Source organism: Chiloscyllium punctatum, chromosome 33 (genome assembly GCF_047496795.1).
Source record: "Chiloscyllium punctatum isolate Juve2018m chromosome 33, sChiPun1.3, whole genome shotgun sequence".
NCBI lineage: Eukaryota > Metazoa > Chordata > Chondrichthyes > Orectolobiformes > Hemiscylliidae > Chiloscyllium > Chiloscyllium punctatum.
The window spans coordinates 65,629,116-65,701,204 of NC_092771.1; the positions used below are offsets into that span (position 1 = coordinate 65,629,116).

Here is a 72,089-nt window from a genome sequence, read left to right on the forward strand (position 1 = left end):
TAAGGAACAGTTTTTGCAAGTGATGAATAAACATGTTCCTCTGAGACAGGCAAGACGGGGTAAGAAAAAGGAACCTTGGATAATGAGACCAATGGAGCTTCTCGTCACAAGGAAGAAGGTAGCTTACATAAGGTGGAGGAAGCTAGGGTCAAGCTCAGCTCTAGAGGATTACAGGCAGGCGATGAAGGAGCTCAAAAATGGTCTGAGGAGAGCCAGGAGTGGGCACGAGAAAGGCTTGGCAGAACGGATGAGGGAGAACAAAAAGGTATTTTACACTTATGTAGGGAATAAGAGAATGGTCAAAGAAAGAATAGGGCCGATCAGGGTTAGCATAGGGAACATGTCTGTAAAGTCTGAGGAGGTAGGGGAAGCCCTAAATGAATTTTTTGCTTCTGTCTTTATGAAAGAAACAAACTTTGTAATGAATGAAACATTTGAAGAGCAGGTATGCATGCTGTAATGGATAGAGATAGAGGAAGCTGATGTGCTGAAACTTTTGTTAAACATTAAGATTGACAAGTCGCCATGCCCGGACCAGATTTGCCCTCGGCTTCTTTGCGAAGCGAGAAATGTGATTGTTTCACCACTTGCGAAGATCTTTGCATTCTTGCTCTCCACTGGAGTCATACCTGAGGACTGGAGAGAGGCAAATGTAATTCCTCTCTTCACGAAAGGAAATAGGGAAATTCCCGGCAATTACAGACCAGTAAGTCTCACGTCTGTCGTCTGCAAGGTGTTGGAAAGGATTCTGAGGGATAGGGTTTATGACCAGCTGGAAGAGCATGGCTTGATTAAATGCAGTCAACACGGCTTTGAGAGGGGTAGGTCATGCCTCAAAAACCTTATCGAGTTCTTTGAAGATGTAACTAGAAACGTTGATGAGGGTCGAGCTGTGGATGTGGTGTATATGGACTTCAGCAAGGCATTTGATAAGGTTCCCCATGGTAGGCTCATTCAGAAGTTCAGGAGGAATGGGATACAGGGGAACGTAGCTGTCTGGATACAGAACTGGCTTGCCAACAGAAGACAGCGAGTGGTCGTAGAAGGAACATATTCTGCCTGGACATCAGTGGTGAGTGGTGTTCCACAGGGCTCTGTCCTTTGACTTCTACTGTTTGTAATTTTTATTAATGATTTGGATGAGAGGATTGATGGATCGGTCAGCAAGTTTGCAGACGATACAAAGATGGGAGGTGTCATTTACCGTATAGAGGGCTGTTGTAGGCTGCAGCTCGACATTGACAGGATGCAGAGATGGGCTGAGAGGTGGCAGATGGAGTTCAACCTGGATAAATGCGAGGTGATGCATTTTGGAAGGTCAAATATGAAAGCTGAGTACAGGATTAAAGATAGGAATCTTGGCCGTGTGAGGGAACAGAGGGATCTTGGTGTGCAGGTACATAGATCCCTTAAAATGGCTATCCAAGTGGACAGGGTTGGAAAGAAAGCATATGGAGTTTTGGCTTTCATTAACAGGGCGATTGAGTTTAAGAGCCGTGAGATCTTGTTGTAGCTTTATAAAACTTAGGTGAGACTGCACTTGGTATACAGCGTCCAGTTCTGGTCGCTGTAATATAGGAAAGATGTGGATGCTTTGGAGATGGTTCAGAGGAGATTTACCAGGATGCTGCCTGGAATGGAGGACTTATCTTATGAAGAGAGGTTGACTGAGCTCGGACTTTTTTCATTGGAGAAGGAGAAGAGGGGACCTAATTGAGGTATACAAGATAATGAGAGGCATAGATATAGTCGATAGCCAGAGACTATTTCCCAGGGCAGAAATGGCTAACACGAGGTGTCATAATTTTAAGCTGGTTGGAGGAAAGTATAGAGGGGATGTCAGAGGCGGGTTCTTTACACAGAGTTGTGAGAGCATGGAATGCGTTGGCAGCAGCAGTTGTGGAAGCAAGATCATTGGGTACATTTAAGAGACTGCTGGACATGGATATGGTCAGAGAAATTTGAGGGTGCATACATGAGGATCAATGGTCGGCACAACATCGTGGGCTGAAGGGCCTGTTCTGTGCTGTACTGTTCTATGTTCTATGAAGCAACCAGAACTGAACACAGTATTTTAAGTGTGGTTGGACCACAGCTTTATAGAGTTAAGCATTAACCTCACTGCTCTTAAACTCAATACTCATGTTAATGAACGCCAACACACTATATGCCTTCTTAACAACCCTGCAAACATCGGTGGCAACTTTGTGGGATCTATGGACATGGAGCCCACTATCCCTCTGTCACTCTACACTGCCATGAATTCGGCCTTGAACCCTGTATTGTGTATGCAAATACAACCTTCCAAAATAAATCGCTTCACAATTTTTAAGTTCGAACTGTATCTGCCACTTATCAGCCCAGCTCTGCATCCTGTCAATGTCCTCTTGTAATCTATACCAACCCTCCATACTATCCACAACTCCACCAACCTTCATGTCATCGGCAAACTTATTAACCCACCATTCCACTACCTCATGAAAGTCATCTATAAAATTCACAAATCGCACAGGTCACAGAGCCAATCCGTATGGAACACCACTTGTCACTGAGCTCCAGGCTGAATACTTTCCATCTGCTACCACTCTCTGTCTTCTTTGGGCCTGCCAAATCTATGTCTAGACAGTCAAACTTCCCTGTGTCCCATGCCTCCTTACCTTTTGATGCGCCTACAATGGTGAACCTTATCAAATGCCTTGCTAACATTTTTGTTCACCACATCTACTGGTCGACCATCATCAACGTGTTTTTTCACATCTTCAAAAAACTCAATAAGGTTTCTGAGGGATGACCTGCTGCTGACAAAGCCATGCTGACTACCTCTAATCAAACTATTATTTTCTAAGTAATTGTAAATCCTGCCTCTCAGAATCATCTCTCATTCTTTGCCCACCACCGATATAAGACTGACTGTTCTGTCAATCCCATGGTTATCCCTATTCCCTTTCCTGAACAAGGGAATAACATTTGCCATCCTTCAATCATTTGACAATACTCCAGTGGACAATGAGGATGCAAAGGTTATTGCCAAAGGCACACCAATCTCTCCCATCACTTCCTGGAATAACCTCAGGTGTACCCTATCTGACCCAGGTTATTTACCTATCCTTATGTTTGTACTTCAATCAGTCTGTACTTCCCTTCAACTTTTCTATTCCATGTCCAACCAACTGATTCACTGCTTTCCATTTCAACGCTATATACAGTGCTGGCTGCCTGAGTAAGTACGGATCCCAACGTCCTGTGAATCACAGAATGAAAAAAGAAGGAATGCACCAACGCCTTCCTGATGAATGGCTTATGCCTAAAACATCAACACGCTTGCTCCTCGGATGCCGCCTGACCTGCTGTGCTTTTCCAGCTCTACACATTTCGACTCTGATCTCTATCAACTGCAGTCCTCACTTTCTACATCACTGCAGCTGTCCCCTCTGTACACTGAGTGGGGAATTAACCATCAAAAACTCATTGTGTGTGGAGCTGACTGCTCAGTTCTGGAGAGTTGCACTTAATGAATAAGTTTTTTTAAAAAACAGATATTACAGTTCAACATACAGTGCCAGAGTTAAAATTTTGGTTCATGGTTTGAGCAGCCTTATACGAAATAGTGAATGACTGAAGAACTCCAAGGTACAGAGTATTCCAAGTGTTATGTTCCAGCTTATGTTAATGCTGGGAGTATTACCAGACAGACTGATGTGGTAACGGAATGAGTTGACATTTGGAGGTGTGACATTTTTGCCATCACAGAGACGTGTTTGAGGAAGGTCAAGGTCAAGAACTCAATATTCTGTTATACTGTAAAATATGGGCAGGGGAGGAGAGGGTGTTGAAGAGGAGATGGTGTTGTATTATTAATTAAGGAGTCAGTTACAGCAGCAAGGAAGGACAATATCTTGGAAGAGTCTTCAAATGAGGGTTAATCGGCCAAGGTTAGGATTAAAATGTTGACAGAACATACTGCTGGGGATATTTTATATAGCCCCAGAAAGATGAAAATACAGGAGCAGATGTATAACCAATTCACTGAGGTGTCTAGGAATGCAAGGCTCAAGATGTTAGAGATAGGGAAGCAAAGCTGGAGATGTTACCGAGATAGGAAAACAAGGGTGGAGATGTTACGGAGAGAGGAAAGCAAGGCTTACAGGATGTTACAGGAAAAGGAAAGCGAGGCTGGAGATGTTACAGGAAAAGGAAAGCGAGGCTGGAGATGGCCAAGAGATAGAGTGGCCTGTGCATGCTAGAACAGGTTAGTGAGATATTTTTAAGTTCAATCACAGGATATAGGGAGAAGTGTAGCAGCTGGAAGGTATAGAGATAGGGAAGAATGCAGGGACTGGCAGAATTTGCAGTCATAGATGGGTCTGGAGTATGAGACAAAAATTGTGGAGGTATGGAGGGTTACTGAGACACAGATGGATGTAGCGGCTGGAGAAGATGACAAAGAAAGATACAGATATCCAAGTAGATAGTTTAAAAATGGAATTGAGCAATGTCTTAATTGAGAAAATATTATAGAAATCTTTGGAATAGAGAAGGCACTGGGAGGAACAGAAGGAGTGAGACCTTGGATTGTCCAATCACGAGAGAAATAAAGTCAGTGTCATACAGCACAGGACAGGCCCTTCGGTTGACAGCGACACAAATAAAAAGCCCTGCAGACCCTGAAAACCCCTCCTTCCTAATGTCTGGGGGAAAGGGCTAGATTTGGGAGAGGTGTCCTATAGACTGCTCAAACAACAATGTGACATAACAAAACCAGACGGTGTCAGATCAAACACTGACATGGAAACCTCCTGCTGATTCCCCTCCCTCAGCCTCATGGTGTCAGATCAAACACTGACTCGGAAACCTCCTGCTGACTCCCTTCCCTCAGCCTCACGGTGTCGGATCAAACACTGACACGGAAACCTCCTGCTGACTCCCCTCCCTCAGCCTCACGCTGTCAGATCAAACACTGACACGGAAACCTCCTGCTGACTCCCCTCCCTCAGCCTCACGCTGTCAGATCAAACACTGACACGGAAACCTCATGCTGACACCCCTCCTCAGCTGGTGGATCAGTGGCCCTCTACATTGAACAACACTTGGTGGAAGCACTGAGAGAGTAACAGAGCTGGAGAATGTTTACTGGGTGGGCCATTTCAAACCCAACACCAAGAGCGGCTCAGCAGCAGCATTGCTGATCGAGGTGGTCGGGTCCAAAAGGACATAACTGCTTCACTGCGTCTGCACCAGGTCGGGGGGAATGACTGACAGGGAGAAACATCCTTGACCTCATCCTCACCAACCTACCGGCTGCAGACACATTGTTCGATAACCGTATTGGGAACGGCAAGTACTGCATACAGTATTTCTGCAGACAAAGTTCCACTTTTACATCGTGAAGACCCTCTGTGTATGTGTGATATTATCACTGTGCTAAACAGGGCAGATTTTCAATAGATTTTGGAACTTTGCACTGGTCTGTGTGAGGCGGTTCGAGTCATTACCAACAGCAGCAGAATTGTACTCCAGCATAAGTTTCACCATCACTGCCTGGTGTATTCTCCACTTTATCCTGACCATCAAGCCAGGGATACAGCCTTGTTAATGGAGAATACAGGAGGGTCTGCCTATAGTAGCACCAAATACACCTCAGAACGAGATGAAGTTACTAAATTGGGCCACTTACTCACCACATGGTATAAATAGAAAATGATACACAGATCTATCCAATGAATCAGGACTCATCTCTGAAATCCTCTCATATACAGTCTGGGTGAGTGGTGGTGGACAATCACACAACTCACCGGAGGAGGAGGATCCACAGATACCACCTTCCTCAAAGATTGAAGAGCCCAGCACAATAATAGGAAAGCTAAGGCTGAAACTTTCACAACAATGTTCAGACAGAAATATCGATGGGAGGATCAACTTTTGTCTCCTCCCGATGGCAGTCTTCAGCTAAACGATTTACAACAAGAAAATACACAGCTGAATTCGAGAGGTGAGGTGACAGTGACTTCACTTTTAACATGATCATAACTGCATTTGACCAAATGTCGTATCCAGGATTAATGGCAAACCTGGAGCAAATAGGAATCGTCTGCATTGGCAGAAGTTATACCTGGTACAAAGGAAGGTGGCTGGGGTTGGTGGAGAGCAACCATCTCAGCTCTGCCGCAGTTCCCCAAGGGAGGGGTTTCTGGGTAAGCCTGTAGATCAGAAACGGAAAGGTGGGGCACCATACCCCGACAGGATGATTGGGCTGCTCTCTCGTTAGACAGAGACAACTGGCGATAGATTAACTAGACAGTCATCATGCCTCAAGTGAGGGAGAGCTTGAGTAGGACAGCCCTTATCATACACCACAGTCAGTGCAGGAATTGAACCCACACTGTTAGTATTAATCTACATTACAAACCAGCTGTCCAACTAACCAAGTCATCACTCAGCTCCATGTGGTAGGTATTGTAATATTATTCCATTCAGATGTGTTGCTAAACACCTTTGGAGCAAGTTGAACTCGAAGCCAGCTTCCGAGCTCAGAGAGAGGGACAGCATCAGTGAGCTGTATAAGTGTTCTCTGTCCTAGGCCCAATAATTTTCAGCTGCTTCATAAATGACCATCCCTACTCAAGTGAAGTCACAACTGGGATTGTTTATCAATGATTGGACAATATTCACCACTATTAATGATTTACTCTGATACTGAAGCAATCCTTATCCAAATGCAACAAGGACCTGGAAATATGAAGGTTTGTGTTTAACAATGACAAGTACCATTCCCATTGCACACATGTCAGACAACGACTACCTCTAATAATTGAAAATGGAATCACATCCTCTAACGTTCAATGTCACCACCATCACTGAACTCCCAACGACCAATATCCCGCGGATTACCATTAACCAGAACTGGACTGACCGTATACTTTCATTACCCATTCCTGTAAAGGCCTTATGCTAAAACGTTGACTCTCCTGTACCTCAGATGCTGCCTGACCTGTTGTGCTTTTTCAGCGTCACACTTGGACGCATATAAATTAATTGGCTCCAAGAATATCTCAAGGGCTAGGAATCCTGCAGAAATAACATACCTCATGATTTCCAAAAGCCTGTACACCATCTATAAGACACACATTGAATTTGTGTGCGATGAAATACCCGCCCCCTCCCCATTTTCCCTGTGAATGCAGCTTCACCCCTCATCCACTGAGACTCAGGAGCATCAATACCTGCCATCGACACGGTGCTCTGCAGAAATTTAACAAGGCTCCTTACAGCGTACCTCTGAAACCATGACCGTCAAGAAGGACAAGGGAAACAGACACATGGGATTATCATCATATTCGCTTTCCATTCCAAGCCAACCACCATCCTGATTGGGAAGTATATTGCCATTCCTTCAGTGTCACTATTTCAAGGTTCCCCCCCGCAATGGTATTATAACATAGAACATAGAACAGTACAGCACAGAACAAGCCCTTCAACCCACAACGCTGTGTCGACCATTGATTCTCATGTATGGACCCTCAAATTTCTGTGACCATATGCATGTCCAGCAGTCTCTTAAATGTCCCCAATGACCCTGCCTCCACAACTGCTGCTGGCAACGCATTCCATGCTCTAACAACTCTCTGTGTAAAGAAGCCGCCTCTTACATCCCCTTTATACTTTCCTCCAACCAGCTTAAAACTATAACCCCTCGTATTAGCCATTTCTGCCCTTTGAAATAGTCTCTGACTATCGACTCTATCTATGCCTCTCATTATCTTGTATACTTCAATTAGGTCCCCTCTCCTCCTTCTTTTCTCCAATAAAAGGAGTCCGAGCTCAGTCAATCTCTCTTCATAAGATAAGCCCTCCAGTCCAGGCAGCATCCTGGTAAACCTCCTCTGAACCCTCTGCATAGCATCCACATCTTTCCTATAGTATGGCGACCAGAACTGGACGCAATATTCCAAGTGCGGTCTAACCAAAGTTTTATAGAGCTGCAACAAGATCTCACGACTCTTTAACGGGGGATTGAGTTTATTAAAGCCAAAACACCATGTGCTTTCTGAACAACCCTGTCCACTTGGGTGGCCATTTTAAGGGATCTATGTACCTGCACAGCAAGATCCCTCTGTTCCTCCACACTGCCAAGAATCCTATCCTTAATCCTGTACTCAGCTTTCAAATTCGAACTTCCAAAATGCATCGCCTTGCATTTATCCAGGTTGAACTCCATCTGCCACCTCTCAGCCCATCTCTGCATCCTGTCAATGTCCCGCTGCAGCCTATACTGTTAACGACACCTGCAACCTTTGTGTCATCTGCAATCTTGCTTACCCATTCTTCAATCCCCTCACCCAAGTCTTTAACAAAAATTACAAACAGTAGAGGCCCAAGGACAGAGCCCTGTGGAACACCCACTCACTTCCAGGCAGAATATTTTCCTTCTACTACCACTCGCTGTCTTCTGTTGGCCAGCTAAGTCTGTATCCAGACAGGTAAGTTCCCCATATCCCATTCCTCCTGACCTTCTGAATGAGCCTACCATGGGGAACGTTATCAAATGCCTTGCTGAAGTCCATATACACCACATCCACAGCTCGACCCTCATCAACGTTATTAGTCAGATCCTCAAAATATTGTAAGTCTAATTACAGCACATTGACTGCAGTGGTTCAATGTGGCAAATCACCCTCACCTTCTCAAGGGCAACAAGGGATGGACAATAAATACTGGCCCAATCATATTCCATGAATAAATGAAATGAAAATATTGTCCAGACCTGCCCAGTGTTGGATACTGTAGTTTGGGTTTTGTGAGCTCAGGCTGTTAGTGTCTAGGCAGTAACCTGTTTGTTGTAAACAGCTGAAGGGATGTGCTGTTTTAAACAATCTGTCAGTCTCTCAGAGGCATGGCCTACATACCGAGCATCACACAGACACTGCCATTCACATCCCATATTACTGAGCTCTGAGATAGACAGAAGCAATTCAAAATGTACCCAGATCTGACTGTAACATGTTTAAACACGCAGTGATATTGTTGCCATGAAAATGATTATGAGTGAATATTAGCATGGAAAAAGTGAGGACTGCAGATGCTGGAGATCAGAGTCAAAAAGTGTGGTTCTGAAAAAATAGTACAGCCATTCATGTAGCCGCTGAGGTGCAGGAGAGTCGATTATGAGTTCACAATGTTAATAAAAGGGAAAATAAATGTATATTTTCAAATTCCTTGTACTTAATCATAATTTGTTCTTGGATGCAGTAATGAGACTCACCATTTCAATGCTCCTTACTGTGAGTTGGGCACTGTTTTCATCATATTGTTGTTATAAAAGTGAACTGAATACATGCGTGGATTTTGTGCTTGTTGGACAATCTAAAGGTTGGTGTTCTGAAAGGATGTCAGAAGTTCAGTAAAAAGACTTTGCTGTTAACGCTTGGAACAATGTTGCAAACATTTATACAGAGATTTACAGCTCAAGTCACACACAAAAACGTTGTTCTGGGATGATGCCGGCTATCAATGGAGCTGTACAATTCTGTTTGGATACTGACATTGTGGGTCTAACATACACTGGATGTGGTTTATGAGGGATTCAATGTAAGATGCCATGTGCTACAGGAGCCCATCACCTTTATAACACCTTCATTCAGGAACAGGTCCAAGGTGCAGAATTACAGAGTTGAGATACCATACCAGAAGCGATATACTTGCAAGACATGGTTGTTTACAGATCACTGTTACAAATGTTGAACTGCGCCATGTGCTAGTCCATTGACCAGTCTGCCCCACACACCTCTCCCCGTTGTTCAGGTGTGTCTCTAACCAGTCTATTGCGTGAGTAACTGCCCAGCTCCAGTTTGGAAGCACTCTGGACAGATTTTGGAGATGGTCAGTGTTTTGGAGGTCATGGTGAGGCCCAATAACACTGTGTCTGAATTCAGGCTTTTCCTCAAAGTCATTTCCAACAGCTTTGCTGCCTGCAAGATGGTGTGTTCACTGATCTGAACATGAATCGGCTGCTTACTACAGTCACTGAATTGTGTAATAGTCAAGTGTGCAGCTCTGGTATTTCAATTATTGTTCACTTCAATTGTTTTCAATTGAAAAATATTGATGTTTGGGTTATTTTAAAATATGTAAGAAACAGTGATATTAACACTTGATTATACAAAATGCAAAAGTGACCTGTTGTATATTTCCCACGAACTAATAAAAAAACAGTCAGATATTGCCTGTAAATGAGGATTCTGTGAACAGGACTATGTCACTGGCAACTTCACCATCCACTCTGGTAGGTTCTGTCCCACTGACAGGACATAGCCAGGCTGAGGGGGCAGTTCTTGGCATATAGTCAATACAGTGCTCAGTTTTGATGCTGGATCCTGTAGCTGCTAGACTGCTCTGCGGCAGGTTATGAGGGAATCAGTAAAAGGGAAACATATCATTGACCACATCATCACCAATCTGCCTGCTGCAGATACACTTCTACATTTCATATACCAGTAAGAATGGTCACTGCACAGTCCTTATGGGGAGCAAGGGCTACCTTTACATTTTGCAGACCCACCTCACCATGATATGGGTTTCTACTGGGACAGGCGTTAAACAGATTCAGCAACAAATTATGATGCATCTATGAGGTGCAATGGGCCATCACCAGCAGCAGAATCATACTCTGTATAACTCAGTCTGCAACCTCACACCCGACATACCTGCCACTGTACAGTAACCACCACAGCCCGACATACCTCTCACTGTACAGTAACTATCACGGCCCGACGTACCTCCCACTGTACAGTAACCATCACAGCCCGACATACCTCCCACTGTACAGTAACCATCACGGCCCGACATACCTCCCACTGTACAGTAACCACCACAGCCCGACATACCTCTCACTGTACAGAAACCATCACGGCCCGACATACCTCCCACTGTACAGTAACCATCACGGCCCGACATACCTCCCACTGTACAGTAACCATCACGGCCCAACATATCTCCCACTGTACAGTAACCATCACGGCCCGACATTCCTCCCACTGTACAGTAACCAGCACGGCCCGACATACCTCCCACTGGACAGGAACCATCACGGCCCAACCTACCTCCCACTGTACAGTAACTATCAAGAGCTCAGTGCTTAACACTGCTGCCTCACAACACCAAAGTCCTAGGTTCAATTCCGGCCCTGGTGACTGTCTGTGTGGAGTTTGCACATTCCCCCAGTGCCTGCATGGGTTTCCTCCGGATGCTCCGGTTTCCTCTCACAGTCCAAAGATGTGCAGTTCAGGTGAATTGGCCATGTTAAATTGCCCATAGTGTTAGGTGCATTAGTCAGGGTAAATATAGGGCAGGGGAATGTGTTTGGGTGGGTTACTCTTCGGAGGGTTGGTGTGGACTGGTTGGGCTGAAGGGCCTGTTTTCACACTGTAGGGAATCTAGTCTAACCTCCAAGGTTCAAGTCAGGAATATAATGGAATAATCACTTGTTTGAATGAGTGCAGCTCCAACAGTACGCTAATATTGACTTACTAGCAACAGGCAATGCAGTTGTGTGGGGAATATCCTGTCTCACAAACTTGACTGATTATTTTGAGGAAGTGACAAAATTGATTGATGAGGGTGTGGGGCTGGATGGTGGCCGATTGGACCTTAGCAAGGCCTTGGATATGCTTCCTTATGGCAGGGTCATACAGAAGGTGAAGGGAAATGGGATCAGCGGGTCAGTTAGTAAGATGGATATTAAGATAGATAACTGCTTGGTCACAGAAGACAGAGTCGTGGTGGAACAGTGTTTTTGTGACTGGAAATCTGTAAATAGATTGGCGGAGTTGCAGATTGAGAGGATGATTGCCAGAGAATACAGCGGTATATAGGTCAGCTGCAGACTTGGACAGTGATAACACAGATGTAACTTTATTTGGACAGTTGTGACGTGATGCGTTTTAGAAGGTCTAATGCAGCAGAGAAGAATAAAGTGGATGGAAATACTACTGGCCGCATCAACATCCGAAGGATCTTGGTGTACTGCTCCACAGTTCCCTGAAAGTGGTAACACGGGTGGAGAGGGTGATCAAGACGACTGACGGCAAACTTGCAGACAGGCATCGAAGCATGCAGTATGAAAATTAACAGGCCATATTGCAGCTGTAGAGAAACTTAGTTCGGGCACATTTGGAATATTGTGTACAGTACTGGTTGCCACACCAGCAGAACGATGTGAAAGTGTTGGAGAGGGTATGAAGAAGGTTTACCAGGATGTTGTCTGGTTTGGAGTGTATTAGCCAGAAGGAGAAGTTGAACACACATGGTTCGTGTGCACCTGGGAATCATTGGCTATGGGGCTACCTGATTGATATTTACAAAATTATCAGAGGCATAGATAGAAGGACAGTTAGAGGCATTCCCCCCCCCCTCCCCCGCCAGAGTAGAAATATCAATTACTCCGGATCGTAGGTTTTAGGTAAAAGGGAGAAAGTTCAGGAGATATGATAAGCAAGTTTATTTTTGCTGTTCCAGACAGAATGTGAAAGTGCCTGGAATACACCGATAGAGGAGAAGAAGCTAATTTAGCAAGGTTTAAGAGGGATCTTGGCACAAATATGAGTAAGTAGGGAACAGAATGATATAGAGGGTATTGGAGCAAAAACTTTCTTTTTAACTTTAGAATGGCATCATGTATCACTGCGGGCTTGCTGGGATGAAGGGCCTATTCCTGTGCTGGTCTGTTCTTTAAAACAAGATTTGAGCGCAGGAGTGGCAAGCTGTTGACTGAATGATTACTGATGATCAACAGCCACATGACTGTTAATCTCTCCAATCAACTTGCAGCTTCATATCCTCCCTCCCACTGTGGGCAAACTCAATATAGAGAATTGGATGTGTAAGTCCGAGCTGGTAACTGGTGTCTCCATCTGTCCCTTCGCTCCTACAGCCTTCTATCTTGGACACCAACGTCTCGGGGGAAACTGCACATACAGAAGCTGCATGTACTCCACACCCTCCAATCCTGGCATCTGTCACATGCCAGCCTCACCATGCCATCCCAGCACATCTCCGACACACTGACAATACACTTCTGTACTTCAATGCTGCAGCCCAGGGTGCGTTGACAACTCTCATTGCAATGCTGCTGCAAGGACACTGTGCTCAGGGACACCCACCCAGCCCATGATCTACCCCTCTGGGCTGCTCACTCCGTGTTTGTACACACTCAATGCTGCTGCAAGGACATTGTATTCAGGGACACAAACCCAGCTCATGGGCTGTCTCTCTCGGCAGCTCATTCCGTGTTTGTACACAGTCAATGCTGCTGCAAGGACACTGTGCTCAGGGACACCCATCCAGCTCATGGCCTGTCCCTCTGGGCTGCTCACTCCGTGTTTGTACGCACTCAATTCTGCTTCAAGGACATTGTATTCAGGGACACAAACCCAGCTCATGGGCTGTCTCTCTGGGCTGCTCATTCCGTGTTCGTACACACTCACTTTGAGCTGACTTGAATGCTCACAGAATTATTGCCTTGCCTTACCCTGTCTTTAGCAGTGTTTCCCCTCAGCCAGAGCTACCAGGCTCACCCTTCTGCTGTATTGTCTTAGTGTTTAGCACAGACACAAGCCCAGGAAGCTTGATATCATTGTCCACAGTCAGTCACGGTGTCCAGAAATGAGTCAAGGAGAATCTCAGATCCCAGTCCGGGAGCTTGGGTACGGTCAGACAGCCTCTCGTGGTTGTTAGGGTCAGGATCATTCCCCTGTGATGGGGTGAGGAGCTGCATTTTGGGGAGCTAGTTATCCCTCCTGGCTCTTTCTGCTCTCGTGTGGGATGGTTCCTTCCGAAATGTGAGAATTACCAAGCGGTATTTAGGGAGGTGGAATTGTTTGTTACAGCTGGGGGAAAGGTAGCGAGATGTCCTGAGTGAGTAAGTGGGCAGCACAGACACCAGGTAGAGTTGGGGAGAGGGACAGAGAAGAGGTTAGAGAGAGACTCAGAGAAGGTGCTGCATTCAGTGAGGGTGGGAGAACATGATCTTTGGTGTGAGGTGGGTGCAGTAACAGAGTGAGGTCACAAAGTGCAGAAGGTGGTACTTACCCTGGATGAGTGGAGAAGGTCACTGACCTCCTTCCAACATTGCCAAGCATTCACCCAGAAGGCTGGCACCTCATTGACCCACGGGTCAACCTCGGGCGAAGCTGGCTTGGTCTGGTTTCATGGCTTCCCTGCCAGTCCTGGAGGATTATAATGTAGCTCTCCTGCACCATGCCATCCAGCAGAACCTCAGGGACTTGTCCACAATGTGAAGCCCCAGATTTATCCCCTCTGCCATGTCCAGGGCAGCTTTGGCTTGATAATCCACGAGTGCAATATTTAAAATGTCCCCTGCAACAGGGAGGCCGGTGCATTCTGGAATATCCAGGCAGCGGGCAGTTGTTATGACGAAGGGGAAAAACCTCGCATTAGTATCAGATGAGAGGAAGACCACGTGGGCAGGGAAGGTAGTTAACGAGGCAGATTGTGGATGGTATCATGAAAAAATGGACTTCACCTTGTGGAGAGAAACCTTCCATGAAACTGATCTAAAATGGGACTTGACCAAATAATAAGATGGTTTAGGCCTCTGCTTGTCTGAATCAAAATAGGGATGGAATATTGGGAACAACAAACTTGGAGCGGAGATCTTTACAGAAGATTCAAATCCTTAAAAAGGGGTAACACAATGTTCCAGACTGTTTAAAGGAGCTGGGGAAAATCCCCTGCCTTATAGTAACTCACATTATCCAATCCTCACTGGATGCAGCTTTGTTTAATGTGGAGCAAGGGACTGACTGAACAGGTCACGGCTGCAATTCTGAATCAGTAGATAAACGGTCACTGAGGAAGTCCCTGGGACTCCAGGACAGTCAGTCTGGATTTGTTCAAGGAAGATCGCGAGTAGTTAATCTGACTGTGTCGGTTTCAAGCACTAATCTGTAACTGCATGTGACCTATTTGGATTTGATGAGAGATCCAATGGCAGGCTGTTTAAAAACAAAAACTATAGGATCCAGGTGAATGGAGCAAACAACCCAGAGAAGTGCAAGGCAAAGCATTTGGGGACATCAACAATAGAGAAGAATGCACAATAAATGAGAGTATGATCAGTGTGGGCAGGTAAATGCAGGAAGCTGGAAACAACAATAACCTCGTTAAAGGAGCAAATGGCAGTATTTCCTCTATCAGACAAAATACAGGACTTCAGAGCAGGAAGCTTATGCTGGAACTGTATAAATAATGAGTTCAGTCACAGCTTGGGGACTGTGTGCAGTTCTGGTCACCCCATCAAATGGAAGGATGGAATTGGCCTGGAGAGGGTACAGAAGAGATTCTCCACCCTGTGACAGTGGAAGTGCAGTTATGGGGTAAGATTGGAATGGAGGATGCTGAGAGGAGATTTGATTGGAGTGCACATATTGTCACTGACCTGGATAGAAAAGGAGACAACATCTTGTTGCTGTTAGAGAGCTCAATTACCAGTGGTGAATATTTAATGTAATTTGTTGAAATATTAGTGAAGTGGTGAGGAAAGTTGTTATTTCACCCAGAGTATGGTCGAGATCTGGGAGTCACACAGGGAAGTGGAGTAGAGGCAGAAACTCTCAAACCATTTTAAAAAGGTGCCGGGATCTGCTCCCGAAATCCTACAGTATCCGGGGAGACAGAACTAGGGCTTAAAATACAATGTTACATCTTGTCCAATGCAGATAGTGGACAGAGTGATCTCCTCTATACTGTGCTATTTTCTGAAGTTTTCAAAGTTACCAATATCCGATAGGATCAATATCTCATAGGACGCAGGGATGAGGGGTCAGGGCAGAGAAGAGCAGTGTGTAAATTGATTCGCATCACAATATAACTGATCCCATCCTTTATAAGCAATGCTACTTTAATGTGTTGGCCTATTTATCCTTGCTCTAGAAATGGGGAAAACCTTTAATTATCCATTTCCCAGTCATGGTCACACTGCAACCCCATCTCCATAATCCCAGCTCCATCTGATCTGGTTCACACGATTTAAAGCTTCTATTTCACTGACCTTGTTGAAAAGTTCCCAGCTTCATTCTTGCCTCATTGAAGGCTGCTCTCAGTCAACTAGTACTTCTCACTCTCAATTATTGCATATCATTCTCTACCATCATCCTGAACTTTACAATAAAATGATCGCTGCACCCCAAAACGTTCCCCTACTGACACTGGATCCACTTGCCCCACCTCTTTCCCAAGGACCAGGTCCAACAGTACATCTCTCTTGGGCTGGACACATACTCCTGAAGTGAGCTCTCCTCCATATAATCCAGGGATACTGGCCCTTCATGACCCTGCACCACCAGTCACCCAGTCAATATCTGGATAAATTAAGTTTCTCAGCATAACTAATCTGTATTATTGTCATCGCTCTCAAATGCCCCTGCATATTTATTCTCTCCACCCTTTCCAATGATTGCTGGTCGACAGACTGTACCTCACAGTGTAATTGTACACTTTTTCTTCTGCAGCTCCAGCCAAATTCATTCTGTCCTTGGATGGATCCTCTTTCTCTTGGACTCCTTAACTAACGCTAATCTCAACGAATACTTCTACCTTCATCTTTTCCCTCCCTTCTATCATTTTTGAATCCTTTATACCCGGCAATATTTAACACCAAGGCCTGACATTCCCTGAGCCAGCTTTCGGTGATCAGTACATCAGATTTCGACACACCAATCTGCATCTGGACCTCCGCACACTCCGAGTATTTATGTCCTTGCAGAGTACCTCAGATTAAGGCTTTCTTTCTTACTCCACCTACCACTGATAAACTTGTTGTAAGTTCGTACCAACTGTATCTCCCATTATTTTGAGAATCATGGTAGTTCCTCAACTATGCCTTTTTGGATCCTAAGCACCCGCCAAGTTATTTTCAATCCCTCCCACACACCCTGTAAGAAATTCAGTCCCAGCTCTGTCATGTTAGCCCTTCCAGCTTGTACAATTGCTGCCTTCCCCAGAACCAGTTCCAATGTCCCAGGAATCGGAAGCCCTTCCTGCTGCACCATCGTTTCAGTCACACTCTCATCCACATAAAACTCCGAATTTTGTTCTCACTTGTACACGGCGCTTGGAGTATTCCAGGGATTGGTAAATGTGAGTTCCTGCTTGCCAACCATCCACCGAGCTCCTTAAATTCTGACTCCCAGATCACTTCACCCTTCCTACCCAGGTCATTCCTACCAACATGGACATGACCTTTGACTGCTCACTGTCCCCCAGACGAATGTCCTGCAGACACAGTGACATTATTAACCCCACTATCCTGGAATTATAGACACGCTGAAACCTTTTTCAATTTCCTGTCTCCCCTGTGACTATTGCCCTTCCTTCCTTCTCCCTCCCCTCCTGTCCAGTCAGGCTGTTTGTGGTGCCACAGACACGGCTCTGACTACACTCCCCTGAGCAGCCTGCACTTTCATCAGTTTCCAAACTGGGAAACTGAATTGGGAGGGAGACATCAGTCTATTCCTGGATTCCCTGACAGTTTCTCTTCGATTGCCTAATCCATCATTCCCTTCCTTATTCCACGCAGTCATGTCTGCAGGGTGATTTGTTCTGTGCGTGTGCTATTCGTCGAACTCTCAGCATCACAGAGTCTCTCCTCACTGTCTGATCTCCAAGACCGCGTGTACATGTAGGACACCAGCAGGGGCTATGACTTCCCAATGTAACAGAACACATTTCCTGACAAACATGTCCTGGCATGTCGTAACATGTAACATGTCTAGAGTAACTTACTTAATGACCTAGAATGAAGTTAACATCCAGGGCATCACAATATGGTTAAGTCCCTTATTCAACTGTGGCTTACTGAGGGAATTTATTATACTGGCTCAAAATTTCGCATCTCCCTCATATTTCTGAGCTCAATCCTTACTTCAAAAGTTGAAAAAATAAATTTGCTGGCTTACATCAATTAACTGACAGTCACTAATAACGGTTTATTATCAGCCAGTGAACATACAGATTTTTCAGTGATGGCTCTTGCACTTCTTTCAAACTCAGTGCAGGCAGGTCCCAGCAACAGAAGGTTATCTCTGTAACTCCCAGGTACGTGTAATCCTCCAGCTCCCACTCCACCCTGCTCCCTCACAGGGTCACCGTCTCTGTGACTCCCAGTTACGTGTAATCCTCCAGCTCCCACTCCACACGGCACCCTCACAGGGTCACCATCTCTGTGACGCCCAGGAACGTGTAATCCTCCAGCTCCCACACCACTCTGCTCCCTCACAGGGTCACCATGTCTGTGACTCCCAGGTACGTGTAATCCTCCAGCTCCCACACCACTCTGCTCCCTCACAGGGTCACCATGTCTGTGACTCCCACGGATGGGTAATCCTCCAGCTCCCACACCACTCTGCCCCTCACATGGTCACCGTCTCTGTGACTCCCAGGCACTATTAGGCCTCCAAACTCAATGCTGATTAATATCCTCCCACTTTGCTGCCTCTAACTCCCAGCTGTGATTGAGCCTCATGCTCCTGCTCCAAGATGCCCCCTCACATGGTCACTCCCTCTGTGACTCGGTGCTGGTTTTGAGCCTCCTGCTCTGCTGCTTCTCCAACTCCAAGTCCCAGTCGGCCCCAATCCTCACTGCTGATTCATATTCTCCCGCTTTGTGCTCCTCTCTCTCGGGTTCTCTCCCTTTGTGACTCCCAGGTAATGGTAGGCCTCAATCCTCAGCTGAGATTTATAACATCCCATTCCGCACTGCTCCCTTACAGGATCACTGTTGTGCCTGGAAGACAGTGGGGAAGAGGAGGATTAGACAGAGCAGAGAGTGTTACAGTGATTGAGCGAGCTGTATGGGATGGAACAGGTTATCGGGGAGCTAGGCAGACCTGCAGCAACTCATGAACTTTACTGGAAGATACAGCGAGTGGTGCAGACACTGAAGAAGGCAAAGGAAATAGAGAGATTGGGGCTTGTTCATGACGGAGCTTGTGGCTTGTCCATGACGGAGTCTAAACGGCTTTTTCTGAGCTGTTTACAGAGATGTGTAGACTTCAACAAATGCAATTGACAGCCAGCAAATATTGTATGGTACTGGAGACTGTTGGATGTTACAGAGTTAGAAGACTTGCAGTAACTGAGGGGAATATAAACTTTTGCAGCACTGGTGGTGTTCAAGGTCCCTCAGGACATGAGGAGGTGCAGAGATTGGGAGCATTCAAAGTAGTGGGATTGTAGGGGCTGGAAGTCCTGGGATGGATAAGAAGAATGGAATGTGCCAATTTAGTACATGCAACCATTGTAAGTATAGAGATTTAGAAAGGGAACCTGTGCTATTATTGAATACAGTTATATGGAGAGTTACAGAAGGTGAAGGGTTTACAATTTAAAAAGGGAGAGATTTTAGGTGATCAGAAATTTAAACAAGAATAAAGAAATTTGAGAGATCTCTAGCACAGATGGGAATGGAGGAGGTGAGATATTGTGAGGAACTATAAGAGCTATCAGCAGAGGAGGATGTCACATATATGGGAAGAGCTGCATTCTCTGTATGCAGTTACAGACGTGAGGAGTGTTGCAACGCCTGCTGGAGGGGATCCAGATAACAACAGTTCCAACGGCTGGTGCAGGGGGAAACCCACCCGGAGGAAACCCACGCAGAAACAGGACGAAAGTGCAAACTCCACATAAACAGTCACCCAACGCTGGAATTGAACCTGGGTCCCTGGCGCTGTGAGGCACCATTGCTCACCACTGAGCCACCATGCTGCCCCAAATTGCAGAATTATGCAAAGAGAGAATGCAGGGAGTGGAGGACAAAACAGAGATATGGAGTGCTGTTGTGGTTTGAAAAGGGTCTGGAGGTGTTTATACAGATAAGAATGTCGGTAGGGATGGGAGAAGGTAACTGAGGTCATGTGGTGCTATAGGCCAGGAGGAGGGAATGTGATCTGGCCTGCAGAACGTTACAGTGATATTGTGTTCTCCTGGGGCTTGAGGAAGGTATACAGGTGGGTATCTTGGGGAAGGCTGGAGGATTTTACAGATACGGGGGCACTGTAAGTATTGTGCAAGACTACAGAAATAGGGATTATTGTACTGCGTGCAGGATGAGATTATTGAGATTGGGCATGTTATCGAGACTGGAGCAATTTACAGTCGTCAAAATTATAGTCGGTTTCAAATATACAGCAGGATTATGGGAGGGGTGGAGGTTAAAGAAATAGGAAATTTTCTGGGAATTACAAGCATTGATTGGCACAAATGAGTTGGACCAAAAGGTATGTCTCCTTGCTGTATGATGATATCACCCGACAAGAGACAGCGTGAGGAGTGAATATAGAACAGAAAGATCCCAGGTTTCAATGCGATCTCCGAGGGGAGGCCTGTTTTCCCCTCTGTTGTACTGATCCTCACTAAGACAGCACAGGCCTAGATTGATAACTGTCAACTTACTGGATTGGCATAGGAAGGCTCAGTACAGCAGAGATGAACGTTAACAAGAGGGTGGGGTTTGAGCCTGGGACCATTGTGCTCTGTATTCGTGCTTCAACACTGTATCTGTGTCATGTCTTCTCGACTAAAGTTCGATCCCTTAAATACACTCTACTCTGTTCACTGTGAGTGATCTTACCTCACTTCAGGATTTACTGAAGCCTCCAGATATCACTCTCCATCTCTCTGGCTGACCAACTGTCTTCAGTGTGGTGATGGACGAGACAGGAATTGTGAATTCTGCTGAGTCAGGAGCATCCTGAGTACCGACAGGAAATAGAGAAACAGACACAATGGGAAAGTAGACTGATGCAGAAAGGGTTATACAAGGAGAATGGCACTGAGTCCCACAGAGATCTGGAAAATCCCAGTCTCCATCCCTGGCCTGTGCTGTTGTGTCTCTCTGGAGTGGAGAGTTCTGTTCGCTCAGGATCTGGCGTAGCTGCAAAAGGTGGCAGCAATTAGACCCTCACAGTGACAGATATTACATGGAGAGATACAGAGAGATATCACCAGAGTGCAGGAAGGTATCAGGATCAAACCACGGTCAGGAAGAAGGTGCACTAGGATCAGTACTCAGGGATGAGGGAGCAATCAATGGGGCAGGCAATGACCTTGTGTTCCTCTCAGTAGACTGTTCATCCAGAATTTAATGCCGGTGTCAGGGATACCCATCTAAATGTTTCATACCTTCTCAGTCAGGAAATCTGTTTTTGGCTGCCTGTCTGGCCTACATATGAATCCAGACCCAGAGCAATGGATTTGACGCTCAAATGCCCACTGTAATGATCTAGCAAGCCACTCAGCTCTAAGACTGGTCAGTGTGGGCCTGAGATGCTTGCCAGACAGAGACAGCAATATCCCACGAGTGAATTAAAATCAACACTGCTGGGAGCAGTGTCCTGGTCAATCATGTTGGTAGGTTTATGGACAGGGCTTTAAACTGACAGAGAGGATACAGGGACAGGGTTCAGGTGAAAGGAGCTTTCCAAATCCAAAGAGAAAATGTGAAGCCCAGGAACAGCATGGGAATGTGGCTGAAGACAAGCAGAAAGGAACAGGAAGGGGCAGAGTTTAACGAAAACTGCACATCAATAAACCGGTTTGTGGTGGGACATTGTGGGAAAGAGCAAATTATAATTTTTTTTGCATGAACAAAGTATCTACAATAAGGTGACTTGTGATACAGAGAAAAATGAGATTTAGTCACCAGACAGACGTGATTACAGGGTGAACAAAAGGTGGAACATAAATATTCAACAGTAAACAACCTTACAGGATCTCAGGCAGAATGGAAAAGCAAGATGGGAACCCTGACAGTACTGGATAACAAAGGCATTACAGAGAAAGCATTTGGCCTCAGATTATGCAGCTGAATCAGCCTGAATGCAAATTCTGGGTGCGATGTGTCAAAAACACAAGCAGGTGAACAATTTTTATGCTGCCTTGCAGTATTTCATTGCTCATCCCTGCATTAAACAGGAATTCATTAGAAATTGTAACAAAGGTGGTAATTTTTGCAGTCTTCAATCTTTGTGTAATTTGGGACAGACACATTGGCAAGAGTAATATTATCCGAGATCCTCTTTGAATGTTTTTGTCAGTGTTTCTAATGTGCAAATAGCTAGGGATGCAACTATCTCAGATCGACCGTTGGGTGATGAAGCTGAGTGAATGAGTAATATCACACCGAGATCCTCCAAGAAATTACACCAGAATTCAAAGAGATTATGACATTTTAAAGTGACCATAAAGCACACCCGAGCACCAGTAACAAAGCCAATTACATGATTTTGAGAGAGAGCTGACCAAGGTAAACAGGGGAAACAGACTGAAATGTCAGTCTGTAAATGAACAATGGAAAACATTTAGAGCCAGAGACCTAGAGACGTACAGCACATAAATGGACACTTCAGTCCAACTCGTCCACGCCGACCAGATATCCTTTCCTAATCTCGTCCCATCTGACAGAACTTGGCCCATATCCCACTAAACCCTTTTTATTCATATACCAATCCAGATGCGTTTTGAATGCTGCAATTGAACCAGCCTCCACCACTTCCTCTGGCAGTACATTCCATACATAACCACACTCTGCGTGAAAAGGTTGCCTCTTAGATCCCTTTTAAATCTTTCATCTCTCACCCAAAACTTATGCCCTCCAGCTCTGGTCTCTACCACCCCAGGGAAAAGACCTTGTCTGTTTGTCCTATCCATGCCCCTCATGATTTTATAAACCTCAAGAATATCACCCCTTAGCCTCTGACGCTCCAGAGAAAACAGTCCCAGTCATTCCAGCCTCTCCCGATAGCTCAAATCTTCTAACTTTGGTAATATCATTGTAAAACCTTTCTAAACACTTTCAAGTTTCACAACATCCTACCAATAGGACAAAGACCAGAACTGCATGCAATATTCCAAAAGTGCCCTAACCAGTGTGCTGTACAGCTGTAATATGACTTCCAAACTCCTATAATCAATACTCTGACCAATAAAGGAAAGCATACCAAACACCTTCTTCACTATCCACTTACCTGCGACTCTACTTTCAAGGAGCTATGATCTCCAAGGTCTCCTTGTTCAGCAACATTCCCTAGTACCTTCCCATTATGTGTACAAGTTCTGCTCAGATGCGCTTTCCCAAAATGTAGCACCTCACATTTATCTAAATTAATCTCCATCTGTCACTCCTCAGCACATTTGCCCATCTGATCCAGATCCCGTTGTAATCTCTGGTAACCTTCTTCACTGTCCACTATCTCTCACTTTTTGGCGTCATCTGCAAACTTGTTAACTGTACCTCCTATGTTCATGTCCAAATCATTTATATAATGACGAAAATTAGTGGCACCAGCACCGATCTTTGTGGCACATCATCGTCCTTCAGTGTGAAAAGCAATCCTCCGCCACTACCCTCTGTCTTCTCCCTTCAAGCCAGTTCTCTATCCAAACAGCGAATTCTCGCTGTATTCCATGAGATCTAACCTTGCTAACCAATCTCCCATGAGGAACTATTTCAAGCACCTCACTGAAGTCCATATAGATCACATCCAATGATCGCCCCTCATCAATCCTTCTTGTTACTTCTTCATAAAATGCAATTAATTTCTTGAGACATGTTTTCCCACACAATGTCACGCTGACTATCCCTAGTCACTCTTTGCCTTTCTAATTATATGTAAATCCTATCTCGCAGGATTCCCTTCAACAATTTACCCACTACTGATGTCAGGCTCACTGGTCTATAGTTCACTAGCTTTCCCTTACCACCTTTCTTAAATGGTAGCACCACATTAGTCAACCTCCAGTCTTCTAGCACCTCACCTGTAATGCTCGATGATACAAGTTTCTCAGCAAGGGGCCCATCAATCACTTCCCTAGCTTCCCACAGATTCCAAGGTACACCTGATCAGATCTTGGGGATTTATGCGCTTTTATGCATTTCAAGACATCCATCACCTCCTCCTCTTTAATATGGACGCTTTGCAAGGTGTCATCATCTATTTCCCCACATTCCATATCTTCCATGTCCTTTGCCACAGTAAACACTGTTGCAAAACACTCACTTAGTATCGCCCCCATCTCCTCCGGCTGCACACAAAGGCTGCCTTGCTGATCTTCTCCCTAGTTACCCTCCTGTCCTTTATGTATTTATAAAAATCCTTTTGATTCTCCTTAACTCTATTTGTCAAAGCTATCTCAAGTCCTCTTTCTACCCTCCTGATTTCCCTCTTAAGTATACTCCTCCTGCCTTTATAGTCTGAGGATTCACTTGATTTCTCATGTCTATACCTGACAAATGTTTCCTTCTTTTTCTTAACCTAAACCTTTGTTCTCTCGTTATCCAGCATACCCGACACCCACCAACATTTCCTGCCACTCTAACAGGAATACTATGTACTGTCTCTGGAAAGCCGTTATTGCATTTTTGAAGGCTTCCTAATCTCCAATGATAATGGCTTCATTCTCTTAACATGGAATCAACGCAATTCCTGCACGAAACTGATACTTGAAAATAATAATTAAAAAAAAGAACATTCTAAATGAAGGCTTTGATGAGGTGAGCTCTGGTCAGTCCTGTCGACCTGGAGCTTAACAGATACATGGAGAGTGCTTTCTATTAGAGCAGCACCAGGTCAGTGTCAGGCACACAGACAGAATGGGCAAATCGATTCACATCTGAACTCACATCTCCCAGCCTGGCAATCTGAAGCTGTCCACAGCCAATTCTTGTAAACATCTGCAAACTTAGGTCATCAAGATCAGGCTAATAGTCTAATCAAAAACAAATGAATCATTCAGACTAAAATATCCTTCAGGTTCCACAACACAGTCTCGGTCCCATCCTGCAGGTTATATGAATCCCGCTCCTGCAGGATATATATAACCTCCTGCAGGATCCCCGTCCCTTCCTACATTTGTACTATCCTCCAGGTTCTGCAGCCCTTCCTACCTCCGTAACATGACCTGGACTCAAAAACTCTTCCTTCCTCTGCAATGCTCCCCAGAGGGACAATGGAGGATGGTGAGGGTTACAGAGTTAGGGAGGAATATCAGGATTGGAGGATTTTGCATTTATTAATAATATTGAAGTGGCTAAAATTAGCTTTGGTAGTTTTGAGGGTGCACGTAAATAAAGGAGGTTATAGAGCGAGGGAGAATTGTAGGGACGTGAAGACGTTTCACAGTCTATGAGTTTTGTGGGGACTGGAGGAAGATACCAAAATAGGGAGGGTTTAAGATTGAAGGATTCTGCAGAAAACCTCTACTGGGTTAAAGGCAGGATTCTTCGTAGTGTGGAGAAACAGAAGAACCTTGGGGTCCACATCCATTGATCCTTCAAGGATGCCAGCCAGGTTGATAGGGGTGGTACGAAGGTGTGTGATGTGTTAGCTTTCATTAGCCAAGGGATTGAGTTTAAGACCTGTGAGGTTATGCTGCAGCTCTATACAGCCCTGGTTAATCCTCCTGGGAATATTGTGTTATGTTCCGGTCGCCTCATTATAGGAAAGATGTGGAAGCTTTGACGAGCGTGCAGAGATTTGTAAGGATATTTTGTGGATTGGAGGGCAGGTCTAATGAAAAAATGTTGGGGATGCCAGGGCTTTTCTAATTGGAATGTAAAAGGATGAGAGCTGAATTGATAGAGGTGTACGAGATGATGAGAGGCATACACAGAGTGGATTGGCCTGAGAATTCTCCCATTGTAAAAATGGCTATAACGATGGGACATAATTTTAAGGTACTTTGGAGGAAGGTTTATGGGAGATGTCAGACGTACGTACGTTACACAGAGAGTGGTGGGTATGTGGAAAGCACTGCCAGCGTTGGTGGTAGAGAGAGCAACATTAGGGACATTTAATTAACTTTTGGATATGCACATGGATTACAGTAAAATGAATTTCTCAAAACGGAGACCTGTGCCCTGTGGTGTTCCACAGTGATCTGTGCTGGGTCCACTGTTGTTTGTGATATACATAAATGATTTGGAGGAAGGTATCAGTTGCCTGATTAGCAAGTTTGCAGATGACTCTAAGATTAGTGGAGTAGCAGACAGTGACGGGGACAGTCAGAGAACACTGCAGTATATCGATCGATTGGAGAGATGGGCAGAGAAATGGCAGATGGGGAGTTCAATCCAGGCAAATGCGAGGGGATGCATTTCGCAAGATCCAATTCAAAAGTGAACTATACAGTGAATGGAAAAGTCCTGGGGAAAATTGACGTACAGAGAGACCTGGGTATTCAGGTCCATTGTTCCTTAAAGGTGACAACGCGGGTCAGTAGAGTGGTTAAGGCTGTATACAGCATGCTTTCCTTCATTGGACGGGCTCTCGAGTGAAAAATGTTGGCAGGTCATGTTACAGTTGTATTGGATTTTGGTTCGGCCACATTTGGAATGTTACATACAGTACTGATCACCACATTACCTAAAGGATGTGGATGCTTTGGAGAGGGTGCAGAGGAAGTTCACCCAGATGTTGTCTGGTATGGAAGGGGCTAGCTATAAAGAGAGGTTGAACAGATTTTATTGGAAAGACAAAGGTTGACTGGAGACCTGATTGATGTCTACAAACTCATGAGATGTGTAGACATGGTGGATAGCAAGAAGCTTTTTTCCCCAGAGTGTGGAATGCACTTAATCGGGGGTCACAAGCTCAAAATGAGAGGGGAAAGGTTTAGGACAGATATACGTGGAACGTTCTTTATGCAGAGGGTGATGGGGGCCTGGAACGTGTTGCCAGCGGTGGTGGTAGAGGTGAGAACAATGACATCATTTAAGATGTATCTAAACAGATGCATGAATGGGCAGGAATCAAAAGGATACAGATCCTTAGAAAATAGGCAGCAGGTTTAGACAGAGGATCTGGATCAGCACAGGCGTGGAGGGCCGAACGGCCTGGTCCTGTGCTGGAATTTTCTTTGTTCTTTTCTTCTTTGAATGGTCTGCAGGTTAGAATAGGATAAAAGATCGGCACATTATCAAGGGCCGAAGGGCCTGTACTGTGCTGTCCTGTTCTGTGTTCTAAATAGGGAGGGTCACAATGGCAGGAAGATGTTTCGGGAGGCTGGAGAGGATGGGATCTGAATGAATTGATACAATTAGGAAGGGTTTGCTCAGAGTGCTACAGGTAATAGAGACACCAATAGTCTGATCTGGAACAGACGACCCAGACTGGGAGGGCTGTGGGGACTGGGGTGGTTTCACAGGGAGGGAGGACCATAAAACCACGAGGGTGTTACAGCAATGTGGAGAGCTATCGGGCCTGCAGGAGTTCATAGAGCTGGGGAGGTTGGGAGGGATGGAACATTTTTAACAGATATGGATGTTGGTAGGATGGAGTGGTTTACACAGACAGGAGTGTTTTAGGTGAATGGAGAAGTTTAGAGAGAAAGTGGGTTGTATAGACTGGAGGATCAAACAGAGATATGGAGGGTAGTCATGGATAATGTTTATAGATACAGGAAGGTTTAGGTTCTGCAGATTAGTTAGATACGGAGGGTGTGGAGTCTGACAGATTTTCCAGAAAGACACGAATTTTGGTCGGAGACAGTTTCACAGATAAGGGAGCATTAGTAACCTCCTCCAGAATGGTAAAGAAGGGAAGGGTTATCGGGGAGGGTGGCGTTTACACAGATCGAGGTGTAAGTGCTGGAGAAGGTTATGGAGATGAGTAGTAGATGGAGAGACTGGAGGAGATTACATTAATAGTGGGGTGTGAGTGATGGGAGGATTTAAACAGATAGTGCGTCTTATAGGAACTGATAGTGACATGATTTGGGGTGGGATCTACAGTTTGGGAGTGCTGCAGGGACCTGGGAGGCCTTTTGGGTATCCCCTGATTGATTGATTGATCGTGTCTTTAGGACTGTAAGAGGTTACATAGAATCGGAAACATTAAAGACAATGTGTGCCTTCCCCTTTTTCCTGAACAGAGTGACGACACCTCTCATCGGCTAGGGATTCCTGAACCTGCTAGCTTTTCCCTTCACCCTAACAGGGACATACTGGATGCTTGAGATCACACTTTTAAAAGCCTCCCATTTGCCAGTCATTCTTTTTCATTCAAACAGACTGACCCAATCGATTTTAGTCATGATTAGGACGTGCCGGTGTTGGACTGGGGTGGGCAAAGTTAATAATCACACAACACCAGGTTATAGTCCAACAGGTTTATTTGCAAGCACTAGCTTTCGAAGCACTGCTTCTTCAACAGGTGGATTTGGGAGCACAATCCTAAGGCACCGAATTTATAGCAACAGGATGGCAGTGTCATGGAATGAAATATTAAACAAGCTTCGATTAAGTCCTTCATCTTTTTAGAATGATCACCAGAGCTTCTAAAGCTAGCACTTTCAAATACAAAGGGACCTCGATTATCCAAATATCAATTAACCCAATATCAGATTATTCAAAGGAGATCTCGAGTTCCCAATAGAAACATTACATCAAAGAGTCGTTTCAACCATGATTGTCTTTGTTTTTGTTTACACTGATTAAAACCGATCTCGGCTCACTGAAATACAACTGAGAACAGTCCTGGACATCGAGCCCAGGGACCATCTCCAAATGACTGACCTCTCACCCTCTCTCCACACTTAGCTGAGAGTTATATATAGGGGTAAATCCCCCCTTTCCCAGATATTCTCTTGAACATTGTCCTGTATAGGGCAGAAGTGAAACTTTTTGAGATGTTGCAGTAAAAAGTTGTGTGTGGCTGTCTGAACGTGTGTGTGCATGTGCATGTGCGTTGTTTGGAGACTTACCCCCGCAAAGGCAGTAGATGTCTTACTGTTGGTGTCCACTCCAGCTGCCCAGAAGGGGGAGGGGTTGATCGGGGCATGGGCGTGGACTTGGATTGGATGGTGGGTGTGGTAGACGGAGGGCAGTGTTGGACGGGTTTGGGGACGGGCTGAAGTTGATGTCGAACGTGTTTGGGAAGTGGGGGCAGGCGGCGAGTGGAGGGTGGTGTCGGACGGTTTTGGCAGCAGGGGCCGCTTTTTGGTGGGTTTGGGACAGGTGGGGGGCGACGTTGAGGGGCGGGTGGGGGCGGTGTTGGATGGGTTTGGAGGTGAGCGGGGTGTCTTTTTGGGGTTTGGCAGGGTGTGGGGGCTCGTCCATGGCTTGCTGCTGCCTATTCACCTGAACAGGGAGCAGACTGGACTGAAAACTCCGAGCCCCAGAGGAAAGGCATTGAATCGATTAACCGAATAATCAATTATCCGAACGAAATAGTGCCCGCCCATCTCGTTCAGATCATCGAGGTTCCTCTGTAAACCATCTGGAATATACCCTAGTGTTGTGTGTGTTTTACCTTCACCCAATCAACCCCTGCTCGATCCTCCTGAATGGTCCCAATATTGGCCCAGTTCCAGTTTAAGACCTAAATCTGTCAACCTGCCTGATCTTTTTCCACAACTACCTTAAAACAAAGACAGTTGTGGTGACTGGACGAAATGTGCTCTCTGACTGATACTTCAGTCACTTGCCTGACCTTGTTTTCTGAGGAGAGGTCCAGTGTTGCACCCGCCTGAGTAGCGTAGAGCCCTCTACGTCTTGATTGAGGAAACTTTCTTGGACACATTTTACAAATTCCACCCAGTACGGGCCTTTTACACTCTGGGTGACCCAGCCAATCCAGGGGAAGTTAAAATCTCCATCCAATACTACTCTATTATTTTTATAGGTACCTGCAAACTCATTACACATTTGCTCCTCTCGTACCCGCTGGCTATTTGAGGGTCTACAACACGATCCCAGCAGACTGACCATCCCCTCTTTGTTTCTAGCTTTTAAATTTATGGCCTCATTTGTTGACTGCTTAACGGAATTGTCTCGATGCACAGGTGTCATGTCCTTCCGAATCAAAAAGACAACTCCCCCTCCTCACTTACTTGCCCTTCTGTCACGCCTGTAGTTTCTTTATTCTGAAACACTGAGCTGCGGGTCCTGCCCTTTTCTCAGCCATGTTTCTGATATGGCTATAATATCCCAGTCCCCAGAGCTAATCCATGCTCTGAGCTCATCTGCCTTGCCAGTCAAACCAGGTATCTTTCCCTCCCTCAACTGTGCCCCTGTATATCCTGAATAGGTAACTTGCTCTTGATGGCTGATATATTTCCCCTGACTTTTCGATGGTCCCTCTCTCACTCAGTCTCAACTCCCTGCCAAACTAGTTTAAATTCTCCTGGGTAACACTAGCAATTCTCCTCCCTGGGATACTTGTGCCCCTTTGTTTCAAGTGCAAACCATCCCCTTTGTACCAGTCCCCTCTACCCCAGAAGAGATGCCAATGACTCAAGAACTGAAAACTCTGCCCACTATACCAGCTCCTCAGCCACACATCCATCCGGCCTACCTTTCTATTTCTATCCTCACTGGGACTTGGCACTGGGAGTAATCTGGAGATCATTAAGGTCAATATTCTGCTTTTTTAACTTCTCACCTGACTCCCTGTACTCATTTCACAGGACCCCATCCTTTAGTCCACATGACAGAGGGAGACAAATGTGCACAATGACCTCTGGATGTTCACCCTCCCCCTTCATAATGTTCAATAACGACTCTGACCCTGGTACCTGGGAGGCAGCACACCATCCTGGGGTCTCTTCTGGAGCCACACAGTCTCCAGTCTGTCCCCCTCACAACTGTGCCTCCTATCAGTATCACGATCATTACAGAGGATCTGGCAAACATAGACTGGGAGGAACTCCCTGCAGTTGGGTCCATGTTAGGAAAGTGGACTATTTTAAAGTGATGCAGTGAGAACACAGAGCCAGTGTGCTCCTTGAAGAGTGAATAGTAAAGGCAGCAAGTCAAGGGAATACTGATCAAGTGATATCGTGAGTTTGATCAAGAAAATACAGTGCAATAAAATCAGGTGAAGCCCTTCACAAGTATAGAGAGTGCAAGGGGATTGTGGAAAATGAGGGACAAACAATGGTCATGAAATATATTTGGCAGATACAATTGTGGAAAAGCCACAGGTATTTTATCAGCATCGTGAGAGTAAGAGGATTCCCAGTGAAAGAGGAAGGCCTGTGAGAAACCAAAGGGACAATCTGTGCATGGAGTCAGAGAAAGCAGGTGAGGTCTTCAATGAATACTTCCCACCTGTATTCACACAGGAGAAAGGCATTGCAGCCAGGGATTTCAGTTGGGATGCTGAGGTCCCAGAACATGTTAAAATCAATAAAGAGGAGGTATTAAATGTTTTCACAGGTGTAAAGGTGGAGAAATCTCCAGTGCCCAATGAAATGTATAGAACATAGATAGAACATAGAACAATACAGCACAGAACAGGCCCTTCGGCCCACGATGTTGTGCCGAACTTCTATCCTAGATGAAGCACCCATCCATGTACCTATCCAATTGCCGCTTAAAGGTCGCCAATGATTCTGACTCTGCCACTCCCACAGGCAGCGCATTCCATGCCCCCACGACTCTCTGGGTAAAGAACCTACCCCTGACATCCCCCCTATACCTTCCACCCTTCACCTTAACGTTATGTCCCCTTGTAACACTCTGTTGTACTCGGGGAAAAAGTTTCTGACTGTCTACTCTATCTATTCCTCTGATCATCTTATAAACCTCTATCAAGTCACCCCTCATCCTTCGCCGTTCCAATGAGAAAAGGCCTAGCATCTCAACCTATCCTCGTACGACCTATTCTCCATTCCAGGCAACATCCTGGTAAATCTTCTCTGCACCCTCTCCAACGCTTCCACATCTTTCCTAAAGTGAGGCGACCAGAACTGCACACAGTACTCCAAATGTGGCCTAACCAAGGTCCTGTACAGCTGTAACATCACTTCACGACTCTTGAATTCAATCCCTCTGCTTATGAACGATAATACACCATAGGCCTTCTTACAAACTCTATCCCCTGAGTGGCAACATTCAAAGATCTATGAACATAGACCCCAAGATCCCTCTGCTCCTCCACCTTACAAAAAACCCTACCGTTAACCCTGTATTTCACATTCTTATTTGTTCTTCCAAAATGGACAACCTCACACTTGGCAGGGTTGAACTCCATCTGCCACTCCTCAGCCCAGCTCTGAATCATATCTACGTCCCTTTGCAAACGACAAATGCCCTCCTCACTGTCCACAACTCCACCAATCTTCGTATCATCTGCAAATTTACTGACCCACCCTCCGACTCACTCATCCAAGTCATTAATAAAAATTACAAACAGCAGAGGACCCAGAACTGATCCCTGTGGAACTCCACTTGTAACTGGGCACCAGGTTGAATATTTACCATCTACTACCACTCTCTGACTTCGACCGGTTAGCCAGTTTTCTATTCAATTGGCCAAAATTCCCTCTATCCCATGCCTCCTGACTTTCCGCATAAGCCTACCATGGGGAACCTTATCAAATGCCTTACTAAAATCCATGTACACTACATCCACTGCTCTCCCCTCATCCACATGCTTGGTCACCTCCTCGAAGAATTCAATAAGACTTGTAAGGCAAGACCTACCCCTCACAAATCCGTGCTGGCTGTCCCTAATCAAACAGTGTCTTTCCAGATACTCATAAATCCTATCCCTAAGTACCCTTTCCATTACTTTGCCCACCACTGAAGTAAGACTAACTGGCCTGTAATTCCCGGGGTTATCCCTATGCCCTTTTTTGATCAGGGGCACAACATTCGCTACTCTCCAGTCCCCTGGTACCACCCCCGTTGCCAGTGAAGACGAGAAGATCATTGCCAACAGTACTGCAATTTCCTCTCTTGCTTCCCACATAATCCTAGGATATATCCCGTCAGGCCCGGGGGACTTGTCTATCCTCAAGTTGGTCAAAATGTCCAACACATCTTCCTTCCTAACAAGTATCTCTTCTAGCTTACCAGTCTGTTTCACACTCTCCTCTTCAACAATACGGTCCCTCTCGTTCGTAAATACTGAAGAGAAGTACTTGTTCAAGACCTCTCCTATCTCTTCCGACTCAATACACAGTCTCCCACTACTGTCCTTGATCGGACCTACCCTCGTTCTCGTCATTCTCAGGTTTCTCACATACGCATAAAATGCCTTGGGGTTATCCTTGATCCTATCCGCCAAGGATTTTTCATGCCCTCTCTTAGCTCTCCTAATCCCTTTCTTCAGGTCCCTTCTGGCTCTCCTGTCTCCCTCCACTGGTCTGTCTGAACCCTGTTTCCTCAACCTTATGTAAGCCTCCTTCTTCCTCTTTACTAGACATTCAACCTCCCTCGTCAACCAAGGCTCCCTCACACGACCATTTCTTTCCTGCCTGACAGGTACGTACATATCAAGGACACATCGTATCTGCTCCTTGAAAAAGTTCCACATTTCCACCACATCCTTCCCTGACAGCCTATGCTCCCAACGTATGCTCCTCAAATCCTGTCTTACAGCATCGTAATTTCCCTTCCCCCAATTGTAAAATCTACGTTGTTGTGCGCACCTATCTCTCTCCATAACCAAGGTGAAAGTCACAGAATTGTGGTCACCATCACCAAAATGTTCACCCACTAACAAGCCCATCACTTGTCCCAGTTCATTATCGAGTACTAAATCCAATATGGCCTCCCCTCTGGTTGGACAATCTACATACTGAGTTAGAAAAGCTTCCTGGACACACTGCACAAACACTGCCCCATCCAATCTACTTGATCTAAAGAGCTTCCAATCAATATTTGGGAAGTTGAAGTCGACCATGACTATGACTCAGTGGCTTCTGCACCTTTCCAAAATCTTTTTCCCAATCTGTTTCTCCACATCTCTGCTGCTATTTGGGGGGCCAAAAGTAAACACCCAACAAGGTGACTGCAAATTTCCTATTTCTGACTTCAGCCCATACTACCTCCAAAGGCAGATCCCCCTCAAACTTCCTTTCTGCAGCTGTTATACCATTTCTAATTAGCAATGCCACCCCCCCTTCCATTTTTACCACCCTCCCTAATCTTACTGAAACATCTGTAACCAGGAACCTCCAACAGCCATTCCTGTCCCTCATCTATCCACGTTTCCGTGATGGCCACAACATCGTAGTCCCAGGTACCGATCCACGCCTTAAGTTCACCCACCTTATTTCTGATACTCCTTGCGTTGAAGTATACGCACTTGAGCCCATCTCTGTGTCTGCAAGCATTCCCTGTCAGTTCTACCTTCTCCACAGCCTCCCTACAGTCTTGGACATCCTGACACACAGCTAGCTTACTTGCTGGACTACAAGTCCGGATCCCATCCCCCTGCCAAATTCGTTTAAACACCCCCCCCCAAATTCGTTTAAACCCCCCCCCCCCCCCCCCGAAGAGTGCTAGCAAACCTACCCCCCAGGATATTGGTGCCCTTCTGGTTCAAGTGCAACCCGTCCTGTTTGTTCAGGTCCCACCTTCCCCAGAATGCAGTCCAATTGTCCAAATACCTGAAGCCCTCCCTCCTACACCATCCTTGTAGCCACGTGTTCAACTGCACTCTCTCCCTATTCCTTGCCTCATTGTCACGTGGCACCGGCAATAACCCAGAGATTACGACTTTGTCTGTCCTAGCTTTTAGCTTCCAGCTTCCAGCCTAACTCCCTGAGCTCTTGAATGACCTCCCCACCCCTCTTCCTACCTATGTCGTTGGTGCCAATGTGTACCACGACTTCTGGCTGCACACCCTCCCCCTTAAGGATTCTGAAGACACGGTCCGAGACGTCTCGGACCCTGGCACCCGGGAGGCAACAAACCATCCGAGAGTCTTGCCCATGTCCACAGAACCGCCTGTCCGTCCCTCTAACTAGAGAGTCTCCTATCACTTGCACTCTCCTCCTCTCCCCCTTTCCCTTCTGAGTCTCGGAGCCAGACCTCACGCCACAGACCCCTTCACTGCAGCTTACACCTGCAAGGCTGTCCCCCCAAACAGTTTCCAAAGCTGTATACTTATTTTTTAGGGGAACGACCACAGGGGAACCCTGCACTGCCTGCTTCTTCCCCTTTCCACCTCTAATTGTTACCCATCTACCTCTGTTCTCCGGCGTAACTATGTCCCTGTAGCTTCTATCAATCACCCTCTCATTCTCTCGAATAATCCTCAGTTCATCCAACTCCAGTTCCAGTTCCCTAACTCGTTCGGTGTGGAGCAGGATCTGACTGCATTTCCTGCAGATGAAGTCGGCAGGAGTATTGGTGGTCACCCCTACCTCAAACATCCTGCAGGAGGAACATTCCACCGCCTGCGCTGCCATGACTGTACACTGTCTCCAAAAACAAGAACACTGAGTCAATAACACTGAGTCACTTACCTGTGGACTTTAAAGTTAGGTTAGAGGAGGGTGGGAGGGAGGCCCTACGAAGTAGGGCCTGGGATCTAGAACACACCCACTCAAATACTAATCACTTACCTTCCCGACCAGCTCTGTGCTCCAACCTCACTTCCGCCCAGCTTGCGCCGCTCTCTGCGGTGAAAGGTCTCCCGGGTTCGCTTTTACTCGGCTGCTGCTCCCACTCAAATGACCGTTGGAGGTTGAACTCCATCTGTCACTACTCAGCCCAGCTCTGCATCATATCTAAGTCCCTTTGCAGCCAACAACAACCCTCCTCACTATCCACAACTCCATCAATCTTCGTATCATCTGCAAAGTTACTGACGCACCCTTCGAATCCTTCTTCCAAGTCATTAATAAAAATTACAAATAGCAGAGGACCAGAACTGATCCCTGTAGAACTCCACTTGTAACTGGGCTCCAGGCTGACTATTTACCATCTACTACCACTCTCTGACGTCGACCGGTTAGCCAGTTTTCTATCCAATTGGCCAAAATTCCCTCTATCCCATGCCTCCTGACTTTCCACATGACCCTACCATGGGGAACCTTATCAAATGCCTTACTAAGGGCTTTTGCCCGAAACGTCGATTTCGCTGCTCCTTGGATGCTGCCTGAACTGCTGTGTTCTTCCAGCACCACTAATCCAGTTACTAAAATCCATGTACACTGCATCCACTGCTCTACCCTCATCCACATGCTTGGTCACCTCCTCAAAGAATTCAATAAGACTTGTAAGACAAGACCTAACCCTCACAAATTCGTGCTGGCTCTCCCTAATCAAGCAGTGTCTTTCCAGATACTCATAAATCCTATCCCTCATTATCCTCTCCATTACTTTGCCTACCACTGAAGTAAGACTAACTGGCCTGTAATTCCCGGGGTTATCCCTATTCCCTTTTTTGAACAGGGGCACAACATTCACCACTCACCAGTGCCCTGGTACCACCCCCTTGACAGTGAAGACGAAAAGATCATTGCCAATGGCTCTGCAATTTCCTCTCTTGCTTCCCACATAATCCTAGGATATATCCCATCAGGCCCGGGGGACTTGTCTATCCTCAAGTTTTTAAAAATGCCCAACACATCTTCCTCCCTAGCAAGCATCTCTTCTAGCTTACCAGTCCGTTTCACACTCTCCTCTTCAAAAATATGGTCCCTCTCATTTGTAAATACTGAAGAGAAGTACTCATTCAAGACCTCTCCTATCTCTTCCGACTCAATACAGTCTCCCACTACTGTCCTTGATCGAACCTACCCTTGTTCTCGTCATTCTCAGGTTTCTCACATACACATAAAATGCCTTGGGGTTATCCTTGATCCTACCTGCCAAAGATTTTTCACGCCCTCTCTTAGCTCTCCTAATCCCTTTCTTCAGCTCCCTTCTGGCTATCCTGTATCCCTCCAATGCTCTGTCTGAACCTTGTTTCCTCAACCTTATGTAAGCCTACTTCTTCCTCTTTACAAGAAATTCAACCTACCTCGTCAACTAAGGTTCCCTCACACGACCATCTCTTCCCTGCCTGACAGGTACATACATATCACGGACACATTGTATCTGTTCCTTGAAAAGGTTCCACATTTCCACAACATCCTTCCCTGACAGCCTATGTTTACAACGTATGCTCCTCAGATCCTATCTTACAGCATCATATTTACCCTTCCCCCAATTGTAAAACCTACCCTGTTACACGCACCTGTCTCTCTCCATAACCAAGGTGAAAGTCACAGAATTGTGATCACTATCACCAAAATGTTCACACATTAACAAGCCCATCACTTGTCCCGGTTCGTTACTAAGTGCCAAATCCAATATGGCCTCCCCTCTGGTTGGACAATCTACATATGAGTTAGAAAAGCTTCCTGGACACACTGCACAAACACCGCTGCAGGTATCCCAGGGTGCTATGTCATTCAGAGAAGGACATCTGCCCATCCTCACGTGGTCTGCACGACATAGCCACAGCAAAGTATTTGCCACCAATTACCCTCTTCAAAGGCCAAGCAAGTTACTCAGTACAAGGGCAGCTAGGACTGGGCAAGAAAGGCTGGTCAGCCAGAGACACCCATATCCCATACCTGATTTTATAAATAATCCATTCGGATGGTCCCACTGGAACCGTGCTGGGAACAGTGTCCTGGCCGATTATGTCGGTAGGTTTTTGGACAGGGCTTTAAACTGACAGAGAGGATGCTGGGACAGGGTTCAGGTGAAAGGAGCTTTCCCAATCCAAAGGGAAAAGGTGAAGCATCGGAGCAGCGTGGGAATGTGACAGAAGACAAGCAGAAAGGAACAGGATGGGACAGAGTTTAACTAAAATTGTACATCAGCGAAAAGATTTGTGACAGGAGATTGTGGGAAAGAGTAAGTTATGTTTTTTTTTAATGGACAACATCACTGTAATAAGGTAGATGGATTTGTGACACAGAGATAAAAGAGATTTAGACACCAGGGAGACATGGATATAGGGTGAACAAAAATATTCAATTGTTCACAATCTTGCGGAAACTCATGAAAAATGGGTAACACTAAAAATAATGGATAACAAAGGCATTACAGAGAAAGCATTTGGCATCAGATCATGAAATAGAGTCAGTCTGAATGTAAATTCTGGCTACTATTGCCAAGGACACAAGTAACAGAACAGTTTTAGCCACTGAACAGTATTCCATTGCTCATCACTGCATTAAACAGGAATTCATTGGAATTTTTTAACAAAGGCATTGTGGTAATTTTGGAAAACCTCAATACTCGTATAATCGGGGTCAATCACACGGTCAACATTGATATTGGAAGAGGACTTAGGTTAATTTTTTTCAGTATTTCTTTGAAAAACATATTGTGCAACTGTTAAGGGACATAACTATCGCAGAGCGACCGTGTAATGAAACTTAGTGAATGAGTCATGTCACCTGCAGAGATCCTTCGGGAAATTGTGATAAAGTGCAGTTTAAATAAATACAAAGTTTAAAAGTGAATCACAGAGGACAAGCTGCAACTAGAAACAAAAATAGCCAATTGCATGTGTGTGAGAGGAGAACTCACACAAGGTAAACAGGCTAAACAGACTGAAACACGTGTCATTAAATGGACAGCAGAAACCATTTGAAGGAACATTCTAAAACATTCAACAAAAGGACATTCAATTGAAACAGTAAAAATCTCAGCAAGAAATTCCCACTGATCCCTCACTCAGGACAAAAGGGATCATACTAGATTATGAGGCTGAGAAGATCACCAAAAAGTACTTAAAATGCTGAAGTGAGAGAGTATTTTAGGAGTAAATGTTAAATAGATTGCAAAGGGTATGCTAGAAGGAGGAGGGCAGTGGGAAGGGGAACCGTGGTCAGGGTTTATTGACACAATAGGAACAGAGAGAGGTGAAGGTGCTGGAGGTGGTGAGAGTGTTACAGAGAGTGGTCAGGGTCTGAACGGTGTTACAAAGCCAGTACGAATTGCTGCAGCTGGAGGGGTTTACAGAGGAAGGGAGGGACATATGTATTTTTATTTATTCATTCATGGGATGTGGGTGTCACTGCCTGGACTAACATTCTTTGATCCAACTACTAATTACCCAGAGGGTAGCTCAGAGTCAGCCATATTGCTGTGGGTCTGGAGTCAAATGTTGGCCAGACCAGGTTAGAATATTTAATGCTCTTCCTAAAAGGAAGTAAGTGACTAGATGAGTTCTTCCTACTGATCAACAATGTTTTATGGTGGCCCCACCAATGTCTTTTACAGATACAACATGACATCCCAACTCTTACTCTTAATGCTCTCCCCAATGAAGGTAACCATCCCAAACGCCTGCTTCACCAGCCTGTCTGCCTGTGACACCACATTCAAAGAACTGTATACCTGCATCCCTGTGTCTCTCTGACTGATAACACTACCCAGGGCCCAAACATTAACTGTACAGGTCCCACCCTGGTTTGTTTCACCAAAATGGAACACCTCACCTTTATCTAATTAAACTCCATCTGCTATTCTTCAGCCCACTATCCCAGCAGTACTGTTCATCCTGTTGTATCATAGAAAACCTTCTTCACTGTCCACTTTACCACCAATTTCAGTGACACACAAAATCCTTACATACCAGGAAACCAATATTCCCATCCAAACCATTTATCCAAATGACAAACAACAGTGGACCCACTCCACCGCTGGCTCCATGCCTCCAGTCAGAAAAAACAATATGTCTCCCATCACCCTCTGTCTCCTACCATCAAGCAAATTTTGTGTCCAGTTCACTAGCTCCTCCTGAATGCCATATCCTTTTACACTGATCTGAGCTTATTACCCAGTTTACCAGACAGAACACAGAACACAGAACAGTTCAGCCAAGACCCTTCGGCCATGATTTCATGCCAACCTTTTATCCAACTGTAAGATCAAACTAACCTACATACCCTTCATTTTACTATTGTCCATGTATCTGTCCAAGAGTCTATTAAATGTCCCGAATGTGTCTAATTTTACTACCACCATTGGCAATCCATCCAACCACCTACCATTCTCTATCCTCTTATCCATCTTCCAATGACCTTAAAATTATGCCCCCTTGTAATAGCCATTTATGCCATCAGAGAAAAAGTCTCTCACTATTCACTCTCTCTGTGCCTCTCATTACCTTGTTCACCTCTACCAAGACAGCCCACCCCCTTCTTCTCTCCAATGAGAAAAGCCTTATCTCCCTCAAACTTTCTCCATAAGAAATGCCCTCTATTCCAGGCCGCACCTTGGTAAATCTCCAGTGTCCGCTCTCTAAAACTTGCACACCCTTCCTGTAAAGATGGGATGAGAAATGAACACAATATTCCAAGTGTGGTCTCACCAGGTCACTATAAAGATGCAGTAAAACCTCACGGCTCTTGAAATCAATCCCCTTGCTAAGAAAAGCCAACACAACATATGACTTTTTAGCAACCCTATCAACGTGCGTGGCAACTTGAGGGATCTATGGACACGGACGCCATGAGCTCTCTGTTCCTCCACAATGCCAAGTATTCTGCCTTTCACCCTGTATTCTATATTCAGGTTCAACCTTCCAGAATGAATCACTTCACACTTTTCCAGATTGAACTCCATCTGCCACTTCCAGCCCAGCTCTGCGTCCTGTCAATGTCCCATTGCAAACTACAACAGCCCTCCCACATTCCCCACCACTCCATCAACCTTCATGTTATTGGCAAACTTACTAACTCACTCTCCAACATCCACATTCAAGTCATTTACAAAATCACAAAGAGCAGAGTCCCAGAGCTGATTGTTACAGAACCCCACTGGTCACTGAGCTCCAGGCTCAATACTGTCCATCTGCTGCCATCCTCTGTCTTCTCTGGGCCATCCAATCCTGTATCCAGACACACAGATTTCCCTGTATCCCAATCATCCTTCTTTTCTGAATGAGCCATCAACATATTCTGTCATATCCTCAAAGAATTTGATAAGGCTTGTGAGGCATGACCTGCCCCTCACAAACACATGCTGTCTCTAATTTAACTATGGTTTTCCAAGTAGTCATAAATCCTGTCTTTAGAGTCCTTGCCAATAATCTTCACACCACATACATTAGACCAAATCTGTAATTCTCAGGATTCTACCTCCGTAACATGGCCCAGACTTTACAAATCTTCTCTCCTCTGCCATGTTCCCCAGAAGGGCACTGGAAGGTGGTGGGGATTACAGAGTCAGGGAGGGATATCAGGACAGGAGGATTTTGCAGACATTAGGAGGGTTGCAATGCCAAAAGGAGGCTTCAGTAATTGTGAGGTTTCATGGTGATGAAGGCATTTGAGGAGGGAGGGAGGGAGGGAGGGAAGATTGTAGGGAAATGAGAGGTTTCACAGTTTAGGTGCTTTGTTAGGACTGCAAGAGGTTACTGAGTTGGGGAGGTTTAAGCACTGGTGGATATTACATAAACATGTGGTTTTGGTTGCAATGCAAGAAGAGGATTCAGGAAGCTGGAGAGTATGGGGTCTGAACGAGGTTACACAAATGGGAAGAATTTTCAGGAGTGGAGGTGTTTACAGAAACAGCAATGGTTTGATCTGGAGCAGAGGACCCAGACTGGGAGGGATGTGGGAACTGGAGGTGGTTTCACAGGGAAGGAGGACCATAGAGCCACAGGAAGTTACAGAAATGTGGAGAGCTGTAGGGCTGACAGGTTCATGGAGTTGGGAATGTTGGGAGGGATAGAGAAGTTTACAGGGATACGAATGTTTGTAGGACAGGGCTGGATTACACAGATAGGGACTGTTTTAGGGAGCTGAGCAGATTACAGAGATAAAGAGGTTTGTATCGACTGGAAGAACAAACAGAGATATGCAGGATAGTCGTGACTGAAGATGTTTATAGATATTGGAAGGCTTAGGTTCTGGGGGTTAATTAGACATGGAGGTTGTGGAATCTGGATTCTTTTTTGAGAGATTGGGTCGCAAGTTTGATTGGAGACAGTTTCACAGATAAGGGAGCATAGCACAAACAGAAGGAAGTTCCTGCGGTAGGGAGGGTTCGAGTGGAGAGTGATGTTTACACAGATGGGGGGGGTAAGAGCTGGAGAAGGTTATGGAGATGAGTAAATGTTTGGAGATACAGGAGGAGCTTACACTGACATGGTGGGTGATAGTGACGGGAGAATGTTTCATTGTTAACGAGTCTTGTAGGAACAGGCCCGGGAGAGGCACAGGCATTGGAGCGGGATCTACAGATCGGGAGTGTTGCAGGGACCTGAGAGGATAACACAGATAGGGATGGTGTTCGGGTCTCCACAGACTGATGGCGTTTTAGGGACTGGAAGAGGTTTGGTAGACAGGGAGGGCTGGAAGAGCTTCAGGAGCTTATGGAGAGTTGAAGAGTTAGAGCAGTTCACAGAGGAAGGGTTCTCTGACAGGAGTAGGTCACAGATAGTGAGGGATGTGTGGCTTGAGAAAGTTAAAGAGAGGCGAGTTTTCAGGACTGGAAGATATTACACTGACAGGAACAGTTGAAGAGACTGTAGCAAAAATGCATGGAGAAGGTTACACAGATAGGGAGGTGAGTAGGGACTGAAGGTGAATACACAGACATGGAGGGTTGTATTGTTAGACGGAGCTGAGAGGGATAGGGACTGGTGTAGGGATTTACACAGATAGGGAAGGTTGTGTTTTTGGAGAAGGTTACAATGATATAGACAGTGTTAAAGAGTGCTGAATGGACTACAGAGGAGCTCAGAGAGAATGTATTATGGGGAGTGGAGGAGATTGCAGACACAGAGATGGCTGTCAGTTTGAAAAGAGCTTCTACAGATCCACAGTGCTGTAAGGCTGAAGGGAGGTTGCAATAATAAGAGTTACCTACACTTAATGACTTTTTTGATAGAGAGAAAGTCTCAGAACGGGATTGTCAAAAGGAAGTATAGACAGTCCAGATAAGTTTACAGAGATATAAATGTTTTTGGTGGTTTCAGGATGGAACAGTGATTGGGAGTGATGTAACAAATGGCAATAGATATAGGGATTGTTCTAAAAGCAGGAGGAGGTGACAGTCATATCGATCTTGGTAAGGTCTGGAGAAGTTGACATCGCCAAGGAGTGTTTTAGAAACTGTTGGAGATTACACACATAAGGAGAGTATTGGGGATGAGGCAAGGTTCAAGAGACAGGGATGGTTGACAGGACTGGACAATAACGTGAATAGAATCTCCACAGTGTGGAAACCGGCCATTCGGCCCAACAAGTCCACACCAACCCCTCTAAAGAGCATCCGAACCAGACCCATCCCACTTCCTATCCAATAAACCCTGCATTCCTCATGGTGAACTCATCTAAACCACACTTGCCTGAATACTACAGTCAATTTATGATGGCCAATCACATATCGTGCAAATGTTGGACTATGGCAGGAAACCAGAGCACCCGGAAGAAACCCACACAGTCGGGGGGAGAACATGCAAAGTCCACACAGACAGTCGGCCAAGGCTGGAATTGAAGCCAGGTTCCAGGCACAGTGAGGCTGATTATACAGAGCACTGCAGAGATTGGACTAGGTCACAAAGTTCACAAGGGTTTATTGGAACAGGAGGAAAATATAGTCAGGAACAGGAGAAGCTTACATAGATGGTGTCCATGAGAGGGACTGGAGGAGGTTAACGCAATAGGGAGGGTTGTGCATTCTCTCAACAGTTAGAGGTAGGGATGGTTGGGGAGACTGGATGAAGTTAGTCATAATCAGAGTTGTACACACTCTGAGTAAGGGCAGATGGAGTTTACTTCTGATCACTGTGAGGTAATGCACTGTGGGAAGTCTCATAAGCGAAGGATATACATCATGAAGGGTAGGTCCTGCTAGAAAACTGAGTAAACACGGGACCTTGGTGGATAAGTCCCTGGATGTCTGAAGGTGTCAGCACACGTTGACAGGGTGGGGAAGGCACCTGAACTGGGAGCAGGAGGGGGACCCACATCCTGATGGGGCGAATTGTTAGAGCTGCTTGAGAGGATATAATCTAATCTGGCAGGGTGTTGCACCTTAAACAGTCATAAGGCCAGAAAGAAGATTGAGGTTGGTGCACAAGTTCAAGACAGCAATTTCAGCAGAAAAGGCAGGCAAGAGCATAGCAGGAAATGGGGGAGGGGGAGCTGATGATTAAACTGCATTTATTTCAATGCAAGGGGCCTTACAGCTAAGGAAGATGAACTCAGGGCATGGATTGGAACATGGGACTGGGATATTATAGTTATTACAGAAACACAGCTGATGGAGGGACAGGGCTGGCAGTTCATTGTTTGAAGGTGGAGATGCTACAGGAAGCATCGAAGGGGAGGCAAGAGAGGACGTGTGGTGGGGGGTTTTCATTGCATGAATCATTACATCAGTACCTAGAGAGGATATTCCTGTGGGATCACCCAGTGACACTATGTTAGTGGAACTGAGAAATAAGATTGGGTCATCACTCTGACACGATTGTCTTACTGACCCCGAATAATCAGTGGCAGACTGAGGAACAAACATATCAGGAGATCTCAAATATCAATCATAATAATAGGGCTGTTATGTTGGGGTTTTTAAACTTTCCAAACCTAGACTGGGACTGCCAGTGTTCAGTGTTTGCAAGGGAGGAATTTGGGAATTGTTTTCCAGAAACTCCCAATCAATATGTAAATGGCCTGAAAAGAGAAAAGGGCAAAACCTGACCTCCCCTTGGGAGACAAGGTCGGGAAAGGGACTGAGGTGTGAGTAGGAAAGCATTTTGCCAAAGTGGCTCAAGTCTATTCGTTTGAAAATAGTGATGGAAAAGGACAGGGCTGGTCCACAGGTTCAAGTTATAAAATGGGGCCAGACTAATCTTGATAATATTAGCCAGGAACTCACAAAAGGTGATTGGGGAGCCTATTTGCAGGGAAAGGGAAGTCTGATAACTGAGAATATTTTAAAAGTGAGATAAATTGAGCGATCACCACCAGCATGTTCCTGTTCATGTGCAGCTCAATGCTGACCGCATTCGGAATGACTGGCTGTCTACTGACGGTCTGGTCAAGGAAAAGAGGGCACATGTCAGGTATAGCCAGCTGGATCAAGGGAATCCCTGAGGATCACAGGGACTTTAGGAATACACTTTGGGTAGAAATCAGGAATGCAGAAAGGGTACATGCATTAGCCTTGGCAGAGAATGATAAGGAGAATCCAAAAGTGATTGTATAAATATATTGAGTAAAAGAGTAACTCGAGACAAAATGCTGTCCCTTCAAGATCAATGCGACCATTGATGTGTGGAACAGCACGATATGTCGGAGAACTTAAACACATTTCTTTTACTCCAGAACTTATTGAGGACAAAGACTGGGGAACTCAGGGAACAAGAGTAATATGTTGGACCACATTTGGAGTTCTCTGCAATTCCAGTATCCCCGCTATAGGAAGGATGTTGTGAAAGTTGAAAGTGTTCAGAAAAGATTGACAAGATGTTGCCAGGGTTGTTGCTGAATAAGCTGGGGTTATATTCTCTGGAGCATCAGAGACTGAGGGGTGACCTGACAGAGGTTTATATAAACATGAGGGGTATGGATTGGGTAAACATTCAAGGTCTTTTCCCAGGGGTTGGAGAGTCTAAATCTAGAGGGCATAGGTTGAAGGTTAAAGGGGAAAGGTTTAAACGGCACTGCAGGGACAGCTTTTTTATGCACACGGTGGTGTGTGCATGGAATGAGCTGAAAGAGAAAGTAGCAGATACTGATACTATGACAACATTTCAGAGATATTTGGATGGGTATATAAATAATAAGGGTTTAGAAGTACATGAGCCAAATGCTGGTAAATGGGATGGATTTATTTACATCTTCTGGTCAGCATCGACGAATTGGACCGAGGGTCTGTTTCCATGCTGTACATCTCTATGACTTGAAAAGAGTGCATGTTATGGAAGGTTTTAAAACACAAAGCTATGGAAAGCCCAAGGACCTGATTAAATGTATCACAGAACATTGTGGAGCCCCGAGCAAAGATATTTGTACCATTGATAGCCATGTGTGATGTGCTGGAAAGGCTGGAGGGTGGCAGAGTGGACAGTGAAGACGTTGTAATCAAGGATAAAGCAAATGGCCCTCAGGACAACTCCATACAACCCTGTTACGGTGGACGCTGCAAGACGTGTCAGATTGTGGACATAGATACCACTATTACGCGTGGGAAAACCTCCCACCTTGTTCATGGCAGGTACTCATGTAACTCAGCTAACGTTGTCTAGCTAATACATTGCAGGCAAGGATGCCCGGAGGCATGGTACATTGGGGAAACCGAGCAAAGGCTACGACAACGGATGAATGGGCACCACACAACAATCAACAGACAGGAGGGTTCCCTCCCAGTTGGGGAACATTCCAGTGGTCCAGAACATTCAGCCTCGGACCTTCGAGTGACCATCCTCCAAGGTGGACTTCGGGACAGGCAGCAGAGAAAAGTGACCGAGCAGAGGCTGATAGCGAAGTTCGGTACCCATAGGGAGAGCCTCAACCGGGACCTTGGGTTCATGTCACATTACAGGTGATCACCATTGCACTACACCCACACACACAGATATTCCTACAAACACACACACTCTCACATACACACGGACACAGGTACACACAGACGCACACAACGACACCCACACACACCCTTATAGACACACACACTCCCACATGCACCCCCTCACAGACTTAAGACATTCTGCACTCACTACACACACACTTTCTCACACTCACAACCCCCACCCCAGACAGACACACACAGACAGGCAAAGACCCACAGACACACATATATTTTGTGGGGTGAATTTGTACTTGCAGGATTACATTGTACTTTGCTCAAAAACTGCATGCATTCATATAGAACTCTGAGCTCAAAAACTGCATGAATTTATGTCAAACCCTTATCTCACTTTTTAGATTAGAATCAATCTAAACATCAGGGCATAGACAGAGAACACAGGGGGCTAACACCTTCAACATATTGTCTAGCCATCACCATTGTTAACTGCTAACCCGAGAATGCAACTTTAAAAAACAGTTTTGTGATTTACACATGAAAGAAGTGAAACTATCACTGTATTCTAAACGATGAAAGGCTTAACAGACAATCAATTTTTCAATGTATAATGTCAGTTACATCACACTGTAAATTTTTGTTATAAATTCTGTGTTACGATCGAGCCCTCCACTATCACCTGATGAAGGAGCGTCGTTCCGAAAGCTAGTGTGCTTCCAATTAAACCTGTTGGACTATAACCTGGTGTTGTGATTTTTAACTCTCTTCAATAAGGTAGATTGATTTGTGACACAGAGATAAAAGAAATTTGGACACCAGAGAGACGTGGTTACAGGGCGAACAAAAGGTGGGCATAAATATTCAATGGGTCACAACCTTGTGGAAACTCAGGTAAAATGGGTAACGCTAACAATAATGGATAACAAAGGCAGTACAGAGAAATCATTTGGCCTCAGATCATGAAGTAGAGTCAGTCTGAATGTAAATTCTGGCTCCTACTTGCCAAGGACACAAGGAGCAGAACAGTTTTAGCCACCGAACAGCATTCCATTGCTCATCATTGCATTACACAGGAACTCATTGGAATTTTTTAACAAACACTTTGTGATAATTTTGGGAAACTTCAACATTCCCATAATCTGGGACAGTCATACTAACAACAGTGATATGGGAAGAATAGTTCAGAGAATTTTTTTTTTCAGTGTTTCTTTGAATAACAAATTGTGCAAATGGCTAGGGACATAATTATCTCAGAACGATCGTAGTGTGATCAAACTTAGTGAATGAGTAATGTCACCTGGAGAGATCCTTCGGGAAATTGTGATAAAGGGCAGTTTAAAGAAATATAAAGTTTTAAAGTGAATCACAGAAAGGACATGTTACAACTAGAAACAAAAACAGCCAATGACATGGGTTTGAGATGAGAACTGACCAAGGTAAAGAGGCGAAACAGACTGAAATATGTGCCTGTAAATGAACAGTGGAAAACATTTGAAAGGGCAGTGTAAATCACTCAACAAAAGAACATTCCACTGAAACAGACAAAACCTCAGCAAGAAATTCCCACCGGCTCCTCACTCAGGACAAAATGTATCATATTAGATTATGAGGCTTAGAAGATCACCAAAAAGTACTTAAAATCCTGAAGTGAGAGAGTGTTTTAATAGTAAGTGTTAAAGGGATTGTAAAGGGTCTGCTAGCAGGAGTTGGGCAGTGGGAAGGGGAATCAGTGTCAGCGTTCAATGTCACAAAAGGAACAAGGAGAGGTGAAGGTGCCGGAGGTGGTAAGAGTGTTACTGAGAGTGGTCAGGGCTTGAAAGATGTTACAAAACCATTACGGATTGCTGCAGCTGGAGGGGTTTGCAGAGGTAGAGAGGGACATATGTATTTTTATTTATTCATTCATGGGATGTGGGTGTCACTGTTAATTACCCAGAGGACAGCTCAGAGCTAGCCATATTGCAATGCGTCTGGAGTCACATGTTAGCCAGGCCAGGTTAAAATGTCAGATGGTCTAATCAAAAGGAGGTCAGTAAACCAGATGAGTTCTTCCCACTGATCAACAATGCTTTTATGGTGACCTGACCAATTTCTTGTACAGATACAACGTGACATCCCAACTCCTACTCTCAATTCTCTCCCCAATGGAGGTAACCATCGCAAACGCCAACTTCACCAGCCTGTCTACCTGTGACACCACTTTCAAAGAGCTGTGTACCGGCATCCCTGGGTCACAGACTGACAACACTACCCAGGGCCCGAACATTAACTGTACAAGTCCCACCCTGGTTTGTTTCACCAAAATGGAACACTTCACATTTATCTAATTAAACTCCATCTGCTATTCTTCAGCCCACTATCCCAGCAGTACTGTTCATCCTGTTGTATCACAGATAACCTTCATCACTGTCCAGTTTACCACCAATTTCAGTGTCACCCAAAAATCTTATTTAACTTACTTAACAATATTCCCATCCAAACCATTTATCCAAATGACAAACAACAGTGGACCCACTCCACCGCTGGTCACATGCCTCTAGTCAGAAAAACAACATGTCTCCCACCACTAAGCCCAATTTTCTGTCCAGTTTACTAACTCCTCCTGAACGCCATAACCTTTTACACTGATCTGAGCTTATTACCCAGCTTACCATACGACACGTAGAACACAGGACAGTACAGAACAAGACCCTTCGGCCATGATTATATGCCAATCTTTTATCCGACCATAAGATCGAAAATAAAAGTAGCAGATAGAGTTTAATTCAGATAAATGCGAGGTGCTGCATTTTGGGAAAGTAAATCTTAACAGGACTTATACACTTAATGGTAAGGTCCTAGGGAGTGTTGCTGAACCAAGAGACCTTGAGGTGCAGGTTCATAGCACCTTGAAAGTGGAGTCGCAGATGGATAGGATAGTGAAGAAAACGTTTGTTATGCTTTCCTTCATTGGTCAGAGTATCGAGTAGAGGAGTTGGGAGGTCATGTTGCGACAGTACAACACATTGGTTAGGCCCCTGTTGTAATATTGCGTGCAATTTTGGTTTTCTTACTGTCGGAAAGAGTTTGGGAAACTTGAAAGGGTTCAGAAAAGATTTACAAGGATGTTGCCAGGGCTGGAGGATTTGAGCTATAGGGAGAGGCTGAACAGGCTGGGGCTGTTTTCCTTGGAGCGTCGGAGGCTGAGGAGTGACATTATAGAGGTTTACAAAATTATGAGGGGCATGGATAGGGTAAATAGACAAAGTCTTTTCCCTGGGGTTGGGGTGTCCAGAACTAGAGGGCATAGGTTATGGATGAAAGGGGAAAGATATAAAAGAGACCTAAGGGGAAACCTTTTCATGCAGAGGGTGGTATTGTATGGAATGAGCTGTCAGAGGAAGTGGTGGAGACTGGTACAATTGCAACATTTAAGAGGTATTTGGATAGGTATATGAATCGTAGGGGTTTGGAGGGATATGGACCGGGTGCTGGCAGGTGGGACTAGATTGGGTTGGGATGTCTGGTCAGCATGGACAGGTTGGACTGAAGTGTTTGTTTCCATGTTGGACATCTCTACGACTCTAACTTCCATACCCTTCATTTTATTATCATCCATGTGCCTATCCAGAAGTATATTAAATGTCGCGAATGCATCTAATTTTACCGCCACCGCTGGCAGTGCATTCCACTCAGCCACCACTCTGTATGTAACGAACCTACCTCTGAAATCTCCCCTTAACCATCCACTAATCACCCGAAAATTATACCCCCTTGTAATAACTATTTATATGAGGGTAAAAAATCTCTCTCTCTATTCACTCTATCTATGACTCTCATCACCTTGTTCACCTCTGCCAAGTCACCTCTCACCCTTCTTCACTACAATGAGAAAAGCCTTAGCTCCCTCAAACTTTCGTCGTAAGACATGCTCTCCAGTACAGGCAACATCCTGGTAAATCTCCTCTTTACCCTCTCTAAAGCTTCCACATCCTTCCTGCAATGAAGGGACCAAAACTGATCACAATATTCCAAGTGGGGTCGAACTAGGTCTCTATAGAGCTGCAGCATAACCTCACAGCTTTAAAACTCAATCCCCAAACTAATGAAATCCCACACAATATATTGCTTCTTAACAAGCCAATCAGCTTGGGTGGCTACTTTGAGGGATCTATGAACTTGGAACCCAAGATCCCTCTGTTCCTCCACACTGCCAAACATCCTGCCTTTACCTTTGTATTCTGCATTCAAATTCAATCTTCAAAATGAATGACTTCACACTTTTCCCAGATTGAACTCCATCTGCCACTTCTCAGCCCAACTCTGCATCCTGTCAATGTTCCATTGCAACCTACAACAGCCACCCACACTATCAATCACTCCAACAATCTTTGTGTCATTGGGAAACTTACTAACCCCTCTTTCAATCACACATCCAAGTCATTCATCAACTCACAAAGAGCAGAGGTCCTGTAACCACTCCCTGCAGAAAACCACTGGTCACTGAGCTCCAGGATGAATGCTTTCCATCTATCATCACCGTCTGTCTTCTGTGGGCCAGTAATCCTGTATCCAGACAGACAGGTTTCCCTGTATCCCATACCTCTGTACTTTCTGAATGAGCCATAAAGATGTTTTGTCACATTTTCAAAAGATTCAATAAGACTTGTAAGGCATGACCTGCCCCTTACAAAACCATGCTGACTATCTCTAATCAAACTATGGTTTTCCAAGGAATAATAAATCCTGTCTCCCAGAGACCTATCCAATAATCTGCACACCACAGACATAAGACTGATACGTGTGCAATTCCCAGGATTATCCCTATTCCCTTTCCTGAACAAGGGAATAATATTTTCCGGCCACCAGTCATCTGGTCCGACTCCAGTGGACAGTGAGGCTGCAAAGGTCATCACCAGGTGCTCAGTAATCCACTCCCTCGGTTCCTGTAGTAACTTTGCACGCATCCAGTCTGGTTCAGTGACTTATGTGTCCTTATATTTTATAAAATTCTCAGCACATCCTCCTTCTTAACATCGACCTGTTCACGTACATCAGCCTGTTTCACGCTGTCCTCACAAACGAAAAGACCCTTCTCAGCAGTGAATACTGAGGCATAGTATTCATTCAGGACCTCCCCTACCTCCTGTGACTCCAGGCACAAGTTCCTTTCACTATCCCAGATTGGCCTTATCCTCACTCTGGCCTTGCTCTTGTTCCTCGCATAAGTGGAGAATGCCTCACGGTTTTCCTTAATCCTTCCCAACAATGCTTTTTCATGCACCCTTCTCGTTGCCCTCAGTCCATCTCTTGGTTCTTTCCTGGTACCTTCAGAGAATCCCTACAGTGTGGAAACGGGCCATTTGGCCCAACACCTCCATATCAACCCTCCAAACAGTATCCAACCCAGCCCCATTCCCCCACCCTATTACTCTCCATTTGCCCTGACTAATGCACCAAACCTACCCATCCCTGAACACTATGGGTAGTTTAGCATGGCTAAGCCACCAAACTGGCACATCTTTGGGCTGTGGGGGGGAAACTGGAGCACCTGGAGGAAACCCACAGGGAGAATGCGCAAACACCCCACAGACAATCGCCTGAGGCTGGAATCGAAATGGAGTCCGTGGTGCTATGAGGTAGCAGTGCTAACTACTGAGACAGCGTGCCACCCAATGTTACTCTCTGGAGCCCTGTCTGATCCTTGCTTCCTCAACCTTAAGTAAACTTCCTTCTTCCTCTTGATTAGATACTAAAGTCCATGTGGACAACGTTGACTGCTCTGCCTTCATCTATCTTTAGCCACCTCTTCGAAGAGTCAATCCGGTTCGTGAAACATGGCTTTCCACTCAAAAAGCCATGCTAACCATCTCGAATCATCCCTTGCCTTTGTAAATGTAAGGATCTCTTTTCTCTCAGAATCTCCTCCAACAACTTCCCCATCACTGGTATCACGGGGCTGTAATTTCCTGGCTTTTTCCCTGCAGTCCTTCAGTGATAGAACAGCATTAGCCAACCTCCAGTCTTCCAACATCTTACTGTGTCTGTTGATAATATACATATCTCTGTAAGGGATACTGCAATCTCTTCCCTAGCTTCCCACAATATACTAGGATTGACCAAATGACCTACTGAGGATTGATCTACTTTTATTTGTTTTAAGATTCCAGCACTTTTTCTTCTCTGTTGAGGATTCTTTCCAAAACATCACTATTTATTTCCCCATATTCCCGAGCTTCCTTGTCTTTCTCCACAGTAAATGATGACAAGACTATTTTGTCTCATATCTCACCCACCTCCTCTGGTTCCACACATAGGCGACCTTATTGATCTTTAAGTGGCTCTATTCTTTCCCAAGTTACTCTTTAGCCCTTATTGAAACTTGCATAAAGGCTTCTGATAATTTAAATACACCATATCGCCCATACCACGACACCCCTCCTACACCCTTACAATTCTGCCATTTATATTCACACCAACAAATTCAATCCGACAGGCTCGTTGCTGTATCAGTCGGCATGGAGACCACTGTCACACACAGTTACTGTATTGCCCTTGCCATAAGTACATTCAGTGTCCCGACTGTAACCATACTGACATTCCCATCACTGTTTGGTGCCTGCAAAAGAATTCCTGCTAACGGTTGCTGCTACTTGCTTATTCTCAGCTCCAATTTTGATATTCAGATCCACATGACTGTCTCATTAATGCATTAACCTCATGCTTCCTTCATACCTTGTTAGCTTTTTGCCTAGTCTGCCTATTGGGACTAGATTGGGTTGGGATAGCTGCACAGTGTGGATGGGTTGGACCGAAGGGTCGGTTTCCATGCTGTACATCTCTCTGACTCTATGACTCTATCCAAACAACCCTTCAGTATTCCCTTCCCAGCGATGGTCATTCTGCAGCAACATCTCCGGAATGACAGTTCCATCATATCTGTTCACTGTCATTCCATCTGCCTTATGGCGAATACAGGGAGTCATTCCTCGGTACTGGGGGGTTGAACAGATGGGTATAGGTTACAGAGATAGGGAGGCTTACAGGGGCTCGAGGATGTTAGAGTTAAACAGAGTTACATCTGGGCAAGAATGTCAGTGGGACAAAGGGGTTTGGGGATTGGAGGAGTTTACAGAGATACAGGGAGCTGGATTAGATTCTGGAGATAGGGCTAGGGATGGAGATAGGAAGAGGCAGGCAGTCTGAGAGGTACAGACAGGGGGCTGTTTCATCTCGGAGAGTATTGTGTATACTAACAGAGATATGGAAGGTTGTTGTGACTGAAAACATTTACAGATATAAGAAGGCTTCTGGGCTCTGGAGGCTACATAGATAGGAAGGCAATGGAGAATGCCAGGTTATTGGGTTGGAGACAGTTACACAGATTGGGGGAGGGGGGGGTTGCACAAACTGAAAGAGGTTCCTATGGTCGGGAGGGGTATGGTGTCGGGAAAGAGGGTGCAATTTAACAAGATAAAGATCAAAGAATTGGAGAAGGATAAGGAGATTACAAATTTTTCACAGCTAAGGAAGGGTTGTAGGAGCTGGAGAAGATTACATAGATAGGGACGGATGGAGAGGTTAAAGACAAATACATGGACATGGAGGGTGGTATTGGTGGGAGGAGCTTAAAGGGATAGACAGGGCTGTGAGGGTTTACAGGGATGAAGGAATTTAGTATCTACTGGAGAAGGTTAGGGATTAGGGTGTTAGGGACTGGAGAACCTGACAGAGACAGAGACAGAGACAGAGACAGAGACAGAGACCGAGACCCAGAGAATGGTGTGGACTAGAGGAGATTCCAAACAGAGGAAGGATTATCGGGACTGGAGAATATTACAGAGATCACGAACACAGCCTGGGCCAGGATTGATGCCTGCGATCCGCTGTGCTGTCACATTGAGGACCAGTACAGAAGAGGTGAAAGCAGGACCCTCACAAGATGGTGGGAATGAAGCCTAGAATGTTGCTGTTCCTTACCCAGCTCTGTATCTATGTCCTGTCTTCCAGGTCTGAATATAGAAGTCTACTACCTCCACCCTGTGCTGTTCATTGTGAGTGACCTTACCGGCTGCAGGAATTACTGAAGGCTCCAGATCTCCCTCTCCATCTCCATCTCTCTCTGGCTGACCAACCAGTTTCAATGACGTGATGAATGAGACAGGAGTTAGGAACATCCTGATGACCTGCATGAGACAGAAATAGACAGAATGGGAAATTTGACTGATGCAATGAGTATAACACATGCAGAGTGGCACTGAGTCCAGCAGAGATCTCGATAATCCCAGTCTCCATCCCTTGCCTGTGCTGCTGCATCTCTCTGGAATGGACAATTCTGTTGACTCAGGATCTCAGACCATCTGTAAGAGGGAGAAATACTGACAAAGGCAGTAAATAGACTGACACAGCGAGGGATACCAGATGGAGAGATACGAAGTATATCACATTATTAGACACTGTATTAACAGGGAATTGTTTGAATCTGTAACAAAGGCACTGGGATAATTGTGAGGGGATTCAACCTTCCTATCTCATCATCTCTTTGGCAGTGGGTCACAGATGAGGCTGACTCTCTCCTACTCTCAGTGGGGGTGGGGGAGTCTGGAGTTGGCTGTACAGACCGATGTGGCCTTCCACAGACTCTGTTACACTTGAGGCAGAAGGTGGACATGGAAAGGGGGTGGGTGGGGCGTTGATATGACAGCGCGCTCCTTGTGCTGTTTTCTCCTGGATTCCCGTTTTCCCCACAATAAGTCTCGAGGTGCTCGACACCTTCCCAATGCTCCTTCCCCACTTCAGACGGTCTTGGCCAATTTGATTAAGAGATGAAAAAGAACCGATCAATTCTGAAGTAACCAACATTTAGAAATGTGGGGGAGTGCAGTAGGAAGAGGAAACATTGTCAGTGTTTAATCAGAGTAGTGGACCAGGGAGAATGGAAGGTGCTGGAGGTGGTGAGAGCGTTACAGAGAGGGGCAAAGGCCTGAACAACATTCCAAAGCCAGTACGGATTGCTGCAGCTAGAGCTGTTTGCAAAGGTAGGGATAGATTCATTCATGGCCTAAGGATGTCACCGGTTGGACCAGCATACATTGCCCTCCTGCTAATTGCCCAGAGACAGCTCAGAGTCAGCCATATTGCTGTGGGACTGGAGTCACATGTGAGCCCGACCATGTAAGAATGTCAGATATCCCTCCCTAAAGGACATACGTGAACAAGTTGATTTTTTCCAGATAATCAACAATGCTTATTCAGAGGCCTCACTAATGTCCTGTACAGATACACCATGACATCCCAACTCCTACCCTCAATGCTCTGCCCAATGAAGGGTAAGCATCTCAAATGCCTGCTTCACCAGGCTGTCTACCTGTGATGCTACTCTTAAAGATATGGGTACCTGTGTCCCTGGGTCACTGAAATGACTGACAACACTACCCAGTGCCCGAACATTAATTGTACAAGTCCAGCCTGGTCTGCTTTACCACAATACATCTTGCATTTCTCCACCTGTTATTCCTAACCTCACTGGTCCAGCAGTACTGTTGATCCCATTGTACTCTTCGATAACCCTCTTCACTGTCCACTTAATCACCAATTTCAGTCTCACTCACAAGCTTGCTAACCATGACTCCTGTATTATCATCCAAACTGTTTATATAAATGATGCACAACAGTGACCCAGCAGTGAACCCTATAGCACACCGTTGGTCACAGGGCTGCAGTTTGAGCAGCAACCCTCTATGAACATGCTCGGTCTCCTACAGTCAATCCTGTTTTGTATCCAGTTGGTGAGCACTCCCTGGTTATGTCTGATCTAAACTTACTATCCAGCCTGCCATGCAGAACCTTGTCAAAGGCCTTGATAAAGTTCATGTGGACATCGTGTACTGCTCTGCTTTGATCGCTCACTTGTCTACCTCCACACTCACATTTGAGGCATGATTTCCCATGCACAAAGCCATGCTGACGATCGTTAATCTGTCCTTACCTTTCCAAAAGCACGATGATCGTTTCCCTCAGAACCTCCTCCAACAACTTACCACCCTGCCATCAGTCTCACTGGTCTGTAGTAGCTGTCGATGTTACAAATATCTCTGGGAGGGGCCCTGTAATTTCCTCCCTCGCTTCTCACAAGGCGCTGGGATACATCTGACCATGTCCCAAGGTTTTATCTAACTTTTTCCATTTTAAGATATCCAGCACCTCCTGTTCTCCAATGTGCACTCTTTTCAAGATATCCCTATGTATTTTCCTAACTTCCCGAGCTTCCATGTCTTTCACCACAGTAAATCCTAACACAAAATATTTGTTCAGTATCTCACCCATCAGCAGTGATTCCACACAGACAGCCTCATTGACCTTTCAGGGGCCCTATTCTCTCACGAGCTAAGTTTTAGCCCTTGTTGAAACTTGTCAAAATGCTTCTGAAATTTCAAATATCCCTCTACCGCAACTAGCCTCCCCCACCCTTATCTATTCTGCATTTATGGTCACACCAAAATATAGAATCCAACAGATTTAAAAATATTCCCCTTTTATAAAATCATACATCTCCCATTGTTTCTAAACATCCAGTTATCATTTATTGTCATATTCTTTATAGCACATTCCAGCACGTTACCAACTTACTGTCAGGCTAACACCGTTGGTTTCAGACTGACTGCACAAAGGGTTTTGGGAATCCTTGTGATTCAATTTGAAACAGGTAGCCCTTCGGCCCACCATGACTGTGCTGACCATTGTGCTATTCTAAACTAATCCCATCTGCCTGCACATGGGCGATATCCCTCTATTCTCTGACTGTTCATGTTTCTGTCTAAATGCCACTTCAAAACTTTGCTCTCGTTGCCAGCTCTCCCACCTCCTGAGTAGCTTCTACCCTCTCGGTAAAGACGACTCGCCTCATTCATCTCACTTAAAACTTCTCACTCTCACCTTAAACTGAGGCGCACTAGTATTTTATATTTCTAAATTGGAAGAAGGATTCCAACTATCCACACTACTCACGCCTTTCCTAATGCTATATACCTGTACCAGGTCACCTCTCAGTCTCTGATACTCATGACACACAAGCTTCCAAACATGGCCGATTGAAGTATCATTCAGTCACAACATGGCATGCAAACGTCTGTACTCTATACTGTGATCAATGAAGGGAAACCTACCATACTCCTCCTTTACCACCACATCCTGTTGTGTTGTTATTTTGAGGGAGCAACAGATTTGCAAAGGTCATCTGTTTATCAATGTTTCCAATTAGTCAATTAATGCACTTCTCTCTTCCATTTGACTTCATAGATGCATCACTTCACACCTGTCCCGATGAAATTCGATTTGTGATTTCTCTGCCCAATGTTCCAGCTGATCTACATACTGCTGCAACCTTTAACACTCTTCCTCACTATCCACAATTCCCTTAACTATCCCTAATCATTACATGCCTTTCCAAATGTCATCTGCAAAATTACCACTTAAACAGCTGACCTTTTCATCTGAATCACCGATATAAATTACACACAGACATCACAGCACTGATCCTTGTGAAACAGCATTGGCCACAGATGTCCAATCAGAAATTGACCACTCCACATGCCTCTGTATACTATTACCACGAAAATATTGTATCCAACTTAACAACAAGCATGGATTGTGATTTGATCTTCCAGGTCCCCCTTGCTATTTGGAAGCTGTCCATTCAAACTGACTCTATATTTTGATTCCTAGATTAAATTTACTGTCACACTAATGCACTGACTGCGTCCTTTCTTCACAATAAAAAGGGTCTTGTTTGGTTTTTTGCTGATCCTGCCTAAATCCCCACAACCCCTCAATAATCACATTGCTGTCATGATCATTCTGCAGGCACACCTCCACAATAACAGTTCAATCATATCTGTTCCCTTCAGTTAATGCTGTCATTCCATCTGCCTTGTTGCAAATGCATGGCGCGTGTCACCGAGAGCGGGCCTTTGAGGGATGGTTAGAGGTCACAGAGTGGGAGAGATGTTTGGGGGCGCGACAATGTTGCAGGGTTAAACATAGTTACAGTTGCTACAGAATGTCCGCAGGAGAAAACATTTTATTGTTTGGAGGAAGTTAGAGAGATAAAGCGTCTTTGACTAGATTCCAGAGATAGGGATGTGTATAGGGTTGTGGATCGTTACATGGACTATGTTGATCAGGGCATAGAAACATTCACAGGATTCCAGGATGTCGTACATTTAACAACAGTTGTGTGATCTGGAGAATATCACAGTGATAGGGAGGATGGTATGGACTGGAGAATATTACAGGGAAAAGGTGGGTAGTATGGACTGGAGAATGTTGCAAGCACATGGACGATGATATAAGCTGGAGAATGCTGCAGCAATAGAGAGGAGTATATGGACTGGAGGATGTTGCACGGACAGGGATGAAGTTGTAGACTGGATACAGTTAGAAGGAGAGATGAATTTATGCACTGGAAGGTATGTCAGAGAGAGTGAGTGGTGTGCATGCTGCAAGATACGACAGGGATAGGGAAACTTACAGAGACTGGAGGAGAAAGTGACAGAGAGTCTTATGAGAGACCAGATTCACTTATGAGCATAGGATGTGCTCCAGTGAGTAGAGCCTTTTGCAGATATAAATGAGGACACAATGGCCACAAAGCAGTCACATCTATACATAGGTATATAGGAACTGAAGGAATTGAAGAGATTACACAGACTAGGAGTGTTGTATGCAGTGGAGGAGATTAACCTGATAGGGAAGCTTTTAAAGACTCAAAAATGTTAGGAAATAATGGGAGTTGCAATGGTCAAAGCAGGTTTCAACAATTCGGAGGATATAGACCTGAAGGAACTTTGACAGATAGCAATGGTACAGTAAAGGGAATTGTAGTGGCTTCCGTTTCATAAGCAATCCATAAGCACTTAAAATAGCCTGTTTGACATGTGCATTATCTCTCGACCATTCATCAGACAGCACTGCAAATATTTCAATGGCTCTGCCTACCAGCTTAGACTGAACTAGCATTACCCAGAAGACCTTGGGCCACTCTACCTGTCTGTGCAATTTTTCAAATGAAATACAGAGTTCCTTGACAGTAGAGTCACAGGTAGTTAGGATAGCGAAGAAGGCGCTTGGTATACATTCCTTTATTGGTCAGAGTATTGAGTACAGGAGTTGGGAGGTCATGTTGTGGCTGTGCAAGACAGTGGTTAGGCCATTTTTGGAATGCTGCATGCAACTCTGTTCTACTTCCGATCGGAAGGATTTTGTGAAACTTGAAAGGGTCCAGAAAAGATTTACAACAACGTTGCCAGGGATGAGCTATAGGGAGAGTTTGAACAGGTGATGGTTGTTTTTCCTGGAGAGTCGGAGGCTGAGGGTGACCTTACAGAGGTTTATAAAATCAAGGGGGGCATGGAGAGGGTAAATAGACAAAGGCTTTCTCCTGGGGTGTGCGAGTCCAGAATTATAGGGCGAGGTTTAGGGTGAGAGTAGAAAGATATAAAATAGAACGAAGGGGCAACTTTTTCATGCAAAGGATAGTACATGTATGGAATGAGCTGCCAGAGAAAGTGGTGGAGGCTAGTACAACTGCATCAGTTAAAAGGCATCTGGATGGGTAGATGAATAGGAAGGGTTTAGAGGGAGATGGGCCGGGTGCTAGCAGGTGGGACTACATTGGGTTGGGATATCTGATCTGCAGAATGGGACCATGAATGGGTTGTGGAAGCTGGAGGATGTTATGATTTGAACCACAGATAATGTTTGATTGGATCTTTCAGCCAATCTTACAGATGGTACAATTGCAACATTTAAGAAGCATTTGGACGGATATAGGAATAGAACGGGTTTGGAGGGAGATAGGCCAGGTACTGGCAGGTGGGACTAGATTGGGTTGGAATATCCTGTCGCCATGGCTGGGTTCGAATGAAGGATCTGTTTCCATGCTGTACATCTCTATGACTGTAAGATCGGCTGAATGGTCGAATCAAAAATTACCTGTGGTTCAAATGATAATATCCTCCAGGTTCCACAAGACATCCCCTGTCCCATCCTGCAGGTTCAATGAATCCCGGAACCTCTAACCTTCTGCAACTCCCACGTCCCTTCCGACATTTGTACCATCCTCCACGTTCTGCAGCCCTTCATACCTCGTAACATGGCGCAGACTCTCCAACTCCTCCTTCCTCTGCAATGTTCCCCAGAAGAGCACTGGAGGATGGTGGGGGTTACAGAGATATGGAGGGACATCAGGACAGGAGGATTTTGCAGACATTAGGAATATATGGACTTGGAGGTTTCACAGTTTATGAGTGTTGTAGGGACTGGAGGAACATACAAAGACAGGGATAGTTTTAGATTGGAGGATTCTGCAGAAAACCTTTACGTGGTTAAAGGCAGGATTCTTAGCAGCATGCAGGAACAAAGGGATCCTGTGTCCCTCAGGTTCCCACCCAAGTTGACAGGCTGTTAAGAAGGCGGATGGTGTGTTGGCTTTCATTAGCAGGGGGATTGAATTTAAGAGATGTGAGATTTTGCTGCAGCTCTACAGAACCCCAGTTAGACCACACTTCGAATATTGTGAACAGTTCTGTTCACTTCATTATAGGAATGATGTGGAAGCTTTAAAGACAGTGCAGAGGAGATTGAGCAGGATGCTGCCTGGACTGGAGAGCAGTCCCATAGAAGGTAGGCTGTGGAAGCTAGGGCTTTTCTGATCACAGCGAAGGAGGAAGAATGGTGACTTGATAGAGGTGTACAAGGGAATGAGAGGCATAGATAGAGTGGATAACCAGAGACTACTTCCCATGGCAAAATGGCTATCACAAGGGGACATACGTTTAAGGTAATTGGCGGAAGGTTTAGCTTAGATATCAGAAGGATATGGGCCAAGTGCTGGCAGGTAGGACTAGATTGGGTTGGGATATCCTGTCGGCATGGACGGGACTGGTCCGTTATTTACACAGAGTGTGGGGGTGCGTGGAATGGACTGCCAGCCGTGGTAGTAGATTCAGACACACTACAGACATCTAAGTAACTCTTGGACAGGCACATCAATGATAGTAAAAAGTAAGGTATGTAGGTTCGTTTCATCTTCAGAGTAGGATAAAAGGTCAGCACAATATTGAGGGCGGAAGGGCTTGTACTGGAATGTGCTGTTCCATGTTCTAAATAGCAAGGGTTATGATGGCAGCAAGAGGTTTCGGGAAGCGGGAGAGGATGCGATCTGAATGAAGTGACACAAATAGGAGGCGTTGCTAAAGTTGTATGAGGTAACAGAGACAGCAATGGTCTGATCTGGAGCAGATGACCCAGACTGGGAGAATTGTGGGGACTGGAGGGGCTTTCACAGGGAGGGAGGAGCATAGAGCCACAGGAGGTTACAGGAATGTGGAGAGCTGTCGGGCCTCCAGGAGTTCATGGAGATGGGGAGGTTGGGAGGAATGGAGCAGTTTACAGGGATAAGGATGTTGGTAGGATGGGGTATTTTACACAGACAGGAATGTTTCGGGTGAATGGAGCGGAGTACAGAGATAATGTGGGTTGTACAGATTGGAAAAACAAATAGACGTATGGAGGGTAGTCGTGACTGAAGATGTTTATAGACACAGGAAGGCTTAGGTTCTGCAGGTTATTTAGATAAAGGGGGTGTGGAATCAGACAGATTCTCCAAGTGGTAAAGACAGCAATTTTGGTTGGAGACAGTTTCACAGATGAGGGAGCATTAGTAATCTCCTCCAGTTTGGTCAGAGTGGGAAGGGTTGGAGGGGAGGGTGATGTTTACACATGGAAGAGCTGGAGAAGATTGTGGAAATGAGTAGATGGATGGAGACACTGGAGGAGCTTACATTGACAGGGTGGGTGCTGGCAATGAAAAGATATCACATAGACAGTGGGTCCTGTAGGAACTGTATTGAAAGAGTCACAGGCATTGGAATGACTTCTGCAGATTGGGAGTGTTACAGGGACTGAGAGGATTGTGGGGTGTCCATAGATTGATCGTGTCTTTAAGAATATGTAGATACAGAAATCTTAAACCCAATACATGCAGTCTTCATTTCAAGACCAGAGCCTTATTATCCCTCATCAGCCAAGGATCCCTAACCCTGCCAGCTTTTCCCTTTATCCCAATGGGGTATACTGGTCCTGGATTCTTGATATCACACTTTGAAAAGCCTCCCATTTGCCAGTTGTTCCTTTTCCTTCAAACAGACTCACCCAATCGATTAGAATCTTAATGTGGAGGTGCTGGTGTCGGACTGGGGGTGGACAAAGTTAAAAATCAACAGACACTCGGTTCCAGTCCAACCGGTTTATTTGAAAGCACTAGCTTTCAGAGCACTGCTTCTTCATCAGGTGGTTGTGGAGCACAATCCTAAGGTACAGAATTTATAGCAACAGGATGGCAGTGTCATGGAATATAATATCAAACAAATTTAGTTTAAGCCTTTCATCTGTTACAGTGATCACCAGCGCTTCCAAAGCGAGTTAGATTATAACTGGGCGTTGTGCAATTTTAAATTCACGGCATTGACGCTGGCCAGATCCTGCAGAATGGCCCCAAACCTGGCCCTGTTCCAGTTTTCCTCTTCAATCTGTGGACCTGCTGATCTTTTTCCATAACTATGTTAAAACGAAGACAGTTGTGGGCACTGGACCCAAAGTGCTCTCTGAATGACACTTCAGTCACGTGCCCGACCTCGTTTTCTGAGGGGAGGTCCAGTGTTACACCCACCTGAGTAGAGTAGGGCCCTCTGCATATTGATTTAGGAACCTTCCTTGGACACATTTGAAATATTGCCCTCCGGCCAGTTCTTTTTATACTCAGTCAATACAGGGAATATTAAAATCTCCAGCCTGCACTCCTCCATTATTCCTATAGTTATCTGCAATCTCTCGACACAGCTGCTCCTCTGGTATCTGTTGGGTCTACAACAGTCTACAATACAGTCCCAACAAAGTGACCACCCCCCCTTTCTTCTTTCTAACTTTCCAAACACTTGACCTTCAGAGAAAGACAACAGTTCACTCTCACGTGGTCTGCACGACATACCCACAGCAAAGTGTTTGCCTCTCAATGACCCTGTGAAATGGGCGAGCCAGCTGCTTAGCTCAAGGGCAGCAAGGGAGGGGCAATAAAGGCTGGTCAGACAAAGACACCCACATCCCATACCTGATTTTTTAAAAAAGCCATTCAGATTGGTCCCAGCACAGTTCCAGTGGAACAATGTCCTGGCCAATCACGTTGGTAAATTTATGGACAGGGCTTTAAACTGACAGAGAGGATGCAGGGAAAGGCTTCAGGTGAAAGGAGCTTTCCAAATCCAAAGAGAAAAGGTGAAGCAGCATGGGAATGTGATCGAAGAGAGCAGAAAGGAACAGGATGGGACAAAGTTTAACTAAAACTGTAGATCAGCAAATCCATTTGTGACAGGAAATTGTGGGAACGAGTAAATTATGTTTTTTTTTATTAATGGACAAAGTCTCTGCAACAAGAGAGATGGATTTGTGACACAGAGATAAAAGAGATTTAGACACCAGAGAGAGGGCAAACAAAAGGGGGAACGTAAATATTCAATGGTTCACAACCTTGTGCAAATTCAGGCAAAATGGACGACGCTAACAATAATGGGTAAGAAAGGTATTACAGAGAAAGCATTTGGCATCAGATCATGAAGTAGAGTCAGGCTGAATGTAAATTCTGGTTCCTACTTGCCAAGGACACAAGCAGCAAAACAGTTTTAGACCACCCACCGAACAGCATTTCATGGCTCGACACTGCAATAAAGAGGAATTCATTGGAATGTTTAATACAGGCATGGTGAACATTTAGTGAAACGTCAATATTCACAAAGTCTGGGACAATCACATGGACAACAGTGATATTGGAAGAGGTGTTCAGAGAATTTTTTTCAGTGTTTCTTAGAATAACACATAGTTACGTCCCTTGCCAGTTGCACAGTCTCAGAGAGACTGTTGTGTGATAAAACATAGTGAATGAGTAATGTCACCTGGAGAGATCCTCTGGGAAATTATGATAAAGTGCATTTTAAAGAAATGTAAAGTTTTAAAGTGAAACACAGAAAAGACAAGCTACAACTAGAAACAAAAATAGCCAATTACATGAGTTGGAGAGGAGAACTGACCAAGGTAAACAGGCTAAACAGCCTGAGACATGTGCCTGTAAATGAACAGTGGAAAACATTTGAAGGAACAATGTAAAATACTCAACAAAAGGACATTCCACTGAAACAGACAAAAACTCAGCAAGAAATCACCACCGGTCCCTCACTCAGGACAAAATGGATCATATTAGATTATGAGGCTGAGAAGATCACCACAAAGTACTTAAAATCCTGAAGTGAGAGAGAGTTTTAGAGTAAGTTTTAAAGGGATTGCAATGGGTCTGCTCGCAGGAGGAGGGCAATGGGAAGGGGAATCATTGTCAAGGTTTATTGACACGATAGGAACATGGAGAGGTGAAGGTGCTGGAGGTGGTGAGAGTGTTACAGCGAGTGGTCAGGGCCTGAACGGTGTTACAAAGCCAGTACGGATTGCTGCAGCTGGAGGGGTTCACACAGGTACGGAGGGACATAGGTATTTTTATTTATTCATTCATGGGATGTGGGTGTCACTGCCTGGACCAGCATTCTTTGACCCCATGCTAATTAAACAGAGATTGCTGGGACCCTGGTGGATAAATATAATACTTTGCTGGACACAGGTGAAGTGCTGAATGACTGGAGGATCGCTAATGTGGTTCCTTTGTTCAAGAAGGGCAGCAGGGGTAGGCCAGGTAATTACAGAGCAGATAGTCTGACAGCAGGGGGAGGGAAATCATTGGAAACTACTGTGGGGATGAATCGACACTTGCAAAGGTAAGGATCAACTCGGTTTAGTCATCACGGATTTGGCAGAGGAAGATACTGTCTGAGGAATTCAGTTCAGTTTTTTTGAAATGGTGCTTAATTATATTGATGAGGGCAGTGCAGATGATGTGGTTTACATGGACTTGACTAAGTCCTTAAACAAGATCCAACATGGAAGGCTGGTCCAAAAGGACTGGGTTCCAAGGCAAGTTGGCAAATTGGATGCAAAATTGGTGGATAGAATATTTTCACCACCGGGTGTACCACAGGGAACTGTGCAGGAACCATTGAACATTAATCACTCGGATGTGAAAGCAGAAGGTATCATTAGTCGGTTTGCAGATGACACGAAAGGTGAGGGTGTTGTTCACAGTGAGGAGGATGGTCTCTGTCTGCAGTCCGATGTCGATTGGATGATAATCTAAGCAGAGTTTAGTTCTGATTGAAGTGAGGTAACACTCTGTGGGAGGTACGATAAGCGAAGGACAGACATAATGAACGGTCGGTCCTTGCGGAGTACTAAGGAATACAGGGACCTTGGTGGACAAGTCCATAGATCCCTGAAGGTGTCAGTACAGGGAGACAGGGTGGGAAAGGCACCTCAACTGGGAGCGGGAGAGGGACCCATATCCTGGTGGGGTGAATTGCTGGAGCTGCTTGAGAGGATATAACCTAGTCTGGCAGGGTGTTGGACCTTAAATAAACGTAAGGCCAGAAAGAAGATTGAGGCTGGTGCACAAGTTAAAGACAGCAATTTCAGCAAACAAGGCAGGCAAGAACATAGCAGGGAATGGGGGAAAACTGATGATTAAACTGCATTTATTTCAATGCAAGGGGCCAGACAGCTAAGGAAGATGAACTCAGGGCATGGGTTAGAACATGGGACTGGGATATTATAGTTATTACAGAAACACAGCTGAGGGCGGGTCAGGATTGGCAGTTCATTGTTTAAGGGTGGAGATGCTACAGGAAGGGAGGCAAGAGAGGACGTGTGGTGGTGGGTTTTGATTGCATGAATCATCACAGCAGTACTTCGAGAGGATATTTCTGTTGGATTGCCCAGTGAGGCTATATTAGTGGAACAGAGAAATAAGAATGGGTCATCACTTTGATACGATCGGACTGCTGACCCCGAATAATCTGTGGCAGACTGAGGAACAAATATGTCGGGACATCTTAAATATCAACCATAATAATAGGGCTGTTATGGTAGGGTTTTTGAACTTTCCAAACCTAGACTGGGACTGCCAGTGTTCAGTGTTTGCAAGGGAGGAATTTGGTACTTGTGTTCCAGAAAACTCCCAATCAATATGTAAATGGCCTGAAAAGAGAAAAGGGGCAAAACCTGACCTCCCCTTGGGAATTAAGGTAGGGAAAGGGACTGAGATGTGAGTGGGAAAGCATTTTGCCAAAGGGACCACAGTTCTAGTAGTTTGAAAACAGCTTTAGAAAAGGACAGGCCTGGTCCACAAGTGCAAGTTATAAAATGGAGCCTGACCAATCTTGATCGTATTAGCCAGGAACTTTCAAAATGTGATTGGGGAAGGGAATTATTTACAGGGAAAGGAAAGTTTGGCAAGTGAGAATATTTTAAAAGTGAGATAAACTGATCGATCAGCGCCAGCATTTTCCTGTTTGTGTGCAGGTCAACGCCGACAGCATTGGGGAACACTGGCTGTCTATTGAGGGTCTGATCAAGGAAAAGGGGGCAACATGTCAGGTATAGCCAGCTGGATCAAGGGACTCCCTGAGGATATACAGGGGCTGTAGGAATACACTTTGAGTAGAAAACAATAATGGAGAAAGCCTAAATGAAATAGCCTCAGCAGAGAAGGAAAGGGAATCCAAAAGTGATTTTATCAGTATATTAAGAGTGCATAAGTAACTCAGGACAAAATAGTGTCCATTAATGATCAATGAGGCCATCGATGAGTGGAACTGCAGGATATTTGCTAAGATCATAAACTATTATTTCACTCCAGAACTTACTGTGGAGAAAGACTGGGGAACTCAGGGAACAAGAGTAATACATTAGACCACAATTGGAGTTCTCTGCAATTCCAGTCTCTCTGCTGCAGGAAGGATGTTGTGAAACTTGAAAGGGATCAGAAAAGATTAACAAGATATTGCCCAGGTTGTTGCTGAATAAGCTGGGGTTACTATCACTGGAGAATCGGAGACTGAGGAATGATCTTACAGAGGTCCCGATATGAACATGAGCGGTATGGATAGGGTAAACATTCAAGGCCTTTTCCCAGAAGTTGGGGAGTCCAAAACTAGAGGGCATAGGTTTAAGGTTAGAGGTGAATGGTTTACAGAGGGACTGAAGGGACAGCTTCTTCACACACATGGTGATGGGTGTATGGAATGAGCTGAGAGAGAAAGTAATGGAGACTGATACAATTACAACATTTAAAAGGTATCTGGATGGGCATCTGTATAGTAAGGGTGTAGACGTATATGGGCCAAATGCTGGAAAAGGGAATGGATTTATTTAGATCTTCTGGTAAGCCTGGACGAGTTGGGGACCGAAGGGTCTGTTTCTATGCTGTATATCTTTATGACTTGAAAAGAGTGCATGTTATAAAAGAGATGGTGCTGGAGGTTTTAAAACACAAAGCTATGGCTAGTCCCAGAACCTGATTAAATGTATCACAGGACACTGTGGGATGCTAGGGAAGAAATTGTGGAGCCCCGAGCAAAGGTATGTGTACTACTGACAGCCATGTGTGATGGGCTGGCAGGCTGGAGGGTGGCATCATGGACAGTGAAGGAGGTTTTCTGAGAATACAAAGGGATCTTGATGAAGGGAGTGAATGGGCTGAAAAACTAGAGATGGAATTCAATCTGAATAAATACGAGGTAGTGCACTTGGTAAAACAAACAAGGGTAGAGCTTATACAATCAATGGTTGGGCCTCGGTTCGTGTTTTAGAGCAGAGGAACCTCCGGGTTCAGGTACATAATCCTTGAAGCTTGCATCACAGGATGGATAAGACAGTGCTTGGCATGCCTGACTATTGCTCACTCCATTGAGTGTAGGATTTGGGACGTCATGTTGAGATTGCACAGACATTTGTGAGGCCTGTTCTGCAATACTCTGTCCAGTTCTGGTCGCCCAGTTAACAGGGAGGATATTATTAAGCTGCAGGGCATTCAGAAGAGATTTACCAGGATATTGCTGGGTAGGGAAGGATTGAGTTGGGAAAAATGGCTGGATAGGCTGAGTCTTTTTTCACTGGAGCCTGGAGGTTGAGACATGATGCTATAAAGATTCATGAAAAAAAATGAGGTACATAGATCAATTTAATGGTAGTTGCCTTTTCCTCAGGATGGGGGAGTCTCAAGAGGAGGGGCCACATTTTTAAGGTTAGAGGAGAGAGATGGTCAAAAAAAAGATATGGGGCAATTTGCTACACAGAGGGTGGTTTGAGTGTGGAATGAACTTCCTGAGAAAGGGGTGATGCAGGTACAATGACAACATTTAAAAGATATTTGGATAAACAGGTGAATAGGGAAGGGTTGGAGTGATATGGGCCAGCAACAGGCAGCTGGGAACAGTTTAGTTTTAGATTATGGTGGGTATCAACTGAAGGGTCAGTTTCCATGCTGTATGGCTCTATGAGGAGAATATGGTTTGATTCCATTATTGAAGAAAGGATCAGGGCTGGGTCCACTGATGTGCATCATCTACATAAACAATTTGGTTGAAAATATAGGAGCGATTGTGCGAAAGTTTGTTGATGATCAAATGAATGGTGTAGTGGGCAGTAAATACGGTTATCAAAGGGGACACTGACCAACTGGGCCAGTGGACCAAGGAATGAAAGATGGAGTTTAATTCAGGGGTTGGATTTTGTTAAGACAAAACAGGGAGGACTAATACAGTTAATGGAAGGGTTCTGGCCAGTGGTGTTGAACAGAGAGAGAGAGAGAGAGAGAGAGAGAGAGAGAGAGAGAGACACAGACAGACAGACAGAGACACCAGGGGGTGCAAGTTACATTGTTCCTCAGAAGTGGCATTACAGGTGGACAGGGTGGGGAAAGCGACATTTGGTATATTTGCCGACATTGGCCAGCACTTTGTCATATACGTTGGAGATATTTTTAACATTGTCCTAAATATTTCCACTGGGCAGAGAAGGTCACGGGGTGACCCTAAGAATGGTGAATAACCAAGGGTAGGTGAGTCCAAAACTAGAGGGTATAAACAGGAGGTGAGAGAGCAAGGATTTAAAGAGGGAGCTGAGGGGGAACATTATTCACAGAGGATGGTGCATAGACGGAACAGACTGCTTCAGGCACATGGGAAAAACAAGAACAATTACAGCATGGAAAAGACATTTGGGCAGGTACATGGAGAGGAGAAGGTTTGAAGAGCTAAGGGCCAAATGCAGGCAAATGAGACTCATTCAGTTTAGGTAACATGGGCAGCATTGAGGGTTTTGACCACAGGTTTTGTTTCCGTGCTGTATCACTCTGTATCCAGCTAAAGAGGATTAGTGTACCAAAATAAGGCATGTTGCAGACACTAAAGCAAGTTACAGCAATGGGGATGGTAGTCTGGAATGCAGTACATTTCAAATATGTGGAGGGACTATCGGGAAGGGAGGAGGTTACAGGGACAGGGACTATTGTAGGAGTTAAAAATGACTGAAGACACTGGTGCACAAGCCATGCCACAGATACAGTGTTGCAGAGTAGTGAGTCTTAGCACAGTGTTGGAGGGAGAACACACGACAGAAAGATCCCAGGCAGCATTCACAACCTCTCATCGGAGGCCTACTTTCCCATGTGTTCTACTGATGCTCACTAAGACAGCACAGGACTGGATTGATAACTATGAACTCCCGATGCTGTCTCAGTGCAACATAAGTTAAAGTAGACGTGGTGATTGAGCATGGGGTGTGTCTATACTGTTCTCCCCATCCAGCACTGTATCGATGTCATGTCTTGTTAGCGATGTTTGGAGCCCTCTCATTGCTCTCTGCTCTGTGCACTATGAGTGATCTTACCTCAGTGCAGGATTTATTGAAGGCTCCAGATCTCCCTTCCCTTTGTCTCTCTGGCTGACCAACCATCTTCAATGAGGTGATGGATGAGACACACAGCAGTTGGGAAGTCTATTGAGTCAGCAACCTCCTGAGTACCTACAGGAGACAGCGAGATAGACAGAATGAGAAATTAGACTGATGCAGTGAGGGTTACACAAGGAGAATGGAAATGAGCCCCACAGATATCTGGAAAATCCCAAACTCCATCCCTGGCCTGTGCTGTTGCATCTCTCTGGAGTGGAGAATTCTGTTGGCCCAGGATCTGGAGATTCTGAGTGAGAGACACTGACAGAGGCAGCAATTAGACCCACACAGTGAGGGATACCACATGGAGAGAGACTGAATGATATCAGTGGAGTGCTGGAAGACTTCAGGATCACACAATCATGTTGGAAGAATGGGTTTAGCTTCATGTGTCAGTGCTCAGGGATGAGCAACCAGTGAGCAGGTGAAGTGATGGCCTAGTAACATTATTGTTAGGGCATTTGTCCAAAGCCTCAGCTAATGTTCAGGAGAGGCAGGTTTGAATCCCACCATAAGATATAGTGGAATTTAAAATCAATAATTTTAAAAATAACAATAAACAATCCATAAACAAATATGAAACCATTGCTGATGTACAAAAATCGCAATCCCTTCGATTAGATTCCCTCCAGTGTGGAAACAGGTCTTTCGACCCAACCAGTCCACACCATCCCTCCAAAGAGTAACCCACTCACACCCATCTCCCTCGACCTAATACACCTAACATTATGGGAAATTTAGCATGGCCAATTCGCGTGACCTACGCGTCTTTGGACTGTGGGAGGAAACCGGAGCATCCGGAGGCAATTCACGCAGACACGGGGAGAATGTGCAAACTCCACACAGTTGCCCGGGGCTGGAATCGAACCTGGGACCCTGGCGCTGTGAGGCAGGAGTGCTAATCACTGAGCCACCGTGCCGCCCACTTGTCCTTTCAACAACGAGATCTGATCATCCTCACGTGGTCTGCACGACATACCCACAGCAAAGTGTTTGCCTCTCAATTGCCCTCTGAAATGGCCAAGCAAGCTACTCAGCTTATGGGCAGCTAGGGCTGGGCAATAAAGGCTGGTCAGTCAGAGACACCCACATCCCCTACCAGATTTATAAAAAAATCCAATAGGATGTTCCCACTGGAACTGTGCTGGGACCAGTGTCCTGGCCAATCATGTTGGTAGGTTTATGGACAGGGCTTTAAACTGACAGAGAGGATGCAGGGACAGGCTCCAGGTGAAAGGAGCTTTCCAAATCCAAAGAGAAAAGGTGAAGCATCAGAACAGTATGGGGATGTGGCTGAAGGCAATCAGAAAGGAACAGGATGGGACAGTGATTAACTAAAACTGTACATCAGTGAATAGGTTTGTGACAGTAAATTGTGGGAAAGAGTAAATTATATATTTTTTTGAATGGACGAAGTCTTATCAGTAAGGCAGATGGATTTGTGACACTGAGATAAAAGAGGTTTAGACACCAGAGAGACATGGTTACAGGGTGAACAAAAGGTGGACATAAATATTCAATGGATCACAACCTTGCGCAAACTCAGGCAAAATGGGTAACACTAAGAAAGGCATCAAAGGGAAAGCATTTGGCCTCAGATCATGACGTAGAGTCAGTCTGAATGTAAATTCTGGCTTCTACTCGCGAAGGACACAAGCAGCAGAACAGTTTTAGCTACCAAACATTCAGTTGCTCATCACTGTATTACACAGGAACTCATTGGAAGTTTTTTAACAAACACATTGTGATAATTTTGGGAAACATCAATATTCACAAAATGTGGGACAGTCACACTGGCAAGAGTGATATTGGAAGAGGAGTTCAGAGAATTAGTTTTCAGTGTTTCTTTGAATAACAAATTGTGCAACTGGCTAGG

The 72,089-nt window shown here is 45.2% G+C and overlaps 1 long non-coding RNA gene across 1 annotated transcript; it reads right to left on the reverse strand.

Annotated features, from left to right (window-relative positions):
* Nucleotides 1-18,332: 18,332 nt before the first annotated feature.
* LOC140458616 (uncharacterized) lies at nt 18,333-54,455 on the reverse strand. Its single transcript, XR_011953615.1, has 3 exons — nt 54,342-54,455; nt 20,645-20,764; nt 18,333-18,796 (listed from the first exon to the last, which is right to left on the reverse strand). It is a non-coding gene; the product is annotated as an uncharacterized lncRNA (long non-coding RNA).
* Nucleotides 54,456-72,089: the final 17,634 nt, after the last annotated feature.